General features: G+C 37.7%; 2 pseudogenes; one reads left to right on the top strand and one right to left on the bottom strand.

Annotated features, from left to right (window-relative positions):
• Positions 1–36,808: 36,808 nt before the first annotated feature.
• LOC118643783 lies at positions 36,809–37,502 on the bottom strand (annotated as a pseudogene).
• A 20,624-nt stretch (positions 37,503–58,126) lies between these two features.
• On the top strand, positions 58,127–58,871 carry LOC118616305 (annotated as a pseudogene).
• The last annotated feature ends 13,218 nt before the right edge of the window (positions 58,872–72,089 follow it).

Raw genomic sequence — 72,089 nt, 5'->3', positions numbered from 1 at the left:
CAATGTGTTCTTTATTTTTGCTATGTCATTATTCATTTCTGCTTGGTAGTTTTTCATTTCTAATTGATTGATTATCAATGTTTCTATATCTCTACTCATGCTTTTGAGCTTCTTCATTATCATCACTCTGAACTATACGTTTGATAACTTGCTTAACTGCATTTCTTTGATCTCTTCTTTGGTAGTGTTCTTTTTTTTTTCATTTTGGATTTGTTTTTTTGTTTCTTATTTTGGCTATCTCAGTGGGTTTTGGAGCCTGTTAAATTTTTCCTGTGGGTGTTAGTGTTCCACTGGTTGTGGCTTCCTGTACTGGGTTAGGATGTGTTTGGGAACCCACATTAAACACCACTGTCGAGTCTTTTTTATTGTAGTTTTAATGCACACTTTTGTGTCAATTAGTGACACTGAGACTTTTATTCATAAATCTATTTGCCATTTGTGTGTCCTCTTTGGAGCAGTGTTTATTCAGATCCTCTTCTCATTTTTAATTGGATTATTTGTTTTTTATGTTTAGTTTTATGAGTACTTTATAAATTTTGTATACTTTTTTATCAGATGTAACATTGCCAATATCTTCCCCAGGTCAGTAGGTTGTCTTTCCATTTTGCTGATGGTTTTCTTGCTGTGAAAAACTTTTTAGTCTGATGCAGTCCCATTTGTTTATTTTTTTGTTTGTTTTGTTTTCCTTGCTTAAGGAGACATAGAAAAAATATTGCTAAGAGAAATGGAAGAAATTTTGTTGTCTATGTTTTCTTCTGTATATTTTATGGTTTCAAGCCTTATATTTAAGTCTTTAATTTTAAGGTTATTCTTGAGTATGGTGCAAGAAGGTGGTCTAGTTTTATTTTTTGCATATATCTGTCCAATTTTCTCAGAATCATTTGTTGAATAAACAGTCTCTCATTCCACTGTATGTGGATTTGTATTATGCTCCATTAATTTATATGTTTGTTTTTGTGCAGTACCATGGTGTTTTGACTACTACGTCCTTGTAGTATGCCATGTAGCATAATACCCTCAACTTTAATCTTCTTAATATTGCTGAGATTATTTGAGTTATTTGTGGTTCTGTGTAAATTTTTGAATTATTCTAGTTCTGTGAAATATGTCATTCGCATTTTGATAAGAACTGAGTCAAATGAATAGATTTATTTAGGTAGTATAAACATTTTAATGATGTTAATTCTTTTTATTCCTGAGCATGATATATATTCAATTTATTTGTATTTTCTTTGATTTATTCAGGGTCTTATAGTTTTCTAAGAACAGCTCTTTTACCTCCTTGGTTAAATTATTCCTAGGTAATTTTTGATGAGTTTGTAAATGGGATTATCTTCTTAGTTTTCCTTTATGATACTTCATTATTGGTATATGATAATTCAACCAAATTTTGATAATTAATTTGGCATTCTTTTGCTTTACTAAATTTATTTACCTGTTCTAGTAGGTTTTTTTTTTTTTCTCGAGTCTTTAGGGTTTTTGATATGCAATATCTTGTCTTCTGCAAATAATGACACTTTTACTTTTTCTTTCCAATTTCTATCTTTTGTTTTTATTTCTTATCTGATTGCTGTGGCTATGACTTCCAGTACTATGTTGAATAAAGTGGTGAAAAGGGACATTCCAGTTGTGTTCCTGATACTGAGGGAAACACTTTTACTTTTTCCCCACTGAGTACTATATTGGCTGTCCTTTATAATGTTGAGGTATATTTCCTCTGTTTTCAATTTGCTGAGAGTTTCTATACTAAATTAGTGATAAATTTTCCAAAAGGTTTTTTTCTCCCAACTATAGATATGATCCTGTGATTTTTAACCTTCATTTTGTTTATGTGGTGTATCATGTTATTTGATTTGCAGATATTGTACCAACCTTGCATCCAGAAATAAATCCCATATAATCATTTTATATGTATTGCTGAATTTATTTTGATAATTTTTTTCAAATGGAATGAGTGCATTTTAATGTATGCCATATTATTATTAGAGTACAGTGGATCACAAAAAGAGATAAAGCCAGGCCAGTGTGGCTCAGTTGGTTGAGTGTCATTTTATGCACCAGGAGGACACTTGATTCTATTCTTGGTCAGGGTACATGCTCCGGGTTGTGGGCTCAATCCCCAGTAGGGGGTGTGCAGGATGCAGCTGATCATGTTTTGCTAATATTTTGTTAGTTTCTTTTTTTGTATCTATGTTCATCAGTAACATTGGCTTATTCTTTTATTCCTTTGTAGTGTTTTTATCTGGTTTTAGAATTAGAATAATGCTTACCTCATAAAATAACCTTTGAGGGATGATCAAGGAATCATCCCTCCTCTTGAATTTTTTAAAATAGTTTGAGAAGAATAGATATTAATTTTTCTTTGAATACTTGATAAAATTCACTTGTGAAGCCTGAAGCCATCTGTTGCAGGACTTTTGTGTGCTGGAAATTGTTGATTAGTGTTTTAATTTTGTTATTTGCAATCAGTCTTTTCAGATTTTCTGATTCTTCTTAATTTAGCTTTGGAAGATTGTTTGTTGGAATGTATCCATTTCTTTCAGATTCTCCAATTTTCTGGCATATAGTTGTTCACAATGTGTTCTTGAAATTTTTGGTATTTTTCTCGTGTTAGTTGTTAAATTTTTTTTTTTTGTTTCTGACTTTATTTATCTGGGTCCTCTTTACCTCTCTCTCTTTTGATGAGCCTGGTTAAACATTTATCAATCTTGTTTATCTTTTCAAAGAACCAGCATTTGGTTTCATTAACTTTTTGTTTGTTTGTTTCTAGTTTATGTATTTATTTTATTTTATTTTATTAATTAATTTTTGTTACAGATGTTTCTCCTTTTTCCCCCACTGATTCCCCCCTCCCACTCCCTCCCTGCCCTTTCCCCAGATTGTTGTCCATGTCCACTGTTTAGTTTATGTATTTCTGACCTGATTTTTATTATTTTCTTCCTTATACTCACTTTGAATTTTGTTGTTCTATTTCTAGTTCTTTTAGGTGTAAGGTTAGATTGTTTCTTTGAGATTTTTCTTGCTTCAGAGGTAGGCCTGTAAGCTATAAAATTATCTGTTAGGACCACTCCTTGTGTCCCATTAATTTTGGGTTGTTGTGTGTTCATTTAAATTTCCCTCAAGATAACTTTTGATTTCTACCTTGATCTCATTGTTAACCCAATAATTTTTGGAAACATGTCACTTAGCCTCCAGGTGTTTGTGTGTTTTTCAGGTTTTTCTTGTAATTCATTTCTAGGTTCAGAACATTGTGGTCAGAAAAGATGCTTGATATGATTTCAGTCATTTTAAATTTATTGAGACCTGTTTTGTGTTCTAACATGTGGTCTATCCTAGAAAATATTTCAAAAATGTTCACTTGAAAAGAATGTAAATTTTTTTTTGCTTTGTGTTGAAATGCTCTAAAAATATCAGTTAAATCCATTTAGTTTAGTTTGTCATTTAAGGCCTCTATTTCCTTATTGATTTTTTTGTCAGGAATATCTATCCATTGATGACAGCATTACTGTAGATCTCTATTATCTCCATCAGTATATGCTTTGTAAATTTAAGTGCTCATATGTTGGGTACATAAATGTTTACAAGAGTTATATCCTTTTGTTTCATTGCTGCCTTTTATTATTATGTAATATTTTTTTTGTTTCTTTTCCTTTTTTCAAGTTTTATGTCTTTCATTTTATTTATTTATTTTTGTTACAGATGCCTCTTCTTATTCCCCAATTGAAACCAGCCTTTCTACTCCTACCCCCCTCCACACACACCTTCACAATATTGTTGTCTGTGTCCATTAGTTGTAGATATATGCATATAAATTCTTTGTTTTATCTCCTCATGACCTCCACTCACTTCCCTCAAAGGTGTGTCAGTCTGTTACCTACTTTCATGTCTCTGGCTCTATTTTGTTTATCACCTTATTTTGTTCATTATATTCCATTAATAAGTGAGATCATGTGGTATCTGTCTTTTTCTGACTGGTTTATTTTGCTTAACATAATACTCTCCAAGTCCCTCTAGGTAATCTCAAAGGGTATGAGAGCTTTCTTTTTTACATCCATATAGTATTCCATTGTGTATATGTACCACAGCTTTTTTACCCACTCATCCACTGATGGACACTTGGGCTCTTTTCAGATTTTAGCTATTATAAGTAGTGCTAATATAAACATAGGAGAGTATATATTCTTTCTCATTGACGTTACAGGCATCTTAGGATATATTCCTAGAAGTGGGCTCACTGAGTCAAATGGCAGTTCCATTTTTAAATTTTGGAAAAAAAATGCCATATTGCTTTCCATAGTAGCTGCACCGGTCTACATTCCCACCAGCATTGTACAAGAGTCTCCTTTTCTCTACATCCTCACCAGCACTTATTGTTTGATAATTTGTTGATGACAACCATTCTGGCAGGTATAACGTGATAACTCATAGTCATTTTAATTTTCATCTCTCTGATGCTTAGTGATACTGAGCATTTTTTCATGTTTCTTGGCCAGTTGTATATCCTGTGTGAAGAATTGTCTATTCTGGTCCTCTACTCATTTTTTTTTTTTAATCCTCACCCAAGAACATTTTTTTTTTTATTTATCTTTAGATAAAGTGGGAGGGAGGGAGGGAAAGAGAGGAAGAAAAAAGAAGAGAAATATTGATGTAAGAGAGGCACATCTACTACTTGCCTCCTGAAAGACCTGACCAGGGACTGGGATGAACCACAATTGCAGTATGTGCCCTTGACCAGAAATAAAACCAACACTCATTGGTCCATGGGCTGAGGTTCTAACCACAGAGGCAAACTGGCCAGGGTGCCCTATTAATTTTTTAATTACATTCTTTGTTTTTCTTTTGTTGAGTTTTATAAGTACTCATTACAATTTGAAAATTAACCTCTTATCTGATGTATCATTGGAAAATATGTTCTCCCATAGAGGGGTTTCCATTTATTATTTATTTATTTATTTAATTGATTGATTTTAGACAGAGGAAAGAAGAGGAAGAGAGATGGACACATCTATGACAAAAAAAAAAAAAAATGATTGGCCACCTACTGTATGCCCCTCACTGGGTTTGGCCCAAAACCTGGGCATGTGTCCTGACTGGAAATCAAACCAGTGACCTCTTGGTGCATGGGTAAGTACTCAACCATGAGGCCACAGCAACCAGCCCCTTTTTCATTTTTTCCCCAAGATTTATTTACTTATTTATTTTTAATTTTATTTTGTTATGATGTTTCTCCTTTTTCATCCAATTAACACTTTTCCCCTTCCCCACCACCACATCCCCGGCTTTGTTGTCCATGTCCATTGGTTACACATGCATGCATATAAGCTCTGTGGTTTATCTCTTCCCTCCCCCCACCACCCACTCTTCTAAGGATTGGCAGGCTGTACCTTACTTCCATGTCTCTGGGTCTACCCAATTCTTTAGACTGCTTTGTTCATTATATTCCACAAAATGTAAGATTATATGGTACTTGTCTTTTTGTGTTTGGCTTGTTTCACTTAGGAAAATAATCTCCAGGTCCCTTCATGTCACCTCAGAGAATAAGAAATCATTCTATTGTGTATATGTACCGCAGCTTTTTTATCAGTTCATCTACTGATGGAACTTGGGCTGTTTCCAGATCTTAGCAATTTAAATAGTGCTGCTATGTAGGGGTACATATATTCTTTCTGATTGGTGTTTCAGGCTTCTTAGCATATATTCCGAGAACTGGGATCACTGGGTCAAAGGGCAGTTCAACTTTTAATTTTTTGAGGTAACACCATATTGTTTTTCATAGTGGCTGCACCAGTCTGCATTCCCACCAGCAGTGTACTAGAGTCCCCTTTTCTTCATACCCTCGCCAACACTTGTTTCATAATTTTTTTGAAGGCAGCTATTCTGGCAGGTGTAAGTTGATAACTCATTGTTGTTTTAATTTGCATCTCTCTGATGATTAGTGACGTTGAGCATTTCTTCATATGTCTCTTGGCCATTTGTATGTCCTGTTTGGAGAGGTGTCTATTCAGCTCCTCTGCCCATTTTTTAATTGGGCTCTTTGTTGTTCTTTTGTTGGGTTGTATGAGTACGCTATATATTTTAGAAATTAACCCTATATCTGATGTATCAATGGCACTGATGCTCTCCCATACAGTGGGTTGCCTTTCCATTTTCGTGGTTGTTTCTTTTGCTATGCAGGAGCATTTTAGTTCGATGTACTCCTATCTGTTCATTTTTTCCTTATTTTCTGTTGCGGTAGGTGATGTATCAGTGAAAATTCTGCTGCATATGATGTCTGAAATTGTGTGGCCTACATTTTCTTCTAGAATTTGTATGGATTCACAAGTCACAATTAAGTCTTTATCCATTTTGAGATTATTTTTTGGTATGGTGTAAGTTGATGATCTAGTTTTATTTTTTTACATGTAGCTGTCCAATTTTCTCAACAGCATTTATTAAAGAGGCTGTTTTTACTTCATTATATGCTCTTGCCTCTTTTGTCAAATATTAATTGATCATAATGTCTTGGGTCCATTTCTGGGTCCTTTATTTTGTACCACTGGTCTTTATGCTTGTTCTTGTGCCAGTACCAGGCTCTTTTGATTACAATGGCTTTCTTTCTACCATAACCTCTTATCTGGTAATGTGATCCCACCTACTTTGTCCTTCTTTTTCAAGATTGCTGTGGCTACTTGGGGTCTTTTTCAGTGACATATGAACTTTAGAAGTATTTGTTCTAGTTCTGTCAAATACGTCGTTGGTATTTTGATGGAAATTGCATTGAATCTATAGATTGCTTTGGGTAATATGGACATTTTAATGATGTTAATTCTACCAATCCATGAAAAAGGGATGTGTTTCCACTTTTCTATTTTCCTCTATTTCTTTTTTCAATGACCTGTAGTTTTCTGCGAATAGATCCTTTACTACTTTGGTTAAGTTTATTCCTAATTATCTTAATTTTTTTGCCACAATGGTAAATGGTATTTTTTTTATTAGTTTCTTTTTCTGTGAGTTCATCATTGTATAATAATGCCATCAATTTCTTGACATTAATTTTGTATCCTGCTACTTTGCCAAATTTATTTATTAAGTCTGGTAGATTTTTGATAGATTCTTTAAGGTTTTCTATGTATAATATCATGTCATCTGCAAATGATGACAGTTTCTCTTCCTCCTTTCTAATTTGGATCCCTTTTATTTTTTCTACATATTTGATTACTTTGGCTAAAACTTCCAGTACTATGTTAAATAAGAGTGATAAAAGTGGGCATCATTGTCCTGTTCCTGTCTTAAAGGAAATGCTTTTAATTTATGCCCTTTGAGTATAATGTTGGCTCCAGGTCTTTCATATATGGCCTTTATCATGTCGAGATATGATCCCTCTATTTCCACATTGGTGAGCATTTTTATCAGACATGGGTGCTGGGTTTTTTCTAATGCTATTTCATCATCTAATTATATGATCATGTGATATTTATCTTCCATTTTGTTTATGTGGTGTATCCCATTTATTGATTTGTGAATATTGCACTAGCCTTGCGTCCCTGGGATGAATCCCACTTGGCATGGTGAATAATTTTTTTCGTGTATTGCTGAATTTGATTTGCTAGTATTTTGTTCAGGATTTTGGCATCTATGTTCACCAGGGATATTGGTCTGTAGTTTTCTTTCTTTGTAGTGTCTTTTTTTTTGGGGGGGGGGGTTGGAATTAGAATTATGCTGGCCTCATCAAGCAAGTTTGGAAGTCTTCCTTCTTCTTGAATTTTTTGAAATAGTTTGAAAAGAATGGGTATTAGTTCTTCTTTGAATGTTCGGTAAAATTCCCCCGTGAAAAAAAGTTGTTCGGGCCTGGGGTTTTTATTGCTGGGAGAGTCTTGATTACATCTTCAATTTCTTTTGGTGTTATTGTTGTGTTCAAGTTTTCTATCTCTTCCAGGTTCAGTTTTGGGAGACTATGTGTTTCTAGAAATTTGTCCATTTCCGTTAGATTGTCAAATTTGTTTCCATATAATTGTTCATAATATCTTTTAAAAATATTTGGACTTCTCTGGTGTCAGTTATTATTTATCTTCTCTTTCATTTTTGATTTTGTGTATTTGGGTTCTCTCTCTCTCTTTGTTTCTTTGTGAGTGTAGCTAACGGTTCATCAATCTTGTTTATCTTTTCAAAGAACCAGCTCTTTGTTTCATTGATATTTTGAATTGTTTTTTTGGTCTCCATGTCATTTACTTCAGCTCTAATCTTTACTATTTTCTTCCTTCTACTTGCTCTGAGGTTTTCTTTTTGTTTGCTTTTTAGTTCTTTTAGTTGTGAGGTAAGATAGTCCATTAGAATTTTTTTGTTTGTTTGTTTCTTGAGGTAGGCAGTAGTGCTATGAACTTCCCTCTCAGAACTGCTTTCGCTGCATCTCATAGATTTTGTGTTGTTGTGTGTTCATTTTCATTGGGTTCCACGAAGTTTTTAATTTCTTTCTTGATTTTCATGGTAATGCATTCATTGTTTAATATCATACTAATTAGCTTTTTTGTGCGTCAAACGTCTTTGCATATTCTTGCAGTTGATTTCTAAGTTGCATGCCATTGTGATCTGAGAAGGTGCTTGATATGATTTCAATCTCCTTGAACTTGTGGAGACTTAGTTTGTGCCCTAACATGAGGTCTATCTTTGAGAATGTCTCATGTGCACTTAAGAGGAATGTGAATTCTGCACTTTGGGGGTGTAATTCTCTGTAGATATCTATTAAATCAATTTGATCTAGCGTTTCATTTACAGTTTGTGTTTTCTTGTCAATTTTTTGTCTAGAGGATCTATCCAGTGATGTCACCAGGGTGTTGAAGTTCCCTTCTATGATTGTGTTGCTGTTGATTTCTCATTTGAAGTCCTCCAGAAGATTTTTAATATATGTTTGTGCTCCTATATTGGATGCTTATATGTTTACCAAGGTTTTATCTTCCTGTTGGACATATCCTTTCAATATTATGTAGTGGCCTTTTTTTTTGAAATATAATTTATCAGATATAAGTATTGCTACCCCAGCTTTTGTTTGCTTTCTGTTTGCTTGAAATAATTTTTTCCATCCTTTCACTTTCAACCCATGTGAGTATTTTCCTGTGAGGTGGGTCTCTTGTAAACAACATATATGTAAGTCATGCTTTTTTATCCAGTCAGCTACCATGTGTCTTTTAATCAAAGCATTCAGTCCTTTTACATTTAAGGTGATTATGGATATGTACTTATTTATTGTCATTTTTGTCTAGTTTGGTTCTATTTTTCTTCCTCTTTCTACTAATTAGAGCAGTTTTGGGTTTTGTTCGTTTTGTTTTGTTTTGTTTTTTAGCATATCTTGCAATGTTGGTTTGGTGTTAATATATTGCCTTTGCCTTTTTTTTTGTCTGGGAAGCTCTTTTTTTGACCTCCTATTTTGAATGATAGTCTTGCTGGATAGAGCAGTCTTGGATTCAGATCCTTGTTTTTCATGACCTTGATTACTTCATGCCATTCCCTTCTGTTCTGTAGTGTTTCTGTTGAGAAGGCAGCTGAAAGCCTTATGGGGTTTCCTTTGTAGATAACTTGTTGCTTATCTCTTCCTGCCTTTAGGATTCTTTCTTTGTATTTAATTTTAGGCATTTTAATTACTATGTATCTTGCTGTGGCCTGTTTGGGTTCTTCTTACTTGGGGCTCTCTTTATTTGTTGAACTTGAAGGCCTTCTTTTTTCACCAAGTTGGGAAAGTTTTCTGTCACTATTTCTTCAAATATATTCTCTATCCCTTGCTCATTTTCTTCTTTCTCGGGGCTCCTATGATGAGAATGTTATTACATTTCCAGTTGTCCCACCGTTCTCTTAAGCTGTCTTCCTGTTTTTTAAGTGGTTTTTTTTTTTCTTTTGGTTTTCTGATTGGTTGATTTTTTCTACTCTGTCTTCTAATTCACTGATCTGGTCCTCAGCTTTCTCTACTCTGCTCGATATTCCTTCCAATGTGTTCTTAATTTCTGCTATGTCATTCTTTATTTCCACTAGGTTGTTTTTTAAATTTTCTATATTTTCACTCATGGTGCTGATGTTCTTACTCATGCAGTTGAGCTTCCTCAAGATCATGGCTCTGAATGCTACCTCTGATAATTTGCTTAGCTGCATTTTATTGATCTCATTTTTGATAGAGTTCTCTTTTTTTTTGTCATTTGGGATGTGTTTTTTTGTTTCTCAGTGGCTTTGGGGGCTTGCCAAATTTTTTCTGTTGGTGTTGGTGTTTTGCTGTTTGTGGCTCCCTCAATTGGGTTTGCATGAGCATGGGTGGACCCACGTTAAACACCACTATCAAGTCTTACTTTCTTGGGTTGTATTGCAAGCCCAGGAAATGTTCAGTTGTCTTCTAGCCTTTTCCTGGAGTCTAGTCATTTCAGTTACTCTGTGCCTTGAAATGTAGCCCTGGTTTTCTGCATAAGAGGATTTTCAGAGGGTGCGATAGATGCTGGTTATTAATGAGCCTCCATTTGGTTTTCTTTGCCTCACCTGGGAAAGGCTAAATCTTCTATAGGGGTGCACTGCTGCTTTTCCTTACAGTTCTGGGAAGGAGCACACTGGCCACCATTCTTAGTGGCCGCAACTCAGCAAAATCTCTGAATGCCCACCAAATCCCGGTTGTCCCAACAGAGTTCCATCCATAGAACCCAGGTGAGTGGCTGTGGCTATTCTAGGGCTCTGTCTTGGCTCTCTGCACTTTGGAGAAGGCTTGGTCTTTATGCCCCAAGGGTGCTTCTCACAGCTAAGACTGCTGCTGTCTGTGGGCTTTCAACCCACCACCCTCTCATGCCTCCACAGATTCTACCAGTGTCCCTGGTTATATGGTCCTGTCCTGCTACTCTTCTGTTGCTTTTTTCTGAGGATCTGTTCTTATTTTAGTTGTAATTTCCATTTGGTCCTGGGAAATCGTCTGCATAGCTTCTATTCACTCAGCCTCCATTTTGCACTTCCTCTATGCCTATCTTGTGTGCAGGTGAGTCACATAGGCCTTTAGGTGCCCCAGGATCCTGCAGGTCCTGCAGGAAACTGGATTTCACAGTCCCTTTGGGGACCCAGCTCTATGGGCTTCTGGGTCTCACAGGCCTCTCTGGTGCATCAGCACCCCACATATCCAACAGGTAACTGGATGGCATAGTTACTGCTGGGTCACGCAGGCATCTCTGGTGCCCCTGCACCTTTCATGTCTTATGTGTGGGCAGCTGGATTACACCAGTTTCTTTGGAGCTCTGGCTTCCTATTGCTCTTGTGAGCTGCTGGACCGTACAGGCCTCTGTGGAGCTCCTGGTCCCACTGCTGTTGGCTTGGGAGTGCTGTTGTTAAGGGTTCAACTCCTGTTCAGCTTCTGCTGTAGCTTTTGGGGATGAGTCTCAGCTGCTGGTCTGTGCTTTTTTTGCCTGGGGATGGATGTCTGCTGCCCACCCTCTGGTGCTGAGGATATATCTGGAATCTGATCAGGCTGCTATTATGGGAGATGGTGCTGGGCTTACAGCTGTCACAGCTTCTGCAACCGGCACATTGGCAGCTCCACTACTGTGCACTGGTTTGTGTTGACACAGAGTGTCCATTGGTCCGATGGTGCCAGGGCTGGTCATCGATTCTAAATGATAGCTTTGCAGGATAAAGTAATCTTGGTTGTAGGTCTTTTCTTTTCATCATTCTATTTACTTTTTATGTGTATTAAGAGCTTTATTTTAAGAAGTTGACTCATGATTGTATATATTTTTTAATTTTTAAATACTTTTTTGTTTTTTTTAAATCAATTTATTTTTGTTACGTTTCTCCCTTTTCCCCAATTGACACCCTCTTCCCAATCCACCGCCGCCCCCTGCTCCGTCCTCAGCATTGTTGTCTATATTCATGGTTATGCAAACATGCATATAAATTTTGTTCCCACCTCCACCTCCCTTCGACCCCCTGTTCTGAGGTTTGTCAGTCTGTACCCTACTTCTATGTCTCGGTCTATTTTGTTTATTATATTCCACTAATAAATGAGATCATGTGATATTCTTCTTTCTCTGATTGGCTTGTTTTGCTTAAGATAATACTCTCCAGGTCCCTCTATGTCATCTCAAAGAATAAGAGTTTTTTTTTTTTTTCTTACAGCTGCATAGTGTTCCATTGAGTATATGTGACACAGCTTTTTCAGCCACTCATCTATTGATGTACACTTGGGCTGTTTCCAGATCTTAGCTATTGTAAATACTGCTGCTATGAACATAGGGGTATATATATTCCTTTTTTTTTTTTTTAAGTTTCAAAATTCTGAGCATATACTTCTAGAAGAGAGATTACTGGGTCAAATGGCAGATTAATTTTTAATTTTTCGAAGTAACACTATATTGTTTTTCATCGTGTCTGCACCAATCTGCATTCCGACCAGCAGTATACAAGTCCCCTTTTCTACACACCCTTGCCAGCACTTGTTGTTTGATGATTTGTTGATGGCAGCTATTCAGACAGGTGTGAGGTGATACCTCACACTTGTTTAAATTTGCATCTCTCTGATGATAAGTGACATTGAGCATGTTTTCACAAGTTCCTGGCCATTTGTATGTCCTGTTTGGAGAGGTGTCTATTTAGGTTTTCTGCCAATTTTTAAATTGAGCTCTTTGTCTTCCTTTTGTTGAGTTGTATGAGTACTCTATATATTTTGGAAATTAACCTCTTATCTGCTGTATCATTGGCAATTATGCTCTCCCATATAGTGGGTTCCCTTTTCATTTTGATGTTTGTTTCTTTTGCTGTGCAGAAGCTTTTTAGTTTGAAGTAGTCCCATGTGTTCTTTTTTTTTTTTCTTTTTTCTGTTGCCGTAGGTGATGTATCAGTGAAAATTCTTCTGCTTGTGGTGTCCAAAATTTTGTTGCCTACATTTTCTTCTAGGATTTTTATGAATCCACGAGTCACATTTAAGTTTTTTATCCATTTTAAGTTTATTCTTGTGTATTCTGTAAGTTAGTGGTCTAGCTTCATGTTTTAATATGTAGCTGTGTAATTTCCCCAATACCATTTATTGAAGAGGCTGTTTTTACTCTGCTGTATGCTCTTGTCACCTTTGTCAAAAATTAAGTCAGCATATTGTCTTGGGTCAATTTCTGGGTTCTCTGCTCTGTTCCACTGATCTTATATGCCTGTTCTTGTGCCAGTATCAAGCTGTTTTGATTACAGTGGCTTTGTAATATAACCTGATATTTGCTATTGTGATCCCTCCTACTTTGTTTTTCTTTTTCAAGATTACTGTGGCTATTTGGGGTCTTTTTGATTCCATATGAACTTTTAATAAGTTTGTTTTAGTTCTGTGAAAAATGTAGTTGGTATTTTGATGTGGATTGTATTGAATTTATAAATTGCTTTAGGTAGTATGAACATTTTAATGATTTTGTGTTAATTCTTCCATCTATGAACAAGGCATATGCCTCCACTTTTTTATATCTTCCTCTATTTTTTTCCAATGACCTGTAGTTTTCTGTGAAGAGGACTTTTCATTTTTTGGTTAAGTTTATTGCTAACTATCTTTTTTTTTTTTTTTGCCACAATGGTAAATGAGATTTTTTTTAGTTTTCCTTTCTGTGAGTTTATTGTTGGTGTGTAAAAGTGCCATTGATTTGTTGATGTTAATTATGTATTTTTTTATTTTGCCAGATATATTTATTAAATCTAGTAGACTTTTAGTGGAGTCTTTAGGGTATTCTATGTACAATATCATGTCATCTACAAATAATGACAATTTTACTTCCTCCTTTCCAATTTGGATCCTATTTGTTTTTTCTTTATGTCTATTTGCTGTGGCTAAGACGTGCAGTACTATATTAAATATCAGTGATGAAAGTGATATTTTTTCCTGTTTTTAAGGAATATGTTTTAGATTTTGCCCATTGAGTATAATGTTGATTGTAGGTTTTTTATATCTGGCCTTTATTATGTCAAGGTATGATCTCTTTATTTTTATGTTGCTGAGTGTTTTTATCAGAAATGGATGCTGGATTTTGTCAAATGTTTTTTCAGCATCTATTGATAAGATCATGTGGTTTTTATATTATATTTTGTTTATGTGGTGTAACACATCTATTGCTTTATAATAATTGTACCATTCTTGCATCCCTGGGATGAATTCCACTTGGTCCTGGTGAGTAATATTTTTGATGTATCTCTGAATATGATTTGCTGATATTTTGTTGAGGATTTTGGCATCTGTGTTCATCAGGGATACTGGCCTATAGTTTTCTTTTTTTTAGTGTATTTATTCAGTTTTGGAATTAGGATTATGCTGTCCTCATAAAATGACTTTGGAAGTCTTCCAACTTCTTGAATATTTTGGAATTAGTTTGAGAAGAATGTGTGTTAAATTCTTTGAATTTTTGGTAAAACTCCCCCGTGAAGTTGTCTGGGCCTTGGTTTTTGTTTGGTGGGAGTTTTTAAATTATATCTTCAATTTCCTTAATTTTTATTGGTCTGTTTAAGTTTTCTATCCTTGTCCAGTTCAGTTTGGGATGACTATGTGTTTCTAAAAATTTGTGCATTTTACTTAGATTGTCCAATTTGTTAGTTCATAGTATGTTTTAATAATCTTTTGTATTTCTGTGGTGTCATTTGTTACTTCTTTTTCATTTCTGATTTTGCTTATTTGGGTCCTCTCTTTTTGTTTTTTGGTGAGTCTGGCTAAGGGTCCATCCCGTATAAAAAAAATTATTTATTTATCTTGTTTATCTTTTCAAAGAACCAGCACTTTGTTCCATTAAACTTTTAAATTGTTTTTTAGTTTCTATATCATTTATTTTTGTTCTGACCTTTACTATTTTTTTCCTTTTACTTGCTTTTCCTTTTTCTTTTTGTTTACTTTCTAGTTCTTTAAGTTGTAGGATTAGAAAGTCAATTAGAATTTTTTGTTTGTTTCTTGAGGTAGGCCTATAGTTCTATAAACTTTATTCTCAAGACTGTTTTTGCTGCATCTCATAGATTTTGTGTTGTTGTATGTTCATTTTTATTGGTTTCCAGGAAGTTTTTAATTTCTTCTTTGATCTCCTTGGTAACCCATTCATTGTTTAATAACATGCTGTTTAACCTCCAAGGGTTTGAATGTTTTTGTGGTTTTTTATTATAATTGATTTCTATTTTTATGCTATTGTGATATGAGAAGATGCTTGATATTATTTTAATCTTGAATTTCTAGAAACATGTGGACTATCTTTGAGAATGGTCCATGTGCACTGGAGAAGAATGTATATTCTGCAGCTTTGTTGTAAAATGTTCTGCAAATATCAATTAAGTACAACTAATCTAGTTTGTCATTTAAGGACTCTGTGTCCTTTGTTAATTTTTTGTCTAAAAGTTCTATCCAGTGGTGTCAATGGGGTGTTAAAGTCACCCTCTATGATTATATTGCTATTGATCTCTCCTTTGAAGTCTTCCCGAAGTTTTAAAATATATTTTGGTGCTCTCATATTTGATGCTTATATGTTTACCAGTGTTATAGCCTCTTGTTGGATTGATCCTTTTAATATTATGTAGTGACCTTCTTTGTCTCTTATTATAGCCCTTGTTTTGAAATGTAACTTATCAGATATGAGTATTGATATAGCAGCTTTTTTTCATTTCCATTTGCTTGGACAATATTTTTCCATCCCTTCACTTTCATGCTGTGTGAGTCTTTTGTTGTGAGGTGGGTCTCTTGTAGACAGCCTATATATATGTTGTGTTTTCTTATCCAATCAGTTACCTTATTTCTTTTGATTGGAGCATTTAAGCCATTTACATTTAAGGTTATTATTGATAGATACTGATTAGTTGTCATTTTTATTTCATGCCTGTGTTTCTCTCTCTCTGCTTTTTCTTCTTCTTATAACAGTCCCTTTAGTATCTTACAGTGCTAGTTTGGAACAAAGGCCTCCACCAGCATGTCTGTCTGAGAGAAATGTGCCTGTCTAGCTCTCACCATGATGCCAAACAACTCAGTTTTTTTCCATATATCTCTGGTGACTTTCAAGCTGCCTCCCCTACAGTGGATCTCAGGGGAATCAAGATGGAGTAAGTCCATGTGCAGGTCCTTTAGGAGACACTTACTGGGCCTCCAGCAGCCTCAAACTCCGTTCTTGCTGGTTTTACAGCCAGACATTATGAGATTTCTTTTCCTGGCACAAGAACCCAGAGCTGGGGGTCCTGGTGTGGGACCTGGACCCCTTGCTCCTCAGGGAGGATGTTCACAGCTGAAGTATACTTTCTGATTTGTATCTGCCACACATGGGTGTGGGGCCAGCCCATCTGGGCCTCCGTCCCTCCTACCAGTCTTGATGTGGCTTCTTCTTTAATTTTATAGTTGTAAGAATTTCATTCAGCTTGATTTCAGGTGGTTTTGAATGATGGTTGTTCTGTAGTTAACTTGTAATTTTAATGTGGTTTTGGTAAGAGGTGAGTACTGCATTTACCTATGCCATCATCTTTACTAAAATTCAAGTTTTTTAAAACTTTTCTAAAAAATTTTTTAATAAAGAAGCTGAATTATTTATTTATTTAAAAATAGTTTTGTTGATTATTTTAAAGAGGAACAGAGGGAGAGGAAAAGAGAGAACAAAACACTAATGTGAGTGCTAGATATGGATCAGCTGCCTCTTGCATGCCCACCAGGGATCAAGCCCACAATCAGGGCAGGTTCCCAGACTGGGAATCGAAGCTGCAACTTCTCACTGCAGAAGTCAATGCTTAACCAACTGAGCCATGCTGGCCAGTGTATTGAATGTTTTATTATTAAACTTTCTTATTTTCCTGCAAGTTTATTGCTCCACCGTATAAAAATGGCACCAGTGCCCTGGCCAGTGTGGCTCAGTTGGTTGGAGTGTTGTCCTGTGCTTGATTCCTGGTCAAGGCACATATCCAGTTTTCAGGTTTAATCTCCAGTCAGGGCATGTACAGGAGGCAACTGAAGAGTCTCTCTCTCTCTTTCTCTCTTTCTCTCTCTCTCTCTCCTCCTCCCCTTACCTTTCTCTCTAAAATCAATAAAAACATATCCTAGGGTGAAAATTAAAAACAAAATGGCATGAGCAAATTGATTATATTACAAAATTAATATCTTAACATTATTTACAGTGGGTGTGATTTTAATCAAATACTGCCCTAAAACATCTCTGGCAATACATTGTAGCATTGTACATACTTACATATGTAATTGTTATAAGAGGTAGAAAAAACAAAAAGGAAATCATGGTTAAGTGCACTAAATGGCAAGTGAAGTCCCATTTTAACTTTTTGGTTTGGTTTGCAATGAGAAAGAGTGAAAATTTATATATTTTTTTGCTTATAAAATTACAAGGACGTTGAGGAAGTTTTGAGCTTTATTTTGCCTATTCATAGTAGATTCAGAAAATAGGAACCAGATAGAGGTGGAAAAGGGGAACCACTGAAAAGTAAATTTGATACCTCAATATTTAAGTCTGATAACATTCAGAAGGCTTTTTTTTAACTTCCTGTAAATATATGCATTGTGTGTATAGTAATAGATAGTAAGTTTACACTTATAAAAAGCAAATCTTGTTTTAGTGTTTATTATAAAAGCCTTGCTAATTTAGTAGTGATGCTTTCCTTGGTTGTACAGGTGTACATTTGTAAACTTTTATGCTGTAAATAAAATTTGTGTTATCTCTTTGGGAAGCATTTGAATTTCAGTGTACATTTATGTCCCTGCCCTCTTAGACCTGGTATATAGTGTTATATAATGTAAATTTATTTCTCCAAATCGAGAGTGATTTCTTAAAATTATTTTATCTTTACACGATTTTAGAAGTATAAACTAGCTTTTTAAAAATTATTATTGTAAGAAACATTTTGTTTCATAACATAGTTGACTCTCTTAATATGGACATGCTAAGATTTAGATTACTTTTAAAAAGTCAGGGCATTGAGCATAATAGAAAGTATTGGACTGAGATATTTGGTTAACATGAAGGCCAATGCTTTTTCCATCTTATTAAATGTGACGTGACCTTTCCCTTTGTACATAAGAGTACTGTATTTTTGGATTGCCTACTCCCAATTAGGAGCAAATTTGTATGACAACATTTTTTTCTCTGGACATAAGACATAACAGTAACATGATGTATATTTATAAGAAGCCTTATGTACATTTTCCAATGATATTTTTAATGCAAAATTGTAACCGTATGTATATAATTATTTTTTTCCTTTTCACAAACATCTATTTATTATAATACTTTTATTAAATGTAAGTCTTTCCAAGTACTCTTCTAGTATAAAGTGATGATTGTAACCTAATATTTCTCTACCAAAAATTTCCCTCAAAGTGTATTTTTGGTTGAAAGATTGTCTTGAGTTTTATGGTCTCAAATTCTATGTGTGGAATGTCATTCTCTAAACTGAACTGATTCCTGCCCTAGTTTAGATTGTATGTGAGTTTATTCCATACATAGATGGATTCACGCAAAGGTTAACAAGGATATTCTGCACACTGATGCCTTGGAGTGCTGCTCAACTCTTAAGAACAATTAAGAGCATGTCCTGCACACAGGCTTGCTCCTCCTTGCCTGCAAACAGGAAGGACCAGTTCTTAAGAACAGTGCTGCCCTGGCCGGTTTGGCTCAGTGGTTAGAGCGCCCGCCTGTGGTCCAGAGACCTGGGTTCAGTTCCCGCTAGGGGCATGTACCTTGGTTGCAGTTTGTCCCTGGCCCTGGTTGGTTGTGCGGGTGGCAGCCACTCGCATCGATGTTTCTCACTCTCTCTCTTCCTCTCTCTCCCTCCCACTCTGTCTGTACAAAAAAATGGAAAAATGTCCTCGGGTGAGGATAAAAAAATAAAAATAAAAAGAACAGTGCTAACCTTTGAATGGAGGTTGATAAGAACCAGCAGGGGTGATAATTAGATTACTTATCTTGAAAGGAACTGGGACCATGGCCTATCTCCTTTGCTATAAAAGTAAACTGGCCTCAGGACTTTGGGCTGCAGTCTTGTCTGTTTTTGTGTGTGTTTGTGTTTTTTGTTCATTTTGACCCTCACTGCAACACCCTAGCACAATGTTGAGGCAATCCTAAAGGGTCTGCTACAATTCTAAACTAGGATTTGGCACATGATTACAGGCATAAATATCCCCAAACTAGAACTTGTAGACTCTTGAGTTTAGGTTTCCTGGATTTTATATGATAATTGGATGTTTATGTAACTTAGACAATATGTGAGAATTAATGTGACTTAGATCTATATATGGTTTATGTCTATAATTACATATCCACATCTGTATATATTTATTTTTATTATATTAGTTCATCGATGTAAAGCATGTGAAAAAACTCATGGCCCATACTTCAAAAACTGTTAGCTGCCAGTGCTGTTGTTACTCTTGTTTTATTTGTCATTTTTTGGTAGTTGTTATATGACATAATAGCCTCCCCAGGGAAGGGTGAACCATGATTTGAAGAGAACCTCCATAATTAGCAACTCTTAGATCGTCACAGCACAAAACAGACATCCTAACTAGCTCTCCCCCAGACAATGCTTCCCCTCACTTTAAGGGCTGGTATCTTCCACTCTAGAAGGTTCACTGTGATTGACACTATATTTGATGATGTGTCCTGGGAAGGAGTTGAAGGACCTTCAGAATGTTGGTTAATATGTATGACCTTCTAGTGATCTTTATTTTTTTGTGTGACTTACATTGTTCCTTGTTATTCAACCAACCGAACTACAGTAGAAAGAAATATCAAGACAAACATAAATTACATTACATATCTAAAAAGCATATTCCAGTGGAAGAAAATGATGGCAGAGTGAATGGAAGAGACACAGACCATCTCCCAGAAGAAAACTGGAATTACAACAAAAATAAAGACAAATCATCAGGAAAAGGCAACCAAAAAGCAGCTTGAAGGACCACATAACCAGGGGCACTGACTCAATCCTGTAGGCTTGTGAGGATGTGAGACGGGGACAAGGCCACAGTCCACAGCAATCTTGGCTGGAACCTACGGTCTTGGCTGGGACCTGCGCCCTTGGCTAGGTGCTACACCATTGGCTGGGAGCTGCCACAGCCTTGGCCAGGAGCAGCTGACCTTAGCTGGGAGCAGCACCCTCAGGTTAAAGTCCCAAGCAGCTCCACAGGGCAGAGCCAGGACAGAGGCTAAATTAGCAGCAGCCACGCACCTTGAACTCCAGGAGAGGGAAGGTGGACTGTACTGGAACTGTGTGGGGACACTTGGGATGTGAAAAGTGCTCAGAGCTTTTGCTGAGTTGTAGACAAGCAGGACTGTGGTCATCTTACTCCTTCCCAGGGCGCTGGGGAGAGGCAGTGGCCCCTCCCTCTGAGATTCAACACCACCCAGTGGCCATTGAAATGCTAATTGAGGCCTATTAAAAACCAACACCTGCCCCACCCTAAGGAAATCCTCTTACACTGAAAACCAGAGGGAGTTTTTCATTCAACTCAGAAACCAAGGTTCTTCAGGTGACCATTACTAATAGCCTCCAGGCAAAAAATCTAGAAGATAACTACCATTCCCTGGGCTAGCAACTCTAACCAGGAGAGTAAGACTGGACAATGGGTACTCCCTGCCTCATCCAAACCCAGACAGGGAGCCACAAACAGCAGAACACCAATACCAACAGGAAAAATTTGGCAGGCTCCAAACCCACTGTGATAGCCAAAATGGTGAAACACGGAAACAAAAGCCAAATGACAGAACAACAGACCTCTACTGAAGATGAGATAAATGAGGTGTAGTTAAGCAAGTTAACAGAACTAGAATTAAGAGCCACGATCTTGAGGAAGCTCAACAGCATGAGTAAGGACATGAGCACCATGAGTAAAGACATAGAAATGTTAAAAAGCAACCAGTTGCAAATTAAAATCCACCAAGAAGAAATAAAGAATGACATATCAGAAATAAAAACACACATTGGAAAGTCTAAATAGCAGGGTACAGGAAGCTGAAAACCAGATCACTGAATTAGAAGATATGGTAGAAAAATCAACCAATCAGAAAACCAAAAGAAAAAAAAAAAACAATTAAAAAGCAGAAAGACAGCTTAAGGGAACTGTGGGGAAACTGGAAATGTAATAACATTTGCAAAATAGGAGTCCCTGAAAAGAAAGAAAATAGGCAAGAAATAGAGAATATATTTTAAGAAATAGTGACAGAAAACTGTCCTAAACTGGTGAAGGAAGAAGGCATTCAGATTCGAGAAGCATAGAGAGCCCCAAGTAAAAAGAACCCAAACAGGCCCAAACCAAGACACATAGTAATCAAAGTGCCAAAAATTAAAGGCAAAGAGAGAATCCTAAAAGCAGCAAGAGAGAAGCAACAGGTTAACAACAAAGAAAATCCCATAAGACCCTCAGCTGACGTCTCAACAGAAACACAACAGGCCAGAAGGGAATGGCATGAGGTAATCAAGGTTATGAAAAACAAGGATCTGAATCCAAGACTACTCTACCCAGCAAGGCTACCATTCAAATTAGAAGGTCAAATAAAGAGCTTCTCAGACAGAAAAAGGCTAAGGGAATACATTAGCACAAAACCAGTACTGCAAGAAATGTTAAAAGAACTGCTGTAATTAGCAGGAGAAACAGGAAGAAAAATAGAACCACACTAAACAAAAATGGCAATAAATAAATACATATCAATAATCACCTTAAATGTAAATTAATTGAATGCTCCCATTAAAAAAAAATACAGAATAGCTGATGGATAAGAAAGTACAACTCATCTATATGTTGTTTACAAGAGACACACCTCACAAAAAAAGACTTATATAAGTTGAAATTGAAGGGATGGAAAAAAATCTTCCAGGCAAATGGTAAAAAAGGGAAAAAAAAGCTGGGGTAGCAAAACTAATACCTGACCAAATAGATTTTAAAATGAAGGCCATAACTAGAAACAAAGAAGGCCACTACATAATATTGAAAGGATCTATCCAACAGGAGATATAACCTTGATAAACATATATGCACCAATATAGGAGCATCAAAACATATTAAAAATCTTCTGGAGGATTTCAAAGGAGAAATTGATAGCAATACAATCATAGCAGCGTACTTCAACACCCCACTGACATCACTGGATAGATCTTCCAGACAAAAAATTCACAAAGAAATAAAGACTCTAAATGAAGAACTAGACCAAATGGATTTAATAGATATCTACAGAGAATTACACCACAAAACTACAGAATTCACATCCTTCTCAAGTGCACATGACACATTCTCAAAGATAGACCACATGTTAGGACACAAACTAAGTCTCTCCACGTTAAAGAAGATTGAAATCATCTCAAGCATCTTCTCAGATCAAAACGGCATGAAACTAGAAATCAATTGCAACAAGAACATGCAAAGACATTTGAACACATAAAAGCTAAATAGCATATTATTAAACAAATAGCATGTTATTACTGAGGAGATCAAGGACAAAATTAGAAACTTCCTGGAAACAAATGAAAATGAACACACAACAACACAATATCAATGCGATACAGCAAAAGCAGTTCTAAAAGGGAAGTTCATAGCACTACAAGCCTACCTCAAGAAACAAGAAAAATCTCTAATAGACTATCTAACCTCACAACTTAAAGAACTAGAGGGCAAACAAAAAGAAACCGACAGAGCAAGTAGAAGAAAGAAAATAGTAAAGATCAGAGCAGAAATAAACAACATAGAGACCAAAAAAAAAATTCAAAGGATCAATGAAACAAAGAAGTGGTTTCTTGAAAAGATAAACAAGAGTGAGGGACCCTTAGCTAGACTCACTAGAAAACAAAGAGAGAGAACCCAAATACACAAAATCAGAACTGAAAGAGAAGTAACAACTGACACCACAAAAATACAAATGATAGTTATCAACTACTATGAACAATTATATGGCAACAAATTTGACAATCTAAGCAAAATGGACAAATTTCTAGACACACAGTTTCCAAAAACTGGACCAGAAAGAGATAGAAAACTTGAACAGACCAATAACAACAGAAGAAATTGAAGATGTAATCAAGACTCTCCCAGCAAACAAAAACCCAGGCAGAGATGGCTTCTTGAGGGAGTTTTACTGAACATTCAAAGAAGAACTAACACCCATTCTCCTCAAACTATTTGAAAAAATTCAAGGAGAAGGAAGACTTCCAAACTCGTTTAATAAAGCCAGCATAATTCTAATTCCAAAACAAGAAAAAGACACTACAAAAAAAGAAAACTACAGGCCAATATCCTTGATGAACACAGATGTCAAAATCCTGAACAAAATACTAGCAAATCGGATCCAGCAATACACCAAAAAAATTATTGACCATGACCAAGTGGGATTCATTCCAGGGATGCAAGGCTGGTACAATATTCGCAAATCAATAAATGTGATAAACCACATAAATAAAATAAAAAATAAAAACAATATGATCATATCAATAGATGCCGAAAAAGCCTTTGACAAAATCCAGCATCCATTTTTGATAAAAACACTCAGCAATGTGGGAATAGAGGGATTATATCTTGACATAATAAAGGCCATACATGAGAGCCCTACATCCAACACCATACTCAATGGGCAAAAATTAAAGCATTTCCCATAAGAACAGGAACAAGGCAAAAATGCCCACTTTTGCCATTCTTATTTAACATAGCACTGGAAGTCGTAACCACAGCAATCAGACAGAGAGAAAAAATAAAAGGGATCCAAATTGGAAAGGAGGAAGTGAAACTGTCATTATTTGCAGATGACATGATAATATACATAGAAAACCCCAAAAACTCCATCAGTAATTTACTAGAGTTAATAAATGATTTTGGCAAAGTAGCAGGATACAAAATTAACGACAAGAAATCAATGGCATTCTTATACACCAATGATCAACTCACAGAAAGAGAAACTGAGAAAACAATCCCATTTACCATTGTGGCAAAAAAATTAAGATACCTAGGAATAAACTTAACCAGAGAAATAAAGGACCTATTCACAGAAAACTACAGGTCATTGAAAAAAGAAATAGAGGAAGATATAAGAAAGTGGGAGCACAAACCCTCTTCATGGATTGGAAGAATGAACATCATTAAAATGTCCATACTACCCAAAGCAATCTATAGATTCAATGTAATCCCCATCAAAATACCAACGACATACTTCACATAACTAGAACAAATACTTCAAAAGTTCATATGGAACCAAAAAAGACCTCGAATAGCCACAGCAATCTTGAAAAAGAAGAACAAAGTGGAAGGGATCACATTATCAGATTTCAGGTTATACTACAAGCCACTGTAATCAAAACAGCCAGGTACTAGCACATGAACAGGCATATAGACCAGTGGAATAGAACAGAGAACTCAGAAATGGACCCAAGGCAATATGCTCAGTTAATATTTGACAAAGGTGGCAAGAGCATACAGTGGAGTAAGGACAGCCTCTTTAATAAATGGTGTTGGGAACATTGGACAGCTACATGCAGAAAAATGAAACTAGACCATCAACTTACACCCTACACAAGAATAAACTCAAAATGAATAAAAGACTTACATGTGACTCATGAATCCATAAAAATCCTAGAAGAAACTGTAGGCAACAAAATCTCAGACATCATATGCAGCAGAATTTTCACTGATACATCACCTAAGGCAATAAAACCAAAGGAAAAAAAGAACACATGTGACTACATTAAACTCAAAAGCTTCTGCACAGCAAAAGATACAATCATCAAAATGAAAATACTACCCACTTTATGGGAGAGCATGGTTGCCAATGATATATAAGATAAGGGTTTAATTTCCAATATATATAGAGTGCTCATACAACTCCACAAAAGGAAGACAAAGAGCCCAATTAAACAATGGGCAGAGGAACTAAATAAACACCTCTCCAAACAGGACATACAAATCAAATGGCTAAGAGACATATGAAGAAATGCTCAACATCACTAATCATCAGAGAGATGCAAATTAAAACAACAATGAGGTATTCTGACCTCACACCTGTCAGAATGGCCACCATCAACAAATCATCAAACTACAAGTGTTGGCAAGGGTGTGGAGAAATGAGACTCTAGTACACTGCTGGTGGGAATGCAGACTGGTGCAGCCACTATGGAAAACAATATGGTGTTACCTCAAAAAATTAAAAATTGAACTTCCATTTGACCCAGTGATCCCACTTGTAGGAATATACCCTAAGAAGCCTGAAACACCAATCAGAAAGAATATATGTACCCCCATGTTTGTAGCAGCACTATTTACAATAGCTAAGGTCTGGAAACAGCCCAAGTGTCCATCAGTAGACAAATGGATAAAAAACTGTGGTATATATACAGAATGGAGTATTATGCAGCTGTAAGAAAGAAAGATCTGTTACCCTTTGAGATGACCTGGAGGCACCTGGAAAGTATTATCTTAAGTAAAACAAGCCAAACAGAGAAAGTCAAGTATCATATGATCTCACTTATTTGTGGAATATAATGAACATAACAGTCTGAGGAATGGGAAGTGGAAGTGAGGTATAAACTGACAATCCGCCCTGGCCAGTTTGCCTCAGCGGTTGGAGCGTCGGCTTACGGTCCGGAGAGACCCGGGTTCGGTTCCTGCTAAGGGCACGTACTTCGGTTGCAGTTTGTTCCCGGCCCTGGTTGGTCATGCGGGTGGCAGCCACTCGATGTGTCCCTTCACGTCGATGTTTCTTTCTCTCTCTCCCTCCCACTCTATCTGTACAAAAAATGGAAAAATATCCTCGGGTGAGGATAAAAAATAAATAAACTGACAATCCCCTGAAGAGGGAGTGGTGGGGAAGAGATTAACCACAGAACTTATATGCATGTATGCATGAACAATGGACATGGACAACAAAGCTGGGGACAGGGCATGAAGGGAGGGAGAGGGGGGATTCAGTGGGGGGAAAAGGAGAAACATCTGTAGCAAAAATTAATTAATAAAAAATAAATAAATAAAATTTAAAAAAATAAAAAGCATATTCTAATTTTTAAAAAATGTTTGAATGTCTGAATACTTACATATTTTATCTTAATAACAAATAGTGTCTTGGACTTTAAATAGTGGTTATATTTTTCAAAGCTTTATCAGTCTATTTGGAAAATTATAGTACACATTTTTTTTTTTTTAATTTTGGTAGAGTCCAATTTATTAATTTTTTATTTTACATATTTTGCCCTGGTGTCTTTTTGTTGTTGTTATTGAAAGTATTAGAGATTTTTTCCATTGACTCCCTCCATCCTGCTCCCATCCCCCTCCTGCCTTCTCTAGCCTAGTGCCCATGTCAGCTGGTTGTGCATATATGCATATAAGTTTTTTGGTTTATCTTTCTGTCCCCTTCCACCCTTCATTCCTCTGAGGTTTGTCAGTCTGTTCCCTACTTCCATAATTCTGGATCTCTTTTGGTCAATAGCTTATCTTTTATTTAGATTTTAGATATAAGTGTGGTCATGTAATTTCTTTTTCCCTCTGACTGGCTTATTTTGCTTAGCTTAATTCTCTCCACGTCCCTCCATGTCATCTCAAAGTGTAAGAGATCTCTTTTTCTTACAGCTGTATAGTTTTCCGTTGTGTTAATGTACGACAGTTTGTTTAACCACTCATCTACTGATGGACACTTGGGTTGTTTTCAAGACTGTAGCTATTGTAAATAGTGCTCTTATGAACATAGGGGTGCATATATTCTTCCTGATTGGTGTTTCAGACTTCTTAGAATATATTCCAAGTAATGGAATCACTGGGTCAAATGCCAGTTTAATTTTTTTATTTTTTGAGGAAACACCATATTGTTGTTTATAGTGCCTGCAAGAGTCTGCATTCCCACTAGCAGTGTACTAGTCTCCTTTTCTCCACACCCTCACCAGCACTTGTTGTTTGATGATTTGTTGATGGCAGCCATTCTGACAGGTGTGAGGTAATACTTTATTATTGTTTTAATTTTCATCTCTCTGATGATTAGTGGCATTGAGCATTTCTTCGTATATTTCCTGGCCTTTTGTATGTCCTGTTTGGAGAAATGTCTATTCAGGTGCTCTCCTCATTTTAATTGAATTATTTTCTTCCTTTTGTTGAGTTGTATAAGTACTCTATAAATTTTTTAATATTAACTCTTTATCCAATGTATTGTTGGAAAATATGTTCCCCCAGAGACTGGATTCCTTTTTTATTCTGATGCTGGTTTCTTTTGCTGTGCTGAAGCTTTTAAGTTTGATGTAGTCTTATTTATTTATTTTTTCTTCATTTCTCTTTCTCTAGGCAATGTATCATAAAAATTTCACTACATGTGATGTCTGAGATTGTTTTGCCTTCATTTTCTTCCATTTTTTAAAATAATTTTATGGGTTACATTTAAGTCTCTTATCCATTTGGAGTTTATTTTTGTGCATGCTGTAAGTTGACGGTCTAGCTTTATTTTTTTGGCATGTAGCTATTCAATTTTCCCAACACCATTTATTGAAGAGGCTGTCTTTACTCTGCTGTATGGTCTCACCACCTTTGTGAAATTTAATTGAGCATAAAGACTTGGGTCAATTTTTGGTTCTCTGTTCTGTTTCATTGATCTATTTGCCTGTTCTTTTGCCAGTACCAGGCTGTATTTATTACAGTGGCTTTATAGTATAACCTGATATCAGGGATTTTGATCCCTTCTACTTTGTTCTTCTTTTTCAAGATTGCTGTGGATATTTGAGGTCTTTATTGGTTTAATATAAATTTTTGGAATGTTTGTTCTAGATCTGTGAAATATGCTATTGGTATTTTGATGGAAATTGCATTGAATCTAAGATTGCTTTGGCTAGTATGGACATTTTGCTGATGTTAATTTTTCCAATCCATAAACATGGTATATGTTTCCACGTTTTTATATATTTCTCTATTTATTTTTTCAATGTCCTGTAGTTTTCTGCAAAGGGGTCCTTTACTTTTTTGGTTAAGTTTTTTTCAAGGCATCTTAGTTTTTTTGCCAAAATGGTAAATTAGATTTTTTTTTTTTAGTTTCTCTTTCTGTGAGTTTATTATTGGTGTGTAAGAGTGCCATTGATTTCTTGATGTTAACTTTGTATCCTTCTACTTTGCCAAACTCATTTATTAAACCTAGTAGATTTTTGATGGAGTCTTTATAGTTTTCTCTATACAGTGTTATGTCATCTGCAAATAATGACAGTTTCACTTCCTACTTTCCAATTTGGATCCCTTTTATATTTTTTCACATCTAATTGTTGTGGGTACGACTTCCAGGACTATGTCAAATAAGAGTGGTAAAAGTGTATTGTTCCTGTTTATAAGGAAAGTGCTTTTAGTTTTTGCCCATTGCGTATGTTGGCTGTAGGTTTTGGCCTTTATTATACTGAGATATAATCTCTCTATTCTCACATTGCTGAGTGTTTTTATCAGAAATGGGTGTGAATTTTGTGTTGTGTTATTATTTTTATTGGTTACTAGGAAGTTTTTAATTTCTTCCTTGATCTCTTTGGAAACTCATTTATTGTTTAATAACATGCTATTTAGCATTAATGTGTTTGAATGTTTTTGCATGTTTATGTTGTAATTGAGTACTAGTTTCATGCCATTGTGATTTGAGCAGATGCTTGTTATGATTTCAATCTTCTTAAATTTGTAGAGACTTACTTTGTGTCCTAACATATGGTCTATCTTCAATAATGTCCCACATTCACTTTAGAAGAATGTATATTCTTCAGCTTGGGGGTGAAATGTTCTGTAATTATCAATGAAGCCCAAATGATCTAGTTTGTCATGTAAGGAATCTGTGTTCATGTTAATCTTTTTGTATATAAAATCTATCCACTGGTGTCAGTAGAGTGTTAAAGTCACCCATTATACTTATATTACCTGTCCCTTGAAGTCCTCCAGAAAATTTTAATGTATTTTGGTGCTCCTGTATCTGGTGCATATATGTTTATCAGGGTTATATCCTATTTTATTAATCTTTTTAATAGTATGTAGTGACCTTCTTTGTCTCTAATTATGGCCCTTGTTTTGAAGTCTATCTTATCAGACATGAGTATTGCTACACCAGCTGTTTTTTCATTTCCATTTACTTGGAAAAATTTTTCCACCCTTCACTTTTATTCTGTGTGTCTTTGGTTGTGAGGTGGTCTCTTGTAGACAGCATATATATGGGTTGTGTTTTTTTATCCAATCAGCTACCTGATGTCTTTTGATGGAAACATTTCAGCTATTTACATTTAAGGTTATTATTGACAGTGACTTATTAGTTGCCATTTTTATTTTATGACTGTGTATCTCTCTCTTTCTCTATTTCTTCTTTTTACTGCAGTCCCTTTGGCATTTTTTGCAGTGCTGGTTTGGTCGTGATCAATTTCTTTAGCTTTCTTATTGTTTGTGAAGCTCTTTATTTCTTCTTCATTTTTGAATGATAGCTTTGCTGGATAGAGTAGTCTTGAATTCAGACCCTTGCCTTTCATTACTTGGTATACTTTATGCCATTCCCTTCTGGCCTGCAGTGATTCTATTGATAAATCAGCTCACAGTCTAATGGGAGCTCCCTTGTAGGTAACTTTCTGTCTCTCTCTTGCTTCCTTTAACATTCTTTGTCATTATTGTTTGCCATTTTAATTATAATGTGTCTAGCTTTGGGTCTTTTTGAGTTCATCTTGCTTGGAACATTCTGTGTTTACTGGACTTGTGTGACCTTTTCCTTCACCACATTAGGGAAGTTTTCTGTGATTTCTTCAAACAGGTTCTCTATTCCTTTCTCTAATCTAATGTAAAAAAATTCACATCATAGGGGTACCAGAAGGAGAAGTCCCTCCTTCTGGTATCCCTATGTTCTGGTACCCCTATGATGCAATATATATATATATATATATATTTTTTTTTTTACATTTTGTATTCTCCCAAAACTTCCTTAAACTCTCCTCTTGCTTTTTAATTTTTTTCCCACTTGATGTTCTATTGGAGTGTTTTTTCTCTCTTCTTTCTCTCTCTCTTTCTTTTCTTTCTTTCTCTTTCTTTCTTTCTTTCTTTCTTTCTTTCTTCCTTTCTTTCTTTCTTTCTTTTATCCTCACTCGAGGACATTTTTTCATTTTTTATTCTGACAGAGTGGGAGGGAGAGAGAAAGAGAGAGAGAAACATCGACGTGAAAGGGACACATCAAGTGGCCACCTCCCGCATGACCCCAACCAGGGCTGGGGACAAACTATAACTGAAATATATGCCCTTAGCAGTAATTGAACCTGGGTCTCTCTGGACTGCAGGCCAACACTCTAACTGCTGAGCCAAACTGGCCAAGCTAGGTTTTTTTTCTATCTTGTCTTCCAACTCACTGATTCTGTCTTCAGCTTCTTCTAATCTACTATTGAATCCTTCTAAGGTATTTTTTATAATAGCTATGCCATTATTTCCTCTTGATTTTTATGCATAGTTTCTACCTCTTTTTTTAACCTGATGTAGTTCCCACTGAGCTCTTCATAATTCTTATTAAGTTGCTTGTAGTTCTCACTAAATTGTTTGAGCACCCTTAAAGTCGTTGCTTTGAATTCTTTATCTGATAAGTTGCTTTCTTCCATTTCATGTAGTTCCTATTCTGGTGATTCCTCTTTTTCTTTCATTTTGGTGTTGTTTCTTTCTCTCACCATTTTAGCAGTTTGGCAGTTACAGGCCTGGTTTAGAATTGTTGAAATGTGTAGGTAGGTTGGTGTGTATCAAATAAGGTTGCTGTGCTCCCAGACTGTTTTGGTGTGTGGCGCATTTGACTGCTGTTGGTCCTGGAGGATTGACAGCTGGTAGCTGGTATTGGTCTGTCATGATAGGCACTCCTGGTGTGCGTGGGAACAGTTGGTGCACTGCTGAGGTGTGTGGGTCTCGCTGGGACACTGTGTGGATACATGGGTTTCACTGGAGTGATGCTGGGGTATGCTGTTGCCTGGTGGGGCTCAGCTCCTGATCAGTTGCTGCTGATGCTGCTGGGGGTGAGAGTCAGCTCCCGGTTTGTGCTGTTACTGCTGCTGCTGTTGCCAGGGGGTTCTTTCAGCTCCCAATCCTCTGCTGCTGTTGGGTGCTGAGCATGCTGAGTTTCTGGGACTTTGCTGCTGCTGGGGAAGAGGCTGCACTCCAAATCCATTGCTGCAGTTATGAGTGGTGAATCTCAGCTGCCTGAGCCTTGCTGCTGCTTGGGCAGGGCACCACTCCTGATCAGCCTCTTCTGATGCTGCTGGGGTTGGGTCTCAGCTGCTGATCTGTGCTGCTGCTTTCTGTGGATGGATGTCTGCTCCTGAGCCTCTGTTGCTGAAGATCTGTCTCTGTTCTTGAGCTTCAGCTGCTGTTGGGGTTGGGGCTCCACCCCTGCGCAGTCACTGCAGCTGTGGGAGACAGTGCTGGGGTTGGTGCTTAGCTCTGATTAGGCTGGTGCTGTGTGGGATAGTGCTCGGCTCCAATCAGGCTTTTGTTATGAGGGATGGTGCTGGCTGTGATCAGGCTGCTGCTGTGGGGGATGATGCTTAGCTCCAGCCAGCTGCAGCTATTGCGGGAGGCACCTCAGTACTGCTGCTACTGTGCACTGGTCCACGTTGACACAGCAAGATCTGCTGGTCTGATGGTGCAAGGCTCACTGGTGGACTCTGGTCGCTCAGCCCTCATGCCTCCTCCCAGAGAAGCCCAGGGATCTTCCAAAATGTCAGGACCTTCTGGCCATGCAGGGACAAGCGCTCTAACAAGCTGCTTATTGTGGTAGCCAGCTGCTTCCAGAGAAGCCCAGGGATCTTCCAAAATGTCAGGACCTTCTGGCCATGCAGGGACAAGCGCTCTAACAAGCTGCTTATTGTGGTAGCCAGCTGCTTCTTGTTCACAGCACGAGAACCCTGTACCCATTTCTGCACAGCTCGAGGTTGCTCATCCACACTCATGTCTACTCATACTCTCTATCGCACTCACACACTCACCCTTGCTCCACTCCTGCCTGCCATCATCTTCCTATGTCCACTTCCACATTTTTATATCTTCTTTTATTTCTTTTTTCAATGTCTTGTAGTTTCCTGAGAACAAGTCTTTTACTTTCTTGGTTCAGTTTATTCCTAGGTAACTTAATGTTTTAGTTGTTGAAATGGTAAATAGGATTGCTTTCTAGTTTCTCTTTCTGTGTGTTCATTATTAGTGTGTCAAAAATCTAATAATTTCTGGATGTTGAGTTTGTATCCACTACTTTGCCAAATTCATTTATTAACTCTAGTAATTTTTTTGATGGAGGCTTAAGGGTTTTCTATGTACAATATCATGTGATCTTCAAATAATCATGGTTTCACTTCCTCCTTTCCAATTTGGATACCTTTTATTTTTTCTTCTTGTCTGATCACTGTGACTAAGACTTCCAGTACTATGTTGAATAAGAGTGGTAAAAGTAAACATTCTGTCTTGTTCCTGTTTATATGGGAAACACTTTTAGCTTTGCTTATTGAGTATGATGTTGGCTGTATGTTTGTTATATATAATCTTTATTTGGTTGAGGTATGATCTGTCTATTCCCATTTAGTTGAGAATTTTTATAAAAAATGAGTGCTTGGCCCTGGTCAGTTTGGCTCAGCGGTTAGAGCATCAACCCACAAACCAGAGAGACCTAGGTTCAATTCCCGCTAAGGGTGCATACTTCAGTTGCAGTTTGTCCTCAGCCCCGGTTGAGGTCGTGTGGGTGACAAACAGTCAATGTGTCTCTCTCACATCAATGTTTCTCTCTCTCTCTTCCTCCCTCTCTCTCTCCCACTCTATCTAAAGATAATTCAAAAATGTCCTTGAATGAGGATAAATAAAAAAAGGGTGCTTGATTTTGTCAAAAAAATTATATGATCATATAATTTTAATATTTTATTTTGTTTATGTGGTGTACCACATTTATTGGTTTGTATATGTTGTACCAGCCTTGCATCTTAGGGATGAATCCCAGTTGGTTGTGGTGTATAATTATGTTTACATTGTTGGATCCAATTTGGCAAAAAAAATTTTGACGATTTTGGCAGCTATGTTCTTCAGGGATATTGGTCTGTATTTTTTGTTCTTTGTAGTTTATTTATCTGCTTTAGGGATTTGGATTATGCTGGGCCCATAAAAAACAGTTTCAAAGCCTTCCTCTTGAAGTTTTTGGACTAGTTTTAGAAGAATAGGTGTTTGTTCTTCGAATGTCTGGAATACTTCCTTGTGAAGCCATACAAACAAAAAGTTTTGTTTGTTGGGAGTTTAATGATTACTGTTTCTATTTCCTTAGTTGTTATTGGTCTGTTCAGGTTATCTTACTTTTCCCAGTTGAGTATTGGAAGACTGTATACTTCTTGCAATTTATCCATTTTCCTAGGTTGTAAAATTTGTTGGCATATAATTGTTCATAGTATTTTCTTACAATCTTTTATATTTCTGTGGTTTCAGCTGTTATTTCATCTCTTTCATTTCTTATTTTATTAATTTGGATCCTCTATCTTTGTTTCTTGGTGAATCTGGATAAAGGTTTATCAACCTTGTTTATCTTTTAAAAGAACCAGATCTTGGTTTTACTGACCATTTTTTATTGTTTTGTTTTTGTGGGTTTTTTGTTTTTTGTTTTGTCTTTACATTATTTATTTATGTTTTGATCTTTATTATTTTCTTTCTTCTAATTCTGAATTTTTCTTTTTTTCTTGGTAAGTCTAGCTATAGGCTGATCAATCTTGTTTGTCTTTTCAAAGAACCAGCTCTTTGTTTCATTGATCTTTTGAATTGATTCTTGTGTTTTTAGTTTTTTTAAGTTCTCACTTGAGATATTTTTCAATTTATTTTCAGATAGAGTGGAAGGGTCACATGATATTGTACATAGAAAAACCTAAAGCCTCCATCAAAAAAATTACTAGAGTTAATTAATGAATTTGGCAAAGTAGTGGATACAAACTCAACATCCAGAAATTATTAGATTTTTGACACACTAATAATGAACACACAGAAAGAGAAACTAAAAAGCAATCCTATTTACCATTTCAACAACTAAAACATTAAGTTACCTAGGAATAAACTTAACCAAGACTCTTTGGTCTGTGGACTAATGCTCTAACCAGTGACTCAATCCGACCAGTGCTGAATTGTTTTTTAGTCTGTATGTCATTTGTTTCTGTTCTGACCTTTACTATTTTTTTTCTTCTACTTGCTCTGGGTTTTTTTGTTTGTTTGTTTTTTGTTTTTTTTTTTTTACTTTGTAGTTCTTTAAGTTGTAGGGTTAGATAGACTATTAGAATTTTTTTTTTCTTCTTGAGGTAGTCCTGTAATGCTATGAATTTCCTTCTCAGGACTGCTTTTGCTGCATCCCATAGATTTTGTGTTGATGTGTGTTCATTTTCATTGATTTCTAGGAAGTTTTTTATTCTTCTTTAATATCCTTGGTAATTCATTCATTGCTTAATAACATGCTATTTGGCTTCCATGTGAAAGTTTTTGTTGTAATTAATTTCTAGTTTCATGCCATTGTAATCTCAGAAGATGCTTGATATGGTTTCATCTTCTTGAACTTGTAGAGACTTAGGATGTGTCCTAACATGTGCTCAATCTCTAAAATGTCCCATGTGCTGTTAAGAAGAATGTCTATTTGGCATTTTGGGTGTAATTTTCTGTAAATATCTATTAAATTCATTTGATGTAGTGCATCATTTAGAGTCTCTGTTGTTAACTATTTGTTTAGAGGATATATCCAGTGATGTCAGCAGGTTGTTTAAGTTTACTGCTATGATTGTATTGCTGTCAATATCTGCTTTGAAGTCCTCTAGAAGTTTTTAAATATATTTTGGTGCCTCTATATTGGGTGCATATATGTTTACAAAGGTTATATCCTTCTGTTGGATGGATCCTTTCAATATTATGTAGTGGTCTTGTCTCCTGTTATGGCCTTTATTTTGAAGTCTACTTGATCAGAAATGTGTATTGCTACCACAGCTTTCTTTTTCTCATTTCCATTTGTTTCAAAAAATTTTTCCACTCCTTTACTTTTTGTCTCTCAATTTTTATTAATTTGTTTTTGTTGTAGATGCCATTCCTTCTCTTTCAACCTGTGTGAGTCTTCTGTTGTAAGGTGGGTCTCTTGAAAACTATATATATACACACCTATATATAACTATATATGTATAGTTATAATAGTTATATATATGTGTGTGTGTGTATATATATATATGTCATGCTTTCTTATCTATTCAGCTACTCTCTGTGTCTGATTGGTGCATTTAATTAATTTACATGTAATTATTTGTTGCCATTTTTATTTATTATTCTCATTTTTCTTTCTACATTTCTTCTGCTTATTACAGCAGTCCTTTTTAACATTTCTTTTTTTAACATTCACTGCTGGTTTGGTGTTATTATATTCCCTTAGCCTTTTATTTCTTTACTTTATTTTTGTCTGTGAAGCTCTTTATTTCACATTCTATTTTGAATGTTGACCTTGCAGAATACAGTCATCTTGGATTCAGGTGCTTGTTTTTCATTATTTTTAATACTACAGCCATTACCATCAGGCTTGTAGTGTCTCTGTTGAGATAAGTGGCTGATAGTTTTATGGGGGCTTTTTTGTAAGGATCAAACTAAAAAGCACCTTAAATGTGTGTGTGTGTGTGTGTGTGTGTGTGTGTATCAGCATCAATACTGATAAAAGCACCAGCCTCAACAAAGAGATGAAAAGATAAATAAACCAAACACACACACACACACACACACACACACACACACACTAGAGTTGTGAGTAAAAGGGTTAGGAAAGGGGAAAATTGAATTAAAAATAAAATTTAATAAAAACACACTTCAGTACAATCACCACAGCAACAACACAAAACCTTGGATCTGCTATTTATGGAATCAAATGAACTTTGCTCTGATGTTGTTGGATATAGTCCCTTGGGTGTGAATCCCTGTCTTCTTGGGCAATTCTCTTGTGCAGGCCAATGTGAATTGCTGTTTCTGCCTGGCCCTGGGTCTCATGGTTGAAGCCCTACAGGGCAGAATCCCAGGTAGTCCTACAAGTGGGGCTTTTCTAGCCCAGAGGCTGAGTCACCTTCAGGGCTCACCAGTTGTATGTAATTGCTCTTGGCTGCTTTCCTTCCCCCATGGTACTGGGTTCTGCAGAGGACCATCCAGTCAGGGTGGTTTAAATATATTTGTTTTGGGGGTGATGCTTGTAGCTTAGAGGAGAGGCAGGCAGTATCTTCCTCTCCTTCCACTGTCTCAACTCTGCCTGGGTTGCTGGCACCCTCTGGTTGCCACTGCAAGCAAGAGAGAACAGAAAAAAAAATAAAATTTCCTGTTTGACACTCTAATATTTCAGCATAGCCAGCTCTTGCTGGACAGGGCCACCAATTTCCAGCCTAGAGCTGTTCTGCAGGTGGCAAAAGGGGTGCCTCCTCTTTACTGGAGGTGGGGAGAAATAAGCCTCTTTCCCCAGGCACTCTGGCTAGCCCCCATCAAATTTCTTTCAGCAAATACCCAGCCCCTCAGACTCAATGCTGTGTGATCTACTCAGAACCTTCCTCAGGTGTACCATTCTGCTTTGTCGCCTCTTTGGCTCTCACATTTGGAATGAGCTTTCCAGGCTGGTGCCACAACCATGCACTGGCTTTTAACATGAAATAGTGCTGAGTCCCCTTTGTGAGCTGAATCACCTCTGATTCCCACCCTCCAATGCTCTGTGGGCTCCTCTTCCCTTCTCTGTTGCTCTTGTTTGGGGATCTCTTTATGGGACTAAGTCACCCCTCTTCAAAGAGACAGAAGCTGCACCACTACACCTTCCCTAAATCTTCCCAGCTGCACTATGCAGGTGCACGAGTTCATTCACCCACTTTGTGTCTTCTGTCTCCTCTCCATGCTCCCCACTTGCAGTATTTCCAGTCAGTTATTTTCAGGTGTTTTTTTAAGTTGAATGCTCTGCAGTTTAGTCTCAATTCTGGTCCTGTGCTTAGAGCAAGCAGACAGAACTTCCTTAGGCTTCACCATCTTGCTTCCCTTCCTTTTTTTCTCTTTATGTAAAATTGGTGAAAGAAAATTATAATCAATTCCTTTCTTAGCTAATTTCTTCCTGAGAAAATTTTCTTTCTTTTAATTTGCTCCTACATATGTAGCTTTTGAAGATATGTCTGGTTTTGATTATACCATTACACAGCTGAATATGATGAATTCTTAAATGAAATATGCCACTCTCTAAAAATTTTCTCATGTACTTTCTCAGGTGTATAAAAAGACATTCCAAGGGTCTTTCACCAAAAATGTAGTCTTAATTGTTTCAGAAACTCTCTTGGAAACATCATGAAGGAATAGCCTTAGCTAGTTTCAGTTTTTATTTTCTTCTGGAAAGTTTGAATCTTATAACAGTGTCAAACTGAGAGAAATATGCTTGTACCTGGATTTTGTAAAGTGTAAGATGTAGGTGGCCCACAAAGATTACTCCATGAGTAAGTTTTTCTTTTTCTTGCTTCTGTTACTTGGTTATGCCTTGGGGAACATGAGCTATCACCTTGTGAAACTTGGCTTCTTCCTGTGGATTCAGGAATCGAAGCAGTGTGGTTGGGCCTGCAAAGACTGTCATGATGAAAGCATCCAAACCAAGGAGCTCCACATGGTGATCCCCCACAATAGCATGATTTTATGTCAAAAAACAAAAGGAATATAGCAGCTTGTAAACTTGTCTTCCCAGCTATGCTTAAGATCTTGGTCTCAATTTGACATTTCTTTTGGTGGCTTATTAATTTGCTACAGCGGTCCACAGGGATGACTATGTGCTTCACCACAGAATGCTCCAAATCACTGAGTAGACTTTGAGAGATTCTTTCACTATAGACAATTTGCCTAACTAGGACTTTTGTGGATTAAATGACCTTCTTCCTTGAATGTCACCCCTGAAATTAGTTCTCAAATACTGGCACCACTGTTTGGCCAGAATAATGAATCAAAAAGAGATATTGTTTTAAAAAAAAATTTCAAAATGGCAGCAGGGTGAATGGAAGCTACACAGACCATCTACCAGGACCAAACTAAAATTACAACAAAAATAAGGACAAATTGTCAGGAAAGAGCAAGAGAAAAGCAGTTTGGAGGACCATATAACCAGGGACACTCATTCAATCTTGGAAGGATTGCATAGGCATGAGAGGAAAGCTAGGAGCCCACAGAAATAGTGGACATAACTGCCAGCAGCGCCCTAGGGTTACACTCCCAAGAAGCTCCATAGAACAGAGCCAGGACAGGGGCTCAAATACCCACAGCCATTCACCTTGGTCTCCAGCAGAGGGAGGGTGGACAGGGCAGGAACTTTGTGGGGACACTCGGGATTTGGAGGGTGCTCAGAACTTTTGCTGAGTTGTAAACATGCAGGACTATGCTCATCTTACTTCTTCCAAGGGCTCTGGGGAAAGGTGGCAGCCCCTCCCTAGGAGATTCAACACCAACCAGTGGCCATTGAAATGCAAATTGAGGCCCATTAACAAAGAGCATCTGCCCCACCCTCAGAAATCCCCTTATGCTGAATACCTGAGAGAGTTTTTCATTCAACTCAGAAGCCAAGGCTCTTCAGAGAGCCACTTATGATAGCCTCCAGGCAAAGAGCTAGAGGATAACTGTACCATTCCTGGGTTAGCAACTCTAACCAGGAAAGTAAGACTTGATAGTGGTGTTTAACGTGGGTCCTCCCAGGCTCATCCAAACCCAGGAGAGGAGCCAAAAACAGAAGAACACAAATACCCACAGGAACAATTTGGGAGGCTCCACAGCCCACTGCAATGGCCAAAATAGTAAAACACAGAAAAAAAAAGCCAAATAAAAGAACAAGAGAACTCTACTGAAGAGGAGATAAATGAGGTGCAGTTAAGCAAGTTAACAGAACTAGAATTCAGAGCAATAATCTTGAGGAAGCCCAACAGCATATGTAGGGACATGAGCACCATGAGTAAAAACATACAAATGTTGAAAATCAACCAGTTTGAAATTAAAAACCACAAAAAGAAATGAAGAATGACATATCAAAAATAAAGAACATATTGGAAGGTTTAAACAGTAGAGAAAATTGAGGACCGGATCAGTGAATTAGAAGAAAAGATAGAAAAAAAATCAACCAAAGAGAAAACCAAAAGGAAAAAACAATTAAAAAACAGGAATACAACTTAAGAGAACTGTGGAACAACTGGAAATGTAATAATATTTGCATCATAGGAGTCCCTGAAAAAGAAGAAAATGAGCAAGGGTTAGAGAATATATTTAAAGAAACAGTGACAGAAAACTTCCCAAATTTCGTGAAGGAAGGAGGCATTCAAGTTCAAGAAGCACAGAGAGCCCCAAGTAAGAAGAACCCAAACAGGCCCACACCAAGACACATAGTAATTAAAATACTCAAAATTAAAGACAGAGAATCCTATAAGCAGCAAGAGATAAACAACTGGTTACCTACAAAGAAACCCCCATAAGGCTCTCAGCTGACTTCTCACAAGAAACACTACAGGCCAGAGGGAATGGAACAAAGTATTCAAAGTCATGAAAACAAGGATCTGAATCCCTGAATCCAAGACTATTCTACCCAGCAAGGCTATCATTCAAAATAGGTCAAATAAAGAGCTTCCCAGACAAAAAAGGCTAAGGGAATACACTAGCACCAAACCAGCACTGCAAGAAATGTTAAAAGGACTGCTGTAATTACCAGGAGAAAATAGGAAGAAAAATAGAAGCACACTAAACAAAAATGGCAATAAATAAGTACATATCAATAATCACCTTAAATGTAAATGGACTGAATGCTCCCATAAAAAGATACAGAGTAGCTGATTGGATAAGAAAGCATGACTCATCTATCTGTTGTTTACAAGAGACCCACCTCACAACAAAAGACACATAGATTGAAAGTGAAGGGATGGAAAAAAATCTTCCAAGCAAACGGAAAAGAAAAAAAAGCTGGGGTAGCAATACTCATATCTGATAAAATAGACTTCAGAATGAAGGCCATAATTGGAGAGAAAGAAGGCCACTACATAATATTGAAAGGATCTATCCAACAGGAAGATATAACCTTGATTAACATGTATGCACCCAATATAGGAGCAACAAAATATATTTAAAAACTTCTGGAGGACTTCAAAGGAGAGATCAATAGCAATACAGTCATAGCATGGGACTTCAACACCCCGCTGACATCGCTGGATAGATCTCTAGACAAAAAATTAGCAAGGAACCAGAGACTTTAAATGAAGCACTAGACCAAATGGATTTAATAGATATCTACAGAGAACTACTCCCAAAAACTACAGAATTCACATTCTTCTCAAGTGCACATGGGATATTCTCAAAGACAGACACATGTTAGGGCACAAACTAAGTCTCTACAAGTTCAAGAAGATTGAAATTATATCAAGCATCTTCTCAGATCACAATGGCATTAAATTACAAATCAATTTCAAGAAGAACATACAAAGACATTTGAACACATGGAAGCTAAATAGCATGTTATTAAACAATGAATGGGTCACCGAGGAGATCAAGGAAGAAATCAAAAACTTCCTGGAAACCAATGAAAATGAAGACACAACAACACAACATCTATGGGAAGCAGCAAAAGCAGTTCTGAGAGGGAAGTTAATAGCACTACAGGCTTACCTCAAAAAAGCAGAAAAATCTCTAATAGACTATCTAACCTCACAACTTAAAGAACTAGAGAGCAAACAAAAAGAAAACCCCAGAGCAAGGAGAAGGAAGGAAATAGTAAAGATCAAAGCAGAAATAAATGACATAGAGACAAAAAACAAAGCAAAAAAAAAAAAAAAAACAACAATTCAAAGGATCAATAAAACAAAGAGCTGGTTTTCCGAAAAGATAAACAAGATTAATGGACCCTTAGCTAGACTCACCAAGAAACAAAGAGAGAGAACCCAAATACACAGAATCAGAAATGAAAGAGGAGAGATAACAACTGGCACCACAGAAATACAAAAGATCGTTAACAACTACTATGAACAACTATATGGCAACAAATTCGACAATCTAAGCAAAATGGACAAATTTCTAAAAACACATAGTCTCCCAAAACTAGATCAGGAAGAGATAGAAAACTTGAACAGACAAATAACAACAGAAGAAATTGAAGATTTAATCAAGACTCTCCCAGCAAACAAAAGCCCAGTCCAAGATGGCTTCACGGGGAAGTTTTACCGAACATTCAAAGAAGAACTAACACCCATTCTCCACAAACTATTTCAAAAAATACAAGAAGAAGGAAGACTTCCAAACTCATTTTATGAAGCCAGCATAATTCTAATTACAAAACCAGAAAAAGACACAACAAGGAAAGAAAAGTACAGGCCAATATCCCTGATGAACATAGATGCCAAAATCCTAAACAAAATACTAGCAAATTGGATCCAGCAATACACCAAAATATTATCCACCATGACCAAGTGGGATTCATCCCAGGGATGCAAGGCTGGTACAATATTCGCAAATCCATAAACGTTATACACCACATAAATAAAATGAAGAATAAAAACCACATGATCATATCAATAGATTCTGAAAGAGCCTTTGACAAAATCCAGCATCTATTTCTGATAAAAACACTCAGCAGTGCGGGAATACAGGGATCATATCTAGATATAATAAAGGCCAAATATGAAAGACCTACAGCCAACATCATACTCAATGGGCAAAAACTAAAAGCATTTCCCTTAAGAACAGGAAAAAGGCAAGGATGCCCAATATCGCCACTCCTATTTAACATAGTACTGGAAGTCTTAGCCACAGCAATCAGACAGGAAGAAAAAATAAAAGGGATCCAAATTGGAAAAGAGGAAGTGAAATTATCATTATTTGCAAATGACATGATACTATACATAGGAAACCCCAAATACACCATCAAAAGTTTACTAGACTTAATAAATGAATTTGGCAAAGTAACAGGATACAAAATTAATGTCAAGAAATCAATGCTATTCTTATACACCAATGATGAACTCACAGAAAGAGAAACTAAGCAAAAAATCCCATTTACCATTGTGGCAAAAAAATTAAGATACCTAGTAATAAACCTAACCAAAGAAATAAAGGATCTATTCGCAGAAAACTACGGGTCACTGAAAAAAGAAATAGAGGAAGATATAAAAAAGTGGAAGCATATACCCTGTTCATGGATTGGGAGAATTAATATCATTAAAATGTCCATATTACCCAAAGCAATCTATAGATTCAACGCAAGACCCATCAAAATACCAACGTCATATTTCACAGAATTCGAACAATTATTTCAAAGGTTCATATGGAACCAAAAAAGGCCTCAAATAGCCACAGCAATCTTGAAAAGGAAGAACAAAGTTGGGAGGATCACAATACAAGATTTCGGGTTATACTACAAAGCAACTATAATCAAAACAGCCTGGTACTGGCACGAGAACAGGCATATAGACCAGTGGAACAGAACAGTGAACCCAGAAATGGACCCAAGGCAATATGCTCAATTAATATTTGACAAAGGTGGCAAGAGCATACAGTGGTGTAAGGACAGCCTCTTTAATAAATGGTGCTGGGAAAATTGGACAGCTACTTGCAGAAAAATGAAACTAGACCATCAACTTACACCCTACATGAGAATAAACTCAAAATGGAAAAAAGACTTAAATGTAACTCATGAATCCATAAAAATCCTAGAAGAAACTGTAGGCAACAAAATTTCAGACATCGTAAGCAGCAGAATTTTTACTGACACATCACCTAAGGCAATAGAAACAAAGGAGAAAATGAACACATGGGACTACATCAAACTCAAAAGCTTCTGCACAGCAAAAGATACAATCATCAAAATGGAAAGGCTACCCACTGTATGGGAGAGCATAATTGCCAATGATATATCAGATAAGGGGTTAATTTCCAATATATAGAGAGTGCTCATACAACCTCACAAAAGGAAGACAAAGAATCCAATTAAAAAATGGGCAGAGGAACTAAATAGACACCTCTCCAAACAGGACATACAAATGGCTAAGAAACATATGAAGAAATGCTCATCATCACTAATCATCAGAAAGATGCAAATTAAAACAACAATGAGGTATTCTGACCTCACACCTGTCAGAATGGCCACCATCAACAAATCATCAAACAACAAGTGTTGGCAAGGGTGTGGAGAAAAGGGGACTCTAGTACACTGCTGGTGGGAATGCAAACTGGTACAGCCACTATGGAAAACAATATGGTGTTACCTCAAAAAATTAAAAATTGAACTTCCGGTTGACCCAGTGATCCCACTTGTAGGAATATACCCTAAGAAGCCTGAAACACCAATCAGAAAGAATATATGTACCCCCATGTTTGTAGCAGCACTATTTACAATAGCTAAGGTCTGGAAACAGCCCAAGTGTCCATCAGTAGACAAATGGATAAAAAGGCTGTGGTACATATACAGAATGGAGTACTATGCAGCTGTAAGAAACAAAGACCTGTTACCCTTTGAGATGACATTGAGGCACCTGGAAAGTATTATCTTAAGTAAAACCAGCCAAACAGAGAAAGTCAAGTGTCATATGATCTCACTTATTTGTGGAATATAATGAACATAACAGTCTGAGGAATGGGGTAGTCCCAAAGACGTGGAAGTGAGGTATAAACTGACAATCCCCTGATGGGGGAGTGGCGGGGAAGAGATAAACCACAGAACTTATATGCATGTATGCATGAACAATGGACATGGACAACAAAGCTGGGGACAGGGCATGAAGGGAGGGAGAGGGGGGATTCAGTGGAGGGAAAAGGAGAAACATCTGTAGCAAAAATTAATTAATAAAAAAATAAAAAATAAATAAAGAAAATAGAAAAGAAAAGTTAAATACCACATGGGTTAATGATTAGATGTATAAAATATAATCATTTAAATAAATATGTGCATAACCTCAGGGTAAACAACACTATTCTATGTATGACATCAGAAACAGAAGACAGATGGGAAATGACTGGCTCTTTCTGTGGCCAAAACAAAAAACAAGAAAAATGTAAAAATCTGGAATAATATACCACAAATGCAAAAGCAATCCTCACAACCAAAGGCCAGAGAAAGACAACATCCCTGTGATGCATAAATTTCTAAATAATTAATGATATTAAAATTACAAAATGCAAACACATGCAGTTCCAATGAGAGGCAACACATACGTCAGTACGTCAGAGATGTCCGACCCTCATGATGGGGACACATGCACATGTGAACACTGTGGAGAGCACATTGTCACCAGCAGACTAGCAGGGTTCTAGTCTGGTGGCAACCAGCCCTGGAAAGCATGTGAAAAATCAGAGACCCCAGCAGATTTCTCACAGTGTATAAAGACCCTCCTTTCTAAAAGAACATTGTGCTAGACCCCTCAAAGTTTCATAGGTACACACCTTTACCAAGCAGTGCTCATCTTAAAAGTTTTCACAGAAACTATTTTATAATTTTTCAAAGATATATTTTCAAGACATTTTGTCTTGAATACAAAGGTCTATTTTCAAGACATCAAGACATTCACAGCACTGGTTGAAATAGCAGGGAACTGAAAAGAACACTAATGCCCATGGAGAGGGGTTGGCATCCATCAATCCTGGTAGGATGTCAACAAGTGAAGCTGTACAGGGGTTAAATTGGTACAAAGAAAGACCTCAGGGGTCCAACTGTGTAAATCCAGGGTTCCATCTCTAAGGTCACATATATGAGATATCAACAGGTGAATGCGTATATAGGAAGGTGAATCTTCATTGAATCTGATTCTTCTCACTGATTTGGCCTGTGCAGAAGACAATGTAACCTGGAGAAAAGCCATGAGTTACTGTAAGCTTAACCATGTAGGGACTCCAATTGCAGCAGCATTACAGTTATAGTTCTATTGCTTGAGCAAACCAACCCATCCCCTGGTAACTCTTGATATGCAACTCTTGGTATGCAACTCTTGATATGGTAGATGCCTTTTTCTCTATACCTTTTAACTAAAAAGGTCACTAATACACCTTCACTGTCCTACTTCAGAGAGCTGCCCCATGTCATAATTCAGTTCACAGAGATCTTGCCTGACTTTCCCTTACAAAAGATTCCATTACAATGATAACAATATTTTGATTGGCTCTAATTAGCAAAAAGTACAAAATCGTCTAAACTTATTGATAAGACATTTGCATGTCAGAGGATGGCAAATATGCCCAACAAAAATTCAAGGGTCTTCTTTCTCAGTAAAAGTTCCAGGGTTCCAGTGGTGTGGGGCATGATGAAGTATCCTTCCAAGGTGAAAGACACATTGTTGCATCTGGCAACAATGTAAGAAAGAGACTCAAGGCTGGTCTGGGTCCCTTTGAATTTGGAGGAAACATATTCCTCATTTGAGTGTAGAGCTCTGGCCCATTATTGAGTGATTCAAAAAGTTTCTAGTGTTGAGTGGGGCCCAGAATAAAAGAAGGTTCCACAGCAGGTCCAGGCGGCCATGCCTGCCACTCAGGCCACATAATCCAGCAGATCCCGTTGTGCTTCAAGTGTCAGTGCTGGGTAGAGTTACTGCTGTTTGGAGTCTTTGACAGACCCTATGGGTCAGGAGTGGGAAACATCCAGCCATGGGCCATATAAGGCCTGTGAAATTAAGCAAATATCACAGGCCTCACCAAATTAGCCTGACCAAATATAGTAGGCAATTTTTTAGGTTGATAATTTTGTATGGTGAATGATGTTATAAATATACAAATGACCCTTGGCAGATAAAAGGTTCCCCACTGCTGCAGTGCATACCCTGGTAATTGGGGAGAAAAACCCTGCCATCCTCTGTGGATAACTATTCTTGCCATCTTTCAGCCTGCCTAGATCAGTGCAATGCAATGAAACTACAAGCATATGCTGCTTGGAGTAAGGGGGAGCTTTGCAAGGTCTCCAGACCTTTGGACACAGTCTCATTTATTTGCAGATTGGTACCCCCAGGTTACAAGCAGGTTTATGTAAATTATTTCCTTGAGATGGTGTTTCTGCAAACCATACACCCTAGCTTTGTCTCTTGCTTTTTAATGGGAAGAGATTTTAAGCCAAAAGATAAACCCTTACAAGGTTACAAAACGTTCATCTTTCAACCCCCCCAATCCCACATCTCCCCCCTTTTGTTTTCTTGAAATTGTGGGGTCACCACTGTTGTGGTGGTCAGGAGCATCATCACTTGTTTTTCAGTCTTCTGCATAGAGGACACCATTTGCCAGAGTCCTCAGAGAAATATATCAAGTCCCCGGGGTTGGAAAGAGTGCATGGAGTCTGAGGTGGGCATAGGCAGGGCATTGCAGATGAATTTATGGACAGCTTTATGGGCAGACTGCAGGGCTTGCAAAAACTGTAAGGGGGTGAGGGGGAACAGAGTGGTCTAGTTTTCAACAGTTTCTAAAGTAAATTTGGTTAAGGTTTCCTTTAAGGTCCTGTCTTTCTGCAATAAGTATGTAAGGACCAAAAGGATAGTGGAAAAAACAATCTTTAAGATCTGTAACAATTATATGCCAATTTTCAGGAATCATTGTAGGATTGGGAAGCCCAAGCTGTAATGTTCCCATGGGTTTTATGATAGCATTGATTGCTCTCAAATCATGTAGTACTCCCCATATACCACCCTTTTTTAGGAATTACAAAAATGGGATTGTGCCAGGGACTGACTGAAGGTTCTATATGACCTGCTTCTAATTGCTCTTTCACAAATCTGTTTGCATGTAACAATTTTTTCCCTTCTAAGGGCCACTGATCAACCCATACTGGCTCTGTTATTTTCCAGGTCAATGAAAGGAGGGGAATTTTACCAGTGACCCCCAGCCAAAAGGCTGGGTTTGAATAACCATTTCCCATTGAGAGAGAATATCTCTTTTCCACAAATTTAGGGGAGACTCCATGACATAAGGTTGAATTCATCCTTTTTGTCCATCTGGACCTGTAGAGGAAAGGGAGCAAGTACTTTGTTGAGGAGCTTGAGTTCCTCTCACTCCTGTAATTAATAGGGGTACCAGGGCTTTAGGCCATTCTTTGGGCCATTTCCATGTTGTTATAATAGAAATGTCTGCCCCTGTATTCACTAATCCTGAAAATAGTTGCCCTTGTATATTAATGGAGAGCGAGGGCTTTTTGGTGTTAATAGCCACAGTCCAGAAAACATCACACTGGCCAGTGCTCCTGAACCCTGCATTCCCTCTTATTGTGGAGTTAGCTCCAGGAACCCAGTAGGGTAACAAAATAAGGTGAGCTATTCAGGTTCCTGGTGTTAATACATGAAAGCCCACAGCTTTAAGCATTACTTTATTTCTCCTTCAAAATCTGAGTCAATTACCCCTGGCATCACTTGTGTTCCTTTCATTGTTAAACTAGATCTTCCAATCACTAAATCTACTTTCCCCTCTGGCAAAAGGCCATACACTTCTGTAAGAACTAAACAAACATTATCAGGCTCCTTAAGGGTTAATTCTGTGGTGGTGATAAGATTCTGGCTGGCACTCCCTGCTGTGGAGTCTTGGGGGTCTCCAACCATTTCTTTGAACCTCCACGTGGTAAATTGGGCCTTTGTCAACACTGTTTTTACTAGCGCTGTCCAGTCCCAGGGAGTCATCAGACAACTACCAGCTATTCCCTCCAACATTCCTATAGTAAAGGAACTTTTTAAACCATTCTCCTTTATGCTTTGCCTGAATTCTTTGAAAACCTGATAGGGCAAACATTTGTGCACAGGTTGTTGACCTGGCTGTATTATAGCTGGGAAAGCCCCAAGGTTGCCCACTTTCCTGGCCTCTATAAAACAGCCCTCAATTGCTGGGTGTGGTGAGGCTAAGAAATCCTCCAGAAAAGGTGGAGGAGAAGGAGGGGAACTTCCCTCCTTTGTCAACCATGCGGGAGTGGTGGGCTCTGGAGTTTTCTCCAAAGGGAAGTTTGGAGCACCTTCTTGCTGGGACTTATCTCCTGAGTCAGCTGCTGTAATGCTATAAATACCAGTCACCATAAAGAAGTGTCCAGGTGGAAATTGTACACCCTAAATCTTTGCACACCCTAAAAGTTTCCCCTACTTTGAACCACATGTCAGAATCCAATGTTCCCTCCTTAGGGAACCATGGGCATAACTTCTGTATATCACTGAGCTGCTTTCAGCAGCTGTTATAAGACTCATGCATAAAGTCACTGAAAAATCCCGACCCCATGTTTTCTTACTGAAAACCCCTCATGACACTGAATATTCTGGCAGCTGTCCCAAGCCGGCACCGCTGGCTCAAGAAAACTCTTTCTCGAGTGAAGTTTATTTTGGATCCAGATCACTACTCCCCTTTCGCATACCGTTACGTTGCTGGTCGTGTGGAATCTCTCCACTGTGTACCTGAATCATGTCGGGGGGTCACCACTTGCCATCTCTCTACCTGCTGGGATTTGTGCAATGCATTGAAAATATAAGCACACACTGCTTGGAGTGAGGGGAAGCTTTGCAAGGGGGCAAATGAATCTTTGAATGCAGTCCCATTTATTTGCAGATTGGTACCTCCAGGTTACAAGAGGAATTATGTAAATTATTTCCTTGAGATGACGTTTCTGCAAACCATATATACCATAGCTTTGTCTCTTGACTTCTACGGGCAGAGACTTTGAAACCAAAAGAAAACAAACCCTTACAAGATTACAAAATGTCCATTTTCCAACCCTTCAACGCCACAATTTTTTTTTTTTTTTTTTTTTTTTTTTTTTTTTTTTTTTTTTTGTGGAACAGCTTTTGGTCTGCTACTAGACATTAGTAGAGACTGAATGCCTAATCATAGGTGACCAGGCCATCAGAGCTGCCCATCACAAACTGAGTGTTACCTGACCCACTAACCTGTGGAGTTGGACATACATGCAGCACTCTGTCATCATAAGGAGTAGTAGATATGATATGAGGCCCAAGAGGGTTCTGGAGACATGTTATACACACACACACACACACACACACACACACACACACACATGGCCCAAATACCCATGGTCCCCACTCCTGCTACTCTGCTTTCTGTCTCTCAGCCTGCACCTGTGACCTCAAGGAGACTTCCCCATGACCAGTTGACAAATGAAGAAAAGCTTAGACCTGAGTGACAGGTGATTCTGTGTGGAATGCAGGCACAACCCGGAGTGGACAGTGCAGCATGACAACTCATTTTAGGATGTGCCTGAAGGACAGCAGCAAAGGAAAATCCCCCAGTAGGAAGAAATTCAAACAGCGCACCTAGTTATTTATTTTTCCTGAAAGAAAAAATAGCCAAACATAGGATTATATGCTAAGTCAGGGACCCTGGCCAATGGTTTATCTGGATGCTCAGGAATATGACTGAAAAATTAGTGACAAAGTCTGGGGCAGACACACATGAATAGACCTTTCTGAATGGACAGAAAATGTGAAAATATTTTAGTCCCATGTGAATGTTCACCAAAGGGTAACCTCAGCACAGGAGGATTTTAATAAGAGGATAGCATGACCCCTCTGGATACTAGTCAGCCTCTTTCCCCAGGCATTTCTGTCATCACACACTGGGCTCATGAACTAAGTGCTTATGATGACAGGGATGAAGGTTATGTATGGGCTGAGCAACATGGACTTTACTACACACCAAGGTTGATGTGACTACAGCCACTGCCAAGAGACCAAGTTACCAATGGCAGAAACCAACATGGAGTTTCTGATAGAGCTCCTGTCCCAGGGGTGATCACCCAGTTACCCAGTAGCAGGTTGATTACACTGTACTGCTTCCCTCATAGGTGGTACGGTGTTTAGCTCTCACTGGAATAAACAACATGAATATGGATTTGCCTTTGCTACAGGCCCTGTTTCTGCCCAAACTACCATACTTGGACTTACAGAATACCTTACTGACCACGATGGCATTCCACATAAAATTGCTTCTGAACAAGAAACTCACTTCACTAAAAAAGAAAGTGTGGCAGTGGGCCCATGTTCATGCCATTCATTGGCCTTACCATGTTTCCTACCATCCTGAGGCAGTTGGCTTGATAAAAAGAGAGTGGAGTGGCCTTTTCATGACTCAGTTCAGAGCCAATTATCTGGTGATACTTTTGGGGGTGGGGCAATGTTCTCCAGGAGGTTGTGTATGTTCTGAAACACTATCCACTATAAGGTGAGGAAGAAGTACAATACTAGTACATTGAAGACTACAATAAATTGCTGAAAGAAATCAAGGAAGATCTCATTTCATGGGGTGGGGAGGAATCCAATGCTCATGGTTTTATTCTGTTAAGATGGAAATGCTTCACAAATAGGTGTAAAAAGCCAACACATTTCCCAGAAAAGTTCAAGTTGGTATTTTGCAGAAATTGTCACCCAAACCAAAATTCATGAGTAAAATGCAAGGCTCTCAGAATAGACAAAGGAATCTTCAGGGGGAAAAAAAAAGAACAAAGTTGGAAATATGAGAATCTGCAAGAAACACAAGAATTGATATAAAGAGCATGTAAAATGAAGACATAAAAAGAAAGGACATCCTGCCATTTGCAACAACATGAATGGAACTTGAGAGCATTAAGTTAAGTGAAACAAATGATATAAAAAAGTCAAATACTGCCTGGGCCAATTTGTTCAGTTAGTTGGAACATCATCCTGTACACCAAAAAGAGATGCAGATTCGATTCCCAGTAGGAGCACATATTTAGGTTGTGGTTTGTTTCCCCATTCAGTGCATGTACAGGAGGCAACCAATTGATGTTTTTCTCTCATATTGATGTATCTTCCTCTCTCTCCCTTTCTTTCTCTCTAAAATCAATAAACATATCCCTGGATGAAAACCATTAAGTTCAAAAACATATATTAAAAGTAAACCAATAAAATGATGTGCTGACATCTATATAATCTTATTAAATAAAAATAAAATGAATCAATAAAAATTTAAAACAAATACAAAATAAAACCACTGAACATGTAGAAACAGAGTTGGTGGTTGCCAGGGATGAGGGGTGAGCAAATGGGCCGAGATTGGTCAAAGGCTACAAACTTTGAGTTGTGAGATTAATAAATTCTGCAGATATAAGGTACAGCATGGCATCCAGCCAGTGGGGCTCAGTGATTGAGCATTGACCAATGCGCCAAGAGTCTGCTGGTTCTATCCCTGGTCAAGGCACATGGCGGGGGTTGCAGGCTCGACATCCAGTAAAGGCCATGTGGAAAGTGGCTGATTGATGTTTCTCTCTTATTGATCTTTCTATCTCTCTCTTCCTCTCCCTTTCTCTCTCTCTTAAAAAAGTAATGAATGAAAAAATATTTAAAAAATAATAGTAATATACAGTATGGTAATTAGTTGTCAGTACTGTATTTTTCTAAATTTTTTTTATTGATTTAATTTTGTTAGAGATGTTTTTCTTTTTTCCCCAATTGACACCCTTTTCCAATTCCCTCCTCCACCACCCCATCCCCAGCTTTGTTGTCTATGTCCATTGGTTTACATACATGAATATAAGTTCTATGGTTTATCTCCTCACTCCTCCCCCACCCCCTCTTCTGGGGTTTGTCAGACTGTACCCTATTTCTATGTCTCTGGGTCTATTTTATTCATCAGTTTCTTTTGTTCATTATATTCCACAAATAAGTGAGATCACGTGATATTTGTCTTTCTCTGCTTGGCTTGTTTTGCTTAGGATAATATTCTCCAGGTCCCTCCATATTGTCTCAAAGGATAAGAGATCTTTCTTTCTTACAGCTGCATAGTACTCCATTGTGTATATGGACCACAGCTTTTTATTTTAAATTAATTAATTTATTTTTGTTACAGATGTTTCTCCTTTTTTCCCATTGACTCGCCCTTCCCCTCCCTCTCTGCCCTGTCCCCAGCTTTGTTGTCCATGTTCATTGTTCATGTAAATTCTGTGGTTTATCTCTCTACCACCACCCCATTTTCGGGGGATTGTCAGTCTTTAACTCACTTCCATGTCTCTGGTACTACTGCATTCCTCAGACTGTTATGTTCATTATATTCCACAAATAAGTGAGATCATATGATGTTTGTCTTTCTCTGTTTGGCTTGTTTTGCTTAGCATAATATTATCCAGGTCCCTACATGTCGTCAAAAAAGGATAAACGATCTTTCTTTCTTACAGCTGCATAGTACTCCATTGTGTATATGGACTACAGCTTTTTTATCCATTTGTCTACTGATGGACACTTGGGCTATTTCCAGATCTTAGCTATTATAAATAGTGCTGCTACAAACATGGGGGTGCATATATTTTTTCTGATTGGTGTTTCAGCTTCTTAGGATATATTCCTAGAGGTGGGATCACTGGGTCAAATGGAAGTTCAATTTTTAATTTTTTGAGGTAACACCATATTGTTTTCCATAGTGGCTGCACCAGTCTGCATTCCCACCAGCAGTGTACTAGAGTCCCCTTTTATCCACAGCCTCACCAACACTTGTTGTTTGATGATTTGTTGATGGTGGCATTCTGACAGGTGTAAAGTGATACCTCATTGTTGTTTTAATTTGCATCTCTCTGATGATTAGTGATGTTGAGCATTTCTTCATGTGTTTCTTATCCATTTGTATGTCCTGTTTGGAGAGGTGTCTATTTAGTTCCTCTGCCCATTTTTTAATTGGGTTGTCTTCTTTTTGTTGAGTTGTATGAGCACTCTATATATTGGAAATTAACCCCTTATCTGATATATCATTAGCAATTATGCTCTCCCATACAGTGGGTTGCCTTTCCATTCTGATGATTGTATTTTTTGCTGTGCAGAAGTTTTTGAGTTTGATGTAGTCCCATGTGCTCATTTTCTCCTATGTTTCTGTTGCGTTAGGAGATGTATCAGTGAAAATTGTGCTGCATAGAATGTCTGAAATTTGGTTGCCTAAAGTTTTTTCTAGTATTTCTATGGATTCATGAGTCACATTTAAGTCTTTTATTCATTTGGGGTTTATTCTTGTGTATGGTGTAAGTTGATGGCCTAGTTTCATTTTTTTGCATGTAGCTGTCCAATTTTCCCAATACCATTTATTAAAGAGGCTGTCTTTACTCCACTGTACAGTCTTGCCACCTTTTTCAAATATTAATTGAGCATATTGTCTTGGGTCCATTTCTGGGTTCTCTGTTCTGTTCCACTGGTCTATCTGCCTGATCTAGTGCCAGTACCAGATTGTTTTGATTACAGTGGCTTTGTAGTATATCTGAAATCTGGTAATGTGATCCCTCCTACTTTGTTCTTCCTTTTTAAGATTTCTGTGGCTATTAAATGTTTTTTTTTGGTTCCATATGAACTTTTGAAGTATTTGTTCTAGTTCTGTAAAATATGTCATTGATATTTTGATGGGGATTGCATTGAATCTATAGATTGCTTTGCGTAGTATGGACATTTTAATGATGTTAATTCTTCCAGTCCATGAAGATGGTATGTGCCTCCACTCTTTTATATTATCCTCTATATGTTTTATTTCAATGACCTGTAGTTTCTGCGAATAGGTCCTTTATTTCTTTGGTTAAGTTTATTCCTAGGTATCTTACTATTTTTTGCTACGATGGTAAATGGGATTGTTTTCTTAGTTTTTTTTCTGTGAGTTCATCATTGATGTATAAGAATGCCATCCATTTCTTGACATTAATTTTGTATCCTGCTACTTTGTCAAATTCATTTATTAAGTCTAATAAGATTTTGATAGAGTCTTTGGGGTTTTCTACGTATAGTATCATGTCATCTGCGAATAATGACAGTTTCACTGCCTCCTTTCAATTTGGATCCCTTTTATTTTTGCTTCCTGTCTGATTGCTGTGGCTAAGATTCCCAGTACAATGTTGTGTAAGAGTGGCAAAAGTGGGCATCCTTGTCTTGTTCCTGTTCTTAAGGAAAATGCTTTTAGGTTTTGCCCATTGAGTATGATGTTGGCTGTAGGTCTTTCATATATGGCCTTTATTATGATGAGATATGATCCCTCTATTCCCAAATTGCTCAGCGTTTTTATCAGACATGGATGCTAGAAATTGTCCAAGGCTTTTTGGGCATTTATTGCTATGATCATGTGGTTTTTATTCTTCATTTTGTTTATGTGGTGTATCACATTTATTGATTAGTGAATATTCTACCAGCCTTGCATTCCTGGAATGAATCCCACTTGGTCATGATGAATAATTTTGTTGATGTATTGCTGGATCCGATTTGCTAGTATTTTGTTCAGGATTTTGACATCTATGTCCATCAGGGATATTGGCCTGTAGTTTTCTTTCTTGGTAATGTCTTTTTCTGGTTTTGGAATTAGAATTATGCTGGCTTCATAAAACAAGTTTGAAAGTCTTCCTTCTTCTTGAAATTTTTGAAATAGTTTGAGGAGAATGGGTGTTAGTTCTTCTTTGAATGTTTGGTAAAAAGCCCCATGAAGCCCCATGAAGCCATCTGGGCCTGGGCTTTTGCTGGCTGGGAGAGCCTTGATTACCTCTTCAATTTCCTTAGTTGTTATTTGTTTGTTCAAGTTTTCTATCTCTTCCTGGTTCAGTTTGGGAGACTATGTGTTTCTAGAAATTTGTCCATTTCACTTAGATTGTTGAATTTGTTGCCATATAATTGTTCATAGTAGTTGTTAATGATCTTTTGTATTTCTGTGGTGTCAGTTGTCACTACTCCTCTTTCATTTCTGATTCTGTGTATTTGGGTTCTCTCTCTTTGTTTCTTGGTGAATCTAGCTAAGGTTTTATCAATCTTGTTTATCTTTTTGAACAACCAGCTCTTTGTTTCATTGATCCTTTGAATTGTATCTTTTTTTTTTTTTTTTGACTCTATATTATTTATTTCTTCTCTGATCTTTACTATTTCCTTTTTTCTACTTACTCTGGGGTTTTCTTTTTGTTTGCTCTCTAGTTCTTTAAGTTGTGTGGTTTGATAGTTTTTTAGATATTTTTTTGTTTCTTGAGGTAGGCCTGTAGTGCTATGAACTTCCCTCTCAGAAGTGCTTTCACTGAATCCCATAGATTTTGTGTTGTTATGTGTTCATTTTCATTGGTTTCTAGGAAGTGTTTAATTTTTTCCTTGATCTCCTCAGTAACCCATTCATTGTTTAATAACATGCTATTTAGCTTTTATGTGTTCCAATGTCTTTGCATGTTCTTGTTGCAATTGATTTCTAGTTTCATGTCATTGTGATCTGAGAAGATGCTTGATATGATTTCAATCTTCTTGAACTTTTAGAGATATAGTTTGTGTCCTAATATGTGGTCTATCTTTGAGAATGTCCCATATGCACTTGAGAAGAATGTGAATTCTGTAGTTTTGTGGTGTAATTCTCTGTAGATATCTATTAAATTTATTTGGTCTAGTGCTTCACTTAGAGTCTCTGTTTTCTTGCTAATTTTTTCTCTAGAGGATCTTTCTAGTAATGTCAATGGGGTGTTAAAGTCCCCTAGTATAATTGTATTGCTTTCAATTTCTCCTTTGAAGTGTCCAGAAGATTTTTAATATATTTTGGTGCTCCTATATTGGGTTCATATATGTTTACCAAGGCTATATCTTCCTGTTGATACATCCTGTTATAGATCCTTTCAATATTATGTAGTGGCCTTCTTTGTCTCTAGTTATGGCCTTCATTTTGAAACCTACTTTATCAGGTATGAGTATTGCTACTCCTTTGTTTTTCCTTTCCGTTCGCTTGGAAGATTTTTTCCATCTCTTCACTTTCAACCTATGTGAGTCTTTTGTTGTGAGGTGGGTCTCTTGTAAACAACATATAGATGAGTCATGCTTTCTTCTCCAGTCAGCTACTCTGTGTTTTTTTATTGGAGCATTAATTCCATTTACATTTAAGGTGATTATTGATACGTATTCACTTATTGCCAGTTTTCTTTAGTGTGGTTCTATTTTTCTTCCTATTTTTCTTGCTGATTATATCAGTCCTTTTAACATTTCTTGCAGTGGTGGTTTTGTGCTAATGTATTCCCTTAGCCTTTTTTGTCTGGGAAGTTCTTTATTTGACCTTCTCTTTTGAATGATATCCTTGCTGGGTAGAGTAGACTTAGATTCAGGGATTCAGATCCTTGTTTTCATTACCTTGAATACTTTGTGCCATTCCCTTCTGGCCTGTAGTGTTTCCATTGAGAAGTCAGCTGAGAGCCTTATGGGAGTTCCTTTGTCGATAACCTGTTGCTTCTCTCTTGCTGCCTTTAGGATTCTCTCTTTGTCTTCAATTTTTGTCATGTCAATTACTATGTGTCTTGGTGTGGGTCCGTTTGGGTTCTTCTTACTTGGGACTCTCTGTGCTTCTTGAATTTGAATGCCTTCTTCTTTTACCAAATTAGGGAAGTTTTCTGTCACTATTTCTTTGAATATATTCTCTAACCCTTGCTCATTTTCTTCTTTTCTTGGGACTCCTATGATGTGAATGTTATTATGTTTTTAGTTGTTTCACAGTTCTCTTAAGCTGTCTTCCTGCTTTTTAATTGTTTTTTTTTTTTTCTGTTGGTTTTGATTGGTTGATTTTTTTTACCCTATCTTCTAATTCACTGATCCGGTCCTCTGCTTCCTCTACTTTGCTATTTAGACTTTCCAATTTGTTCTTTATTTCTGATATGTCATTCTTCATTTCTTCTTGCTGGTTTTTAATTTTCAACTGGTAGATTTTCAACATTTGTATGTCTTTACTCATGGTGCTCATGTCCTTATACATGCTGTTGAGCTTCCTCAAGATCATGGCTCTGAATTCTAGTTCTGTTAACTTACTTAACTACATCTCATTTACCTCATCTTTGGTAGAGGTCTCTTTTTCTTTTATTTGGCCTTTGTTTCTGTGTTTCACCGTTTTGGCTATCACAGTGGGCTTTGGAGCCTGCCAAATTTTCCCTGTGGGTATTGGTGTTCTGCTGTTTGTGGTTCCCTCTCCTGGTTTGAATGAGCCAGGAAGGACCCACGTTAAACATGACTGTGGAGTCTTACTTTCCTGGTTAGAGTTCCTAGCCCAGGGTTGGTACAGTTTTCTTCTTGTTTTTTGGGTGGAGGTTATCATGAGGGAGTTAGCTAAAGAGCCTTGGCTTCTCAGTTGAATGAAAAATTCCCTCAGGTGCTCAGAGTAAGAGGATTTCTTAGGGTGGTGCAGATGCTGGTTTTTAATGGACCTCAATTAGCATTTCAATAGCCACCAGGTGGTGTTGAATCTCCAAGGGAGGGTCCACCACCTCTCCTCAGAGCCCTGGGAAGGAGTAAGGTGACCACAGTCCTGCATGGCCACAACTCAGCAACAGCTCTGAGTGCTCTCCAAATCCTGAGTGTCCCTATACAGTCCCAGTCCAGTCCACCCTCCCTCTGCCAGAGTCCAAGGTAAGTGGCTGTGGCTATTTTAGCCTCTGTCCCAGCTCTACACTGTGGAGCTGCTTGAGAGTTTAACTGGAGAGCGCTGCTCACAGCTAAGGCCGCTGCTCACAGCCAAGGCCCCTGCTCCCAGCTAAGGCCTCTGCTCACGGCCAAGGTTGCTGCCAACAGTGGGCTCCCAGTCCCCCTCTCGCATCTTTGCAAGCCTACCAGGATTGAGTCAGTGTCCCTGGTTATGTGGTCCTCTAAGCTGCTTTTCTGTTGCTTTTTCCTGAAAATTTGTCTTTATTTTTGTTATAATTTTAATTTGGTCCTGGGATTTGGTCTGTGTAGCTTCCATTCACTCCACCGCCATTTTGGAATCTCTGTACCACAGCTTTTTATCCACTCATTTATTGATGGGCACTTGGGCTGTTTTCAGAGCTTAGTGATTGTAAATACTGCTGCTATGAACCTAGGGATACATATATTCTTTCTGATTGGTATTTCAGGCTTTTTAGGGTATATTCCTAGAAGTGGGATGACTGGGTCAAATGGCAGTTCAGTTTTTAACTTTTTGAGGTAACACCATAATGTTTTTCATAGTGGCTGCACCAGTCTGCATTCCCACCAGCAGTGAACTAGAGTCCCCTTTACTCCACACCCTCGCCAGCACTTATTTTCTAATGATTTGTTGATGGCAGCCATTCTGACAGGTGTGAGTTGATAACTTCATTGATGTTTTCATTTGCATCTGTCTGATGATTAGTGACGCTGAAAGTAGTTATGTGTTCTTAGAAGAAGCCAGGGCATTGAGGGTCCAGGCTCCAGCTTGCTCCCCTCTTCATCAGTTGGAGGAGAAAAGTTTGTGAATTGGGCCTCCAAGTTTGGGGAGACCTGAGCTTGCGGTGAGGGGTGACAAAGAAGATTCATTTGAGCTTCCCCCATGGAGCTCACCCAGCCTGCAGAGGACCTCAGCCTGACTCAGCAGCCCCCCACCACAGAATTTGGAGACTCTGAAGACCCCAGGGTCTTCAGATGGCTCAGAAACAGTGGTGCTCAATCTCTTCCCCTGCACTCCGGAGCCTGGGAATCCTGAATTGGATGCTGGTGCTTCTTCACCTCAGGCCAGTTCCATGAAACACTCCATGACCCTCACCAACTGGCAGCAGGGAAATGAAGTCTCAGCCCTGCCAGCCACCCTAGACTCTCTGTCCATCCAGGGAGAGCTTGCGGCCCAGGGAGAGCTGAGCCAGCTGAAGGAGCATCTGCGAAAAGGCGACAACCTCATCAACAAGCGGGACGAACGTGGCTTCACTCCCCTCATCTGGGCCTCAACCTTCAGAGAGATTGAGACCGTCCAATTCTTGCTTGAGTGGGATCAGGAGAGTGCCCTGTCTTTGGCCAGCACAGGTGGCTACACAGACATTGTGGGGCTGCTGCTTGAGCGTGACATGGACATCAACATCTATGACTAGAATGGAGGGACACCACTGTTGTAAGCCACCCTACATGTGAAGTGTGTGGAGGCCTTGCTGGCCCGAGAGGCTGATCTCACCACTAAAGCTGACTCTGGCTACACCCCAATGGACCTCACTGTGGCTCTGGGATACCGGAAAGTGAAACAGGTGATTGAAAATCACATCCTAAAACTCTTCCAGAATAACCTGGTGCCCGACGATCCCAAGTGAAGGCCACCTGCCCCACATGGACTCAGACACTCAGGGAAAAAAACAGTTGACCCAGAGTTGGGGGAAACCCGCAACTGGCTTCAAAGGCAGCTCTTGGATAGACAATGGGAGGGGATCATTCCCAGCAGAAATCAATAAACCTGTGCATATCTGGAAAAAAAAAAGAAAGTAGTTATGTGTTCTTTTAGTCTCAGCCTATTAATAGTGATGGTATAAGAATGTCTGAGTACTTAGCCTGGGTTCATACTATTTTGGCCAGCACTCACTGATATTTCCCTATCCAGAGCCTACCTTGTGGTCTTTCACTCACCTTTGTGGTTTCTACTAGGATAGTAAAATGCACCTTAATAAATACCATTAGTAAAATTTAAAGATCAAGGTTTATTACTCACAAGCCCTGAGTGGGCAGAACATGTGAATCTATTGGGGCCCATAAAAAGCTCACTAATGAGTGACCTCAGTAGAGGAGGATTTTAATAATCCAGTAAATAGGATGACCCATTCAGTTTCTTCCCTTAGACCAGTTGTTCTCAACCTTCCTTGTGCCACAACCCTTTAATGCAGTTTCTCATGTTGTATGTGGACGTATCTGCATGTGGGTGGACCCACCTGGAAATGGATAGAGGAGCGGTGTCTTGGTTCCTAAGACCATCAGAAATATGTGTTTTCTGATGGTCTTAGGCATCCCCTGTGAAAGGGTCATTCAACCCCCAAAGCAGTCACAACCTACAGGTTGAGAACTGCTGCCCTAGACACTCCTGCCAGTGCCCAATGAATAAAGTGGCCATAATGGCAGGTATGAAGATTATGGATGGGCTCAGCATCATGCACTTTCACTCACCAAGCTTGACCTCCCACAGGCACTGCTGAGTGCCAAATATGCCAGGAACCTGGAGGAAAACAGGGTCTCTGATATGGCACCATTCCCTAGGGCAATCAGGCAGCTATCCTGTAGCAGGTAAGTATATTGAACATTGTCTACCATGGGAGGGGCAGAGTTTTGTTCTTAATAGGTTAGACAGCTCCTCTGGATACTTATTTGTCTTCTTTTCACACACTGTTTCAATTAACTACCATTTTTAGTCCCTTGTCCACCATTATAGTATTCCATTCAGCATTGCTTCTTATCAAGGGACCCACTGCCCAAAAAATGAAGTATGGCAATAGGCCCATACTCATAAAATTTTCTGGTCTTTCTGGGTTCCCATTATCCTGAGGAAGCTGACTTGATGGAACAGAATTGGCACTACCTAGGTGGCAATACCTTGCAGGGTTGGGATAGTGTTCCCAGGAAGCTGCTCAGGCTCTAAATCAGTGTCCATTATGTAGCACTAGTTTCCCCATAGCCAGGATTCACAAATCCAGCAATCAAGGGTGGACATGCACCTGGCACCACCCACTATTACCATTGCTACCCCTAACAATCCATTAACATAATTTATGCTTCATATTCTAGGAGGCTTTGTTCTGAAGGTAAGAAAATTTCCACCAGGAAACACATTGATTTCACTGGCCTGGAAATTAAGATTGCCACCCAGCCACTTACATCTCATGCCTCTGAATCAACAGGAAAAGAAGAGAGCTTCTGTACATTCTGGATATCCAATGGTAAATTGGACTTCTATTCCACAATGGAGGTAAGGAATATAAGAGATTCCTTAGGAATACAGGAGATTCCTTAGGGATTTCATGGTATTACCATGCCCTGTGATAAAAGTCAATGGAAAACTATAAGAAAGAAATCCAGCCATGACTACTGATGGCCCTGTTCCTTCAGGAATGAAGGTTAGGATCATCTGATCAGGCAAAAAACACGACCAGCTGAGGTGATTGCTGAGAGCAAAAGAAATATGGAAGCAGGAAAGGGAAAAGGGCAGTTATAAATACCAGCTGCAAAATCATAAATTTGTTTGTTATATTTCTTTCTTATTTAGTTATAAATTTGTTTGAGTGAGTGTGTATATTTTATATGTCAGTTAAATGTAAAAACAAAGATTGAATGACATGTGACCATTGCTGCAACCATGGTTCTCTTCTTGATGACCGTTGGGGCACTTTTGACAAATGGATACCCCAAGATGGAACAAGTTGTTCCTCCTCTGCTGTATCATAGGGACAAGAGTTATTAAATATTTGTACATGCAGGATCGGTTCTCAAGTGCTTCACAGTCCTGCAGTCAAAACCCTTCAGGTACCCTGCCTTCCCCCCTTAGAACCTGGCACATCTCTTTCTCTTTGGAGGTATAGTCTTACCTATCTTCCCTTAGAAAATCATGTTCCCAGATAGCTGTGCCATGTTACAAAGGCCCTGAGCTGTTGGGCATCAGGATTTATACTTAGCTCCTGGTTGCACAAAAATGCCCTCCCTGGCAGAGGCCAGCCCTGCTGTGCATCTAAATGACACTTGCAGTCTTCAGATGGAGAAAACTCAGAATTGATGAGTAATTAATCTTGGTCTTGCCTTTACAGGGTGTTTCCAGGGGGTGATGTTCAAAATGTCAGTTGGTATCCCTTTGGCTCCTGATCATGGAGGGGGTGAGCTCAGAGCAGTGTCTGTTTCCCACCCAGGTGGGAAGCATTTCAGTTTTATAATAGGTAAAACTGTGCCCACTCATGCCCATGGATAACCTTCTTGGTAACCTTCCCCTGATGGAGCCCCCTTCCCATTCTCTCATACTATATCTTTCAAAGCTTCCAACAGAAAGGATACACACACACACACACACACACACACACACACACACACACACCATGACATAACCACAGTACAAGACTGTAAAAGAACACAACCATCCCAGGGGACTACAAGCTCTACAGTCCTGGGCCCAGCTACCAATCTAGGACATGTCATGAACAATATGACTAAGTGTGTAAATTGGTCATTACCTGAGAATATACACTTCAGAACCATATGGCCCTTCCTGAAGTCACCTTGACCAGCAAGGGGGCATGAGGAGTTTTTCCCAGCCAAGGATACAAACACCTAGCCTGGCAACTGAGAACCCATCCCTGATCCATGAGGTCCAAGCCAGGATGGAGGTGCCATGATATAGCTGACAGAGAGTTTTGGGGACTCCAGGGAATTTCTATCTTAAACAAAATTGTATAAGGAAGGGAAGAGAGGCTGGACATCCTAGTTCACACAGAACATAAATTTTTATGGAATGAGGTCAAGCTGTAGAACTAAAAGCTGCACCATAAATATTTCTCCTAGAGAAGAAACCTGCAGGAAAAGAAATTGAGAGGTCATAAGCCAGGATCCCAGGAAGACTCAAATCTAGATAAAGGATGAACAGAGAACCTCTAGAAAGGGCCTGAGGATGGAAAGTCCTATCTGCCATTAGTTTATTTGCAAGTGATCTTCCTATGGCCTGGTCTACTCCACATATGTACTTCAATCTCTTTACATCTTTTCCCCACTTACTGCTGATGCAATTCCTGAGACTGAATGAGAAAACTACAAGTTTCTAATACTTGGTCAAAAAACACCTTAACAAGAGAAGCAGAATGTTCTCTCTTCCTCAAAGGGTAGAAAGACAGACCCTCTCCTGGGGCAGGAAGTGGCCCTGAAAAGTGCTATTTTTAAAGACACTCAATTTCAGGGGCTGTTGTTCTGCCTCTGTAAGTACCTTCCACCTCTAATCCCAGGAGATCTGAGGAGCTGTTTCTGCTCTTGGCCCAGGTTCATGACCCTGGAATGAACCTGTCATCTGAGAAAGGGGGACTTGGATATGTCCTTCATCAGCCAGGGAGGGAGCTGGCCTTTCTCCCTTCTTCCACACACAATAAGCTGGTGACTGCAAGGTTTCCTAGTTCAAGAAGGAATATTTGAATCTGTGCCTCATTGAAATTAACATAGAAAGTGAAAGAACCTAACTGCAACTCCCAAACTGAAAGAAAAATAGAACTTTGATAATATTCAAACATAGCATTTATTATTTATAACAAATAAATGTTGTTTATCCAAATGCATAAATAAGCTTTGGGGGGAAAGTGTCAGGGAAAGCGGCTGGTGTGGCTCACTTGGTTGAGAGTCATCCTGTGCACCAAGAGGTTGCCAGTTTGATTACCGGTCAGGGCACATGCCCAGATTTTGGACTTGATCCCCAGTATGGGTCATGCAGTAGGCAGCTGATAAATATTTCTATCTCTCTCTTTATCTCTATTTTTTAAAAGTCAATGAAAAGAAAGTAAAAAAAAATCAAATAAAACTTAAAAAAAAAAGATAAAGATAAATGTGTCAGGGAGATAGGGTGGGGCTATCCTCTCTTCTCCTGGCCTTCAAGGGACACCAGTATAAGCCTCTCAATATCCTCCTTTACCTCAATTCAGGAAGAGCTGGCCCAGGTCACCCTGAGGGCCTGACTGTGTCCTTACTGTTGAGGAAGAGGTTACAGTGATGGCCTAGACACTCACTCACCCCTAATTTTGATGATGTTTAGTTCTTCTTGCATGGTTCTTCTTGGCCTTGAGTGTTCTGCTGGGTGACTAAGACTGGAGCTCCAGCTGACATGACAGGATGTAGCTGCAGCATAGAATGGCATCTGTGAGCCTATCAGAAGCCACACCTAAGGTGACCCTCATAGTGTCAGGGACCCCAGTGATCTGCATCAGGGAGCTATGAACAGTTTCTCTGGACTGGCCAAGAAGAATTGTCCATCTTTGACCTGCCCCATCTCCTGCCTGGCCTCACCTCTCACTTTCTCTGAGCATCTCCATGCCCCAGATCCAGGCCATAATTTGCTTCTCAGGCTCTAGTTTGTAATTTTCTGCAGCCACCTGGAATAGCATGATCTCTGTCATTACTTTGTATTCCTGAGGCCAGAAGGAAGGAGAGGATGCAGACACAGCTTTGGTACAGGGTAGTGAAGGGGCTTTGTGGCATGTAAGGAGTAGAGTAAGGGACCAGTTCCAGATCTTTGCTCACATGGGACCCCTACTTTCCTCCAATTTCATCCAGGCCCTACTTGTGCTCAACAGCTCCTCCTTCAGGGTTTCATTTTTAATTGTTAACAGTACTACAAAAGTCTTCATTTTCTCCCTTTTGCCCCTTTCCATCCAGCCCTACCCCATCCCAGGTTTTCCCCATGCTATTGTCTGCATCCATAGGTTATGCATATATACATATATGTTTTTTGGTTAATCTTTTCCTGTCCTCTCCCCTGCAACACCCCCAAACCCTGAGATCTGTTACTTTGTTCCATGCATCAATAACTCTGGACCTATTTAGTTCATCAGCATTACCCAGGTGAGGCAAAGAAATGCTAATTGAGGCTCATTAATAACAAGCATCTATCCCACCCTCTGGAAACCCGCTTATGCAGGACATCAGGGATTCATTCCAAGGCACCATGTAACTAAGACTACTAGCCACCAAAAAAAAAAAAAAAAAAAGCTAGAGGATAACTGAACCCTTCCTGGGCTAGCAAATCTACCCAGGAAAGTAAGACTTGACAGTGGTGTTTAACCTGGGCCCACCAAGGCTCATCCAAACCCAGTAGAGGGAGCCACAAACAGCAGAACATCAACACCCACAGGAAAAATTTGGCAGGCTCCAAAATCCACAAAGATAGCCAAAATGGTGAAACAAAGAAACAAATCCCAAATGAAAAAGCAAGAGAACTCTATTGAAGATGAGATCAATGAAATGCAGCTAAGCAATGTTTCAAAGATAGAGTTCAGAGCCATGATCTTGAGGAAGCTCAACAGCATGAGTAGGAACATCAGCACCATGAGTAAAGATACAGAAACCTTGAAAACCAACCAAGTGGAAATGAAGAATGACAAAGTAGAAATTAAGTACACATTGGAAGGACTAACCAGCAGAGTAGAGGAAGCTGAGGACCGGATCAATGAATTAGCATACAGGATAGAAAAAATCAACCAATCAGAAAAAAAATAAATAAATAAAAACAATAAATAAATAGGAAGATAGCTTCAGAGAACTGTGGGACAACTTGAAACGTAATAACATTCGCATCATAGGAGTATCCGAAGAGGAAGAAAATAGGCAAGAATTAGAGAATATATTTGAAGAAATAGTGACAGAAAACTTTTCTAACCTGGTGAAGGAAGCAGGCATTCAGATTCAAGAATCACAGAGAGCTCCAAGTAAGAAGAACCCAAACAGGCCCACACCAAGACACATAGTAATTAAAATGCCAAAAATGAAAGCCGAAGAGAGAATCCTAAAGGCAGCAAGAGATAAGCAACAGGTTACCTACAAAGAAAACCCCATAAGGCTCTCAGATGACTTCTCAACAAAAACACTACAGGCCAGAAGGGAGTGGCATGAAGTAATCAAGGTCATGAAAAACAAGGATCTGAATCCAAGACTACTCTATCTAGTAAGGCTATCATTCAAAATAGAAGGCCAAATAAAGAACTTCCCAGACCAAAAAAAAAAAGGCTAAGGGAATATATTAACACCAAACCAGCACTGCAAGATATGCTAAAAGGACTGCTGTAATTAGTAGAAGATATAGAAAGAAAAATAGAACCACAATAAAAAAAATGGCAATACATAAGTTCATATCAATTGTCACCTTAAATGTGAATGGTTTTTATGCTCTGATAAAAAGACACAGAGTAGCTGATTGGATAAGAAAACATGACTCACATATATGTTGTTTACAAGAGACCCACCTCACAACAAAAGACTCGCATAGCTTGAAAGTGAAGACATGGGAAAAAATTTTTCAAGCAAATGGAAAGCAAAAAAAAGCTGGGGTAGCAATACAAATATTTGATAAGGTCTATTTCAAAATGAAGACCATAATTAGAGACAAAGAAGGCCACTACATAATATTGAAAGGATCTATCCAACAGGAAGATATAAACTTGGTAAACATATATGTACCCAATATAGGAGCACCCACATATATTAAACATCTTTGGAGGACTTTAAAGGAGAAATCAGCAGCAATACAATCATAGCAGAAAACTTCAATACCCCACTAACATCACTGGATAGATCTACTAGACAAATAATTAACAAGGAAACAGAGACTCTAAATGAAGCACTGGATCAAATGAATTTAATAGATATCTACAGAGAATTACACCCCAAAACTGCAGAATTCACATTCTTCTCAAGTGCACATGGGACATTCTCAAAGATAGACCACATGATAGGACACAAACTATATCTCTACAAGTTCAAGAAGATTGAAATCATGTCAGGCATATTTTTGGATCACAATGCACAAAACTAGAAAGAAATTACAATAAAAACACTAAAAAATATTCAAACACATGGATGCTACATAACATGTAATTAAACAAAGAATGGGTTACCAAAGAGATCAAAGAAAAAAATTTAAAATTTTCTAGAAATCAAAGAAAGTGAACATACAACACCACAAAATCAATAGAATGCACTGAAAGCAGTACTGAAAGGGAATTTTATAGTATTATAGGTGTACCTCAAGAAACAAGAAAACTTTCTAATAGGCTATATAAGCCTATATCTTAAAGAACTAGAAAAAAGAAAAATTCAGAGCAAGTAGAAGGAAAGAAATAATAAAGGTCACAGCAAAAATAAAAGACATAGATCCTAAAAAACAATTCTAAAGATCAATGAATAAAAGTGCTGAATCTTTAAAAAGATAAATAATATTAACAAAATTTAGCCAGACTCACCAAGAAACAAAAAGAGAGGGGCCAAATAAACAAAATCCAAAACAAAAGAGAAGTAACAACTCACCACAGTAATACAAAGGATTGTTAGAAAATACTATGAACAATTATATGCCAACAAATTGGACAACCAAGGCAAAATGGACAAATTTTTAGAATCACACAGTCTTCCAAAACTAATCCAGGAAGAGATAGAAAACTTAAACAGAACAATAACTCCTAAGGAAATTGAAGCTGTAATCAATAAACTCCCAGTAAACAAAAGCTCAGGTCAGGACAGTGTCAAGGGAGTTTGTTGAACATTTAAAGACCTAACAAATATTCTTCTGAAACTTTTCCAAAAAATTTGACAGAAGGAAGACTTACAAGTTCTTTTAATGAGGCCAGCATAATCCTAATTCTGAAGCCAGATAAAGGCAATACAAAGAAAGAAAACTACAGGCCAATATCCCTGATAAACATTGATGCCAAAATCCTCAACAAAATATTAGCTAATCAGATTAAGCAATATATTTAAAAAATTATCCACCATAACCAAGTGGGATTCATCCCAGGGATGCAAGGCTGGTACAATATTTGCAAATCAGTATATGTGATACACCATGTAAACAAACTGAAAGATAAAAACCATATGATCATATCAATAGATGCCGAAAAAGCATCTGAAAATATCCAGTATCCATTTCTAATAAAAAATGCTCAGCAAAGTGTGACTAGAGGGATCATATCTAAATATAATAAAGGCCACATATGAAAAAACCTCCAGCCAACATCATACACAATGGTAGAAAACATTTCTCCTAAGAATAGGAACAAGACAGTGATTTGCCTGTCTTATTTAACATGGTACTAAAAGTCTTAGCCAGAGCAACTAGAGAAGAAGAAAAAAATAAAGGCATCCAAATTGGAAAGGAGGAAGTAAAAATATCATTATTCACAGATTATATATTGTACATAGACAATCCTAAAGACTCAATAAAAAATCTACTAGAGCCCTGGCCGGTTTGGCTCAGTGGTTAGAGCATTGGCCTGCAGTCCGGAGAGACCCGGGTTCGGTTCCCGCTAAGGGCACGTACTTCGGTTGCAGTTTGTCCCCAGCACTGGTTGGTCATGCGGTAGCAGCCACTCGATGTGTCCCTTCACGTCGATGTTTCTCTCTCTCTGTCTCTTCCTCTCTCTCCCTCCCACTCTATCTGTACAAAAAATGGAAAAATGTCCTTGGGTGAGGATAAAAAAAAAAAAATCTACTAGATTTAATAAATAAATTTGGCAAAGCAGCAGGGTACAAAATTAACATCCAGAAATTTATGACATTTTTATACACCAATAATGGATACTCAGAAGGGGAAACTAAAAAAAAAAAAAAATTCTATATATCATTGCAACAACAATAAAAAATAAGATAAATAGGAAAATACTTAACCAAAAAGGTAAAAGACCTGTTTTCAGAAACCTACAGAATAGTAAAAAAAAGAAATAAAGGAAGATATAAAAAATGAAAACATATACCATGCTCATGGATTGAAAGAATCAACATCATTAAAATATCCCTACTACCCAAATGTACCTACAGACTCAATGCAATTCTTATAAAAGTACCAATGGCATATTTCACAGATATAGAACAAATATTCCAAAAGTAGGTATGGAATGAAAAAAAGACCTCAAATAGCCACAGCAATCTTGAAATAGAAGAACAAAGAGGGAGGGATCACAACACCACATATCAAGTTACACTACAAAACCTTCATAATCAAAACAGCCTGGTACAGCCACAAGAACAGGAATATAGATCAATGGAACAGAACAGAGAACACAGATATTGTCCCAGGACAGTATGAGATATTAATATTTAACTAAGGAGGCAACAACATAGAGTGGAGAAAAGACTATCTCTTTATTAAATGGTGCTGGAAAATTGGACCAGTACATGCAAAAATAAAAAAATGGAACTAGACCTCTAACATACACCATACAGAAGAATAAATTCAAAATGTATAAAAGAATTAAATGTAACTTGTGAAACCATAAAAATCCTAGAAGACAATGTAGGCAGAAAAACTCAGACATTATATGTAGTGATATTTTCACTGAAACACCACCTAGGGCAAGAGAAACAAAGGAAAAAAATTAATAAATGGGACTATATTAAACCAAAAAGCTTCTGTGCAGCAAAAGAAACCAGCATCACAATGAAATGAAATAAACTTAAGAAAGGCAGTAAAAGACCTGTTCTCAGAACACTATAAGATATTTAAAAAAGAAATAAAGAGAAAAATATTTGCCATTGATACATCAAATAAGGGGTTAATATCCAAAATATACAGAGAACTCATACAACTCAACAAAAAAAAAGACAAAGCAATTAAAAAATGGAGAGAGGACCTAAATAGACACTTCTCCAAATAGGACATACAAATGGCCAGGAGACACAAAAAAATGCTCAACATCACTAATCATTAGAGATATGCAAATTACAATGACTATAAATTTCACCTCACACCTGCCAGAATGGCTGCATTTAACAAATCCTCAAACAACCAGTGGTGGCAAGGATGTGGAGAAGAGGGTATTCTAGTTCACTGCTGGTGGGAAATCAGACTGGTGTAGCCACTATGGAAAACAATCTGGTACTGCCTCAAAAAACAAAAAAATATATATAATTGCCATTTGACCCAGTGATTTGACCTCTAGGAACATATCCTAAGAAGCCTGAAACACCAGTCAGAGAGAATATATAAACCTCTATGTTCATAGCAGCACTATTTACAATAGCTAAGATCTGGAAACAACCCAAGTGTCCATCAGTAAATGAGTGAATAAAAAAGCTATGGTGTATTTACACAGTGGAATACTATGCCTCTGTAGAAAAGAAAGATCTCTTATCCTTTGAGATAACATGGAGGGACCTGGAGAGTATTATGCTGAGCAAAATAATTCAGTCGGAGAAAAACAAGTACCACATGATCTCACTTATTTATGGATTATTATGAACAAAATAAGCTGTCAATCAAACTAGATCCAGATTCATGGAAGTAGGGAATACACTGACAAACCTCAGAGGGATGGGGTTTGGGATTTTGGAAAGAGATAAACCAAAGAACTTATATGCATATATGCACAACCAATGGATCAGACATTAGTTTGGGGAAACCAGAATGGGGGTGGGAGTGGGGAGGAGGGAATCAATGAGGGAGGGACATCAGTAATATGTGTGTGTGTGTTGTGTGTGTGTGTGCACTCACATTTAGAAATTATTCAATATATTTGTAAAGGCATCAACCTGAAGAATACTATTTGCTTACCTTTTTGTTGTCACTAGAAGTTGAGGTTCCTGAGAGTTAAGGTTTCTAATTAAGATGGAAAGAAATGGTGTATTTCTAGTAACAGAAAGTATAAGGAATGAAAATACATTTTGTGAAGAAATTGAACAAATGAGGTTTATTCTAAGGTAGAGTTTGTTATTTCTGGATGAGTAAGAAGAAACAAAGAGAGAATAAGAAAATTGTAGAAGGCTTGTAAAAAAAAGATCTTAAGATTTATATATGGTTAAGTTAAATAAGATTAAAATTCAATTAAGTAAGCAAATTTAAATATCAAAAGTAAGCTAATATAGAATAAGAATTTTGGTTCTTTTTTTATTCTTTTAAAATTAAACAGTTTAAAAATATTTATTGTACTCCAGATACAATATTATAGGTTTTCTGCCCAGAAAGCAGACTCTATGTTTTATTAAAACAGTTTTTGATTGTCTTGATTAGGTCATTGATTATTTAGTAAAATATTCTTCTGAATCCTAGGAACTAAACTTTTATTACCTGCATTATTTTTGTTTGATACATTTTATTACCACTTTAGGTAAATAATCTAATATTGTTTAATAATGATAGATGACTCCATTTAGCCAAATGTCCAGACTTCTTGATATATTTTGACTTTCCAAAATTTAAGTGATAGAGTTTTGACCTGGAATAAATTGGGGTACTCCAGAAGGGCCCTGGAACACCTCAAAAGATTGGTTTTCTCTTACAAAAAAAAATATTAAAGTAATTAGGCTTATTTTCATGTGATGAAATTACATGAAAAGCATTTTTATTTTATTTATTTTTATTTATTTATTTTAGTTTTTTTCTTTATTGCATTTATAGAGAGAGGAAAGGAGAGGGAGAGACAGAAACATTGATGAGAGAGAACATTCACTGGCCACCTCCTGCATACCCCACACTGGGAATTCCTCATAATACAAGGGTCAATGCTCAACCACTGAGCATTAATTAATTAATTTTAGATAAAGATATATCTCCTTTTTCTTCCTAGACACCCTCTCCTTATTCGCCCCCTGCCCAACATTGTGTTTATGTCCATTGATTACACATACATGCATATAAGTTCTTTGGTTTATCTCATCTCTCCCCCCAAATGAAGGTTTGTCAGTCTGAATCATACTCCTTTCTAGGTCTCAGGTCTGTTTTCTTCATCGGCATTTTTGTTCATTATATTCCATAGATAAGTGAGATCATGTGGTATTTGTCTCCTCTTAATGGCTTATTTTGCTTAGTATAACACTCTTCAGATCCCTCCATATTGTCTCAAAGGATACAAGATCTTTATTTCTTACAACTGCATAGTGTTCCATAGTGTATATATACCATAACTTTTTTGTCCACTCATCTATTGATGGACATCTAGGCTGTTTCCAGATTTTAGCAATTGTAAATAGTGCTGCTATGAACATAAGGGTACAAATTTTTTTTCTGATTGGTGTTTCAGGCTTCTTAGGATATATTCCTAGAAGTGGAATCACTGGGTCAAATGGCAGTTCAATTTTTAATTTTTTGAGGTAACACCATATTGTTTTCCACAGTGGCTTTACCAGTCTGCATTCCACCAGGAGTGTACTAGAGTTGCTTTTCTCCACACCCTCATCAGCATTTGCTCTTTGATGATTTGTTGATAGTAGCCATTTTGGTAGGTGTGAAGTGATACCTCATAGGCCTTTTCATTTGCATCTCTATGATGATTAATGACACTGAGCATTTTTTTATGTCTCTTGGCCATTTGTATGTCTTGTTTTTCCAGGTGTCTGTTTAGGTCCTCTGCCCATTTTGCAATTGGGCTCTTTGTCTTCCCTTTGTTGAGTTGTATGAGTACTCTACATATTTTAGTAATTAACCCTTTATCTCATGTATCATTGGCAGTTATGTTCTCCCATATACTGGGTTCCATTTCCATTTCAATGCTTGTTTCTTTTAATGTTAGTTTGATATAATCCCATGTGTTATTTTTTTCTTTGTTTCTTTTGCCTTAGGCATTATATCAGTGAAAATTCTGCTGCATGTGATGTCTGAAATTTTGTTGCCCCTACATTTTCTTGGATTTCTAGGATTTATGGATTCATGAGTCACATTTAAGTCTTTTATCCATTTTGAGTTCATTCCTGTGTATGGTATAAGTTGATGGTCTAGTGTAAATTTTTTTTTTTTTTTTTTTTTTTTTTTTTTTGGCATGTAGCTGTCTAATTTTCCCAACACCATTTATTGAAGAGGTGGTCTATAATCCATTGTATGTTTTTGGCACCTT

The sequence above is a fragment of the Molossus molossus genome, unplaced genomic scaffold (assembly GCF_014108415.1).
Source record: "Molossus molossus isolate mMolMol1 unplaced genomic scaffold, mMolMol1.p scaffold_m16_p_4, whole genome shotgun sequence".
Lineage (NCBI taxonomy): Eukaryota > Metazoa > Chordata > Mammalia > Chiroptera > Molossidae > Molossus > Molossus molossus.
The sequence above is the reverse complement of the archived record's forward strand: the minus strand, read 5'-3'. Positions and strand labels throughout refer to the sequence as shown.